A 72,089-nucleotide genomic window follows, 5' to 3' on the forward strand; every position below is an offset into this window, starting at 1 on the left:
ATAACAGAAATCAAAATTATTATTATTTTTTTAAATTTACTTATCAATATCTATTAATAAAACTGTTGTCTAGAATGAACTAATTTCAATTAGTCTATTCCAGACAACAATTAATATTCCTTTATTATTCTATTATCTAACAATTATTCTAGTTAGTCATTTCCAGAAATAACTTTCGTTTTGGTCAGATTGGTTTTTAACAATAACCACGCTGAATAAAAGAAGTCAAAATACAAAACTTAGAATAAAATTGCAAAATGCAGAGCCATTTTCAAAGCAAGAACAATAAACCAGACAGTCTTTTAAAAAAACTTTTAAATAACATCAAGAGTAATTTTAAAAAAAAATCAAAGTAAAAAAAGTAAAATTAAAAGCAAATAACTTAAAAAAAGTTTATAACTTTTTATAACCACAACAACCGCTTATTTTAATTTATTTAATATAGCGAATTTAGAAGGATGGTTTAAAAAGCACACTTTCAAGTTTAAAATTATATGGTCGGCTGTGAAGAAAAGTGTCTTGATGTTATTTTATCATATAGATGAAATAACTTCAAGTTCTTTTTGTTTCAGTAAATTTTTTTTTTTTTCAAAAATTTTAAGTAAAAAAGTTAGCTAAAGTGCCAATCACAATATTTAAACAACCAGATTTCAATCAGATATTTGAAATCAGGCCCGTAGCAAGCTTTTTTTTTTGTTTAAGAATTTAACTTTTTGTAACGACATAGAGCAAACTCCAAATATTTATACATTCATGTTTTTATCAAGCTTTTTCAAAGTATTGCGATAATCGGAGTCTGTTAACAATAAAACCCTAAAATGTAAACTTCCCATTTCATTGCTATTTTCATTGCTCTCACACTAATAGCATTTCATGCCATTAGTGTGAGAGCAATGAGTTTATAACATATATATAAAGGTAGGGGAGAGCGGGGTTGGTTGTCACACTTTTTACAATTTAGACTGCTCAGCTTTTATTTTTCATTAAATCAATGCCAAACATTGCACGAAAGTAATTTAACTAATTCTGGTAACTATTACAATATTTTTATGACAATAAATGAAATATTTTTTTGCTGTAAAATGTATTAAAGACCTCTTCCGTGTGACAACCAACCCCACCCACGGAGTTAGTTGTCACATACTATGGAGCTAGTTGTCACATTTCTTGGTTTATTTCTTTTGATTATATTTAAAACTGGTACCAATAAATTTTGTTTATATAATACAAAGAATAAATCTGAATAATCTGGTAAAAAAAAAAGGCTATATACGGAAAAAAAAGAAAATACTATACCGAAAAATGATGTTTTTTTTTAATATAACACTATAAACACATTTAGTTTAGGACTATATATGTGATTTTAAAAATTATGTTTATATAAATAGTTGGATGAAGAACGCAACTCACATATTAATTGGTGTAAGCCTGGTGTGCATTCTTCATGAGTCTATTTTTTTTAAATTGTGACAACCATCCCCATACATTTTGTGACAAGCAACCCCTTCTATGTAAGACACCTGTAAATTTACCTAAAAGCGTGTGAATTTTATGAGAATTTTTTGTAGATTAAGTTACTCGTTGAATAAAGTTAATGGATTAAGTTACTTGTGGATTAAGTTAATGAATAAAAAACTTTAAAAATGTACATTCAAAGCGCAATAAAATAATTTTAGTTTGGTAAAAGAAAATTTCAAAGTGAGCGAAATTTAACATTTTCATATTAAAAACCTATAAAAACGAATAACTTTTTTCCTACACGCTAAAAAAAGCTGAAAATTACAGTGAAATCTTTTTTTTTTTTATATGAAATTTCGATTGTATGATTTTAAAGTTCTAAACCTTATCTACATTTCCTATAATAACCTTTGTGACAACCGACCCCGCGTGACAACCAACCCCGCTCTTCCCTACTTTTTTTTATCATTTTAAACTAAACTTAAGTTCATTAAGTAGTCCCTAATGTCGTGCAATAATCTCTTAGTGTTCAAAAACTATGACCATATAAATTTTGAGCAACCTCCCCAATCATTTAGGGGATTTAAAATATTATCTATATTTAAGTTACAAGTTCGTCTGACAATCAAGTTCTGTTTCTCATTCAAAAGTTCGGAGCAAAAGTTAATTTTTTCGTGAATAATCAAATGACAAAAAATTAAGTTTTTATAAGTGACTTTTGTCAATAAGATCATTTGTATTTTTTAAACAATATTATAATATTGTTCAAATTATTCTTATTTTTATTATTATTAATTTGATAATAATCAAATTAATTTTTTTTTCAAAACTAATTACAAAAAGACAATCTTTAATGCAGTGGTTGATTTTTAATTTTCATAATTTTTTATTTTTCTAAATTTGCTGTTACAAATTGTTACTTTTCTTTAGTAAAATATATGAATGGCGGGGGCAAGAAGAAGACAATAGGGGCTTGGCAATAGTCTTATTGCCAAGCCCCTACATATCTGTACATAACAAAGTCAATAAAAACTTGTCATTAAAAATTGATGATCATGTGTTTTTCTGAAGTTTGAGTTTAATAAGTTTATTTTTGTTGACAATTATAGTTTTGTATTCTTGGGAGTATATTTAAAAAATTAATATATGTGTAGCTGAAATACCAAATTCTCCTTTTTTAGTTTGTTATTTTATAAAAAAAGAAAGCATTTTCTAAAATAACACACTAAAACAGAAAAAATAATGCATAAATAACAGAAATTTTGAATAATTTCATTTTTGTAACATATAAATAAAATGTTTTGAAAAATATTATCCATGAAAATATAAATTAAACAAAATACAAGATTTAACTTTAAATTGATTTAAATACAAGTATTGCGTAAAAATATACCACGTCAAAAGCTATGTAAAAGATAATAGTAATAATAATTAGTATATTATTAAAAGTATTATTAATAGTTACGAACAAATGAAGTCTTTTAATGGGTTGTTTAAAAACATACTAAACTAGTTTAAAGACATTATGGTAACCAATAATATAATGATGTCTACTTGTGTAAAGTTTCAGATGTAATATTATTATAATTATGAAAAACCAATGATTTGTAGGGATGGTAAATGTTTTAGGGTATTTTTTTTCCAGGCTCCAATCACTGTATGCTTAGATTAAGATTATTTCTTAATCTACGCATAAATCACTGCTTAGCTACAGCTCGGGTTATACGTATATTACACAGTGGTGTAGCAAAGTATTTTTAGTCAGTAGACATTCGTGGCGAAGGTGCCCAAATTATGTTTCACTGGAATAATAAATTTTCCAAAAAATAAAAAAACTCTTTAAATATATCTTAGGGCTCTTAAACCTCGCGGCTCAATTGTTTGTGGGACCGTAAGTTTTGCTTTTAATGGCCTTACGGCATCTAAGACACTGACTGCAAGCAGATAAAGATATTTACGTGAAAAGTTCTACCCATATAAAAGTACCGTAGTTGTTTAAACCAAGACAAGGACTTAAACCAAGTTAGCGTAACGAGGTTAGTTAGCGTAATGAGGTTAGTTAGCGTAATGAGGTTAGTTAGCGTAATGAGGTTAGTTAGCGTAATGAGGTTAGTTAGCGTAATGAGGTTAGTTAGCGTAATGAGGTTAGTTAGCGTAATGACGTTAGTTAGCGTAATGAGGTTAGTTAGCGTAATGAGGTTAGTTAGCGTAATGAGGTTAGTTAGCGTAATGAGGTTAGTTAGCGTAATGAGGTTAGTTAGCGTAATGAGGTTAGTTAGCGTAATGAGGTTAGTTAGCGTAATGAGGTTAGTTAGCGTAATGACGTTAGTTAGCGTAATGAGGTTAGTTAGCGTAATGAGGTTAGTTAGCGTAATGAGGTTAGTTAGCGTAATGAGGTTAGTTAGCGTAATGAGGTTAGTTAGCGTAATGAGGTTAGTTAGCGTAATGAGGTTAGTTAGCGTAATGAGGTTAGTTAGCGTAATGAGGTTAGTTAGCGTAATGACGTTAGTTAGCGTAATGAGGTTAGTTAGCGTAATGAGGTTAGTTAGCGTAATGAGGTTAGTTAGCGTAATGAGGTTAGATAGCGTAATGAGGTTAGTTAGCGTAATAAGGTTAGTTAGCGTAATGAGGTTAGTTAGCGTAATCAGGTTAGTTAGCGTAATGAGGTTAGTTAGCGTAATGAGGTTAGTTAGCGTAATCAGGTTAGTTAGCGTAATGAGGTTAGTTAGCGTAATCAGGTTAGTTAGCGTAATGAGGTTAGTTAGCGTAATGAGGTTAGTTAGCGTAATCAGGTTAGTTAGCGTAATGAGGTTAGTTAGCGTAATGAGGTTAGTTAGCGTAATGAGGTTAGTTAGCGTAATGAGGTTAGTTAGCGTAATGAGGTTAGATAGCGTAATGAGGTTAGTTAGCGTAATAAGGTTAGTTAGCGTAATGAGGTTAGTTAGCGTAATCAGGTTAGTTAGCGTAATGAGGTTAGTTAGCGTAATGAGGTTAGTTAGCGTAATCAGGTTAGTTAGCGTAATGAGGTTAGTTAGCGTAATCAGGTTAGTTAGCGTAATGAGGTTAGTTAGCGTAATGAGATTAGATAGCGTAATGAGGTTAGTTAGCGTAATGAGGTTAGTTAGCGTAATGAGGTTAGTTAGCGTAATGAGGTTAGTTAGCGTAATGAGGTTAGTTAGCGTAATCAGGTTAGTTAGCGTAATCAGGTTAGTTAGCGTAATGAGGTTAGATAGCGTAATGAGGTTAGTTAGCGTAATGAGGTTAGTTAGCGTAATCAGGTTAGTTAGCGTAATCAGGTTAGTTAGCGTAATCAGGTTAGTTAGCGTAATGAGGTTAGTTAGCGTAATGAGGTTAGTTAGCGTAATGAGGTTAGTTAGCGTAATGAGGTTAGTTAGCGTAATCAGGTTAGTTAGCGTAATGAGGTTAGTTAGCGTAATGAGGTTAGTTAGCGTAATGAGGTTAGTTAGCGTAATGAGGTTAGATAGCGTAACGAGGTTAGTTAGCGTAATGAGGTTAGTTAGCGTAATCAGGTTAGTTAGCGTAATGAGGTTAGTTAGCGTAATCAGGTTTGTTAGCGTAATCAGGTTAGTTAGCGTAATGAGGTTAGTTAGCGTAATCAGGTTAGTTAGCGTAATCAGGTTAGTTAGCGTAATGAGGTTAGTTAGCGTAATCAGGTTAGTTAGCGTAATGAGGTTAGTTAGCGTAACGAGGTTAGTTAGCGTAACGAGGTTAGTTAGCGTAATGAGGTTAGTTAGCGTAATGAGGTTAGTTAGCGTAATGAGGTTAGTTAGCGTAATGAGGTTAGTTAGCGTAATCAGGTTAGTTACCGTAATGAGGTTAGTTAGCGTAATGAGGTTAGTTAGCGTAATGAGGTTAGTTAGCGTAATGAGGTTAGATAGCGTAATCAGGTTAGTTAGTGTAATCAGGTTAGTTAGCGTAATGAGGTTAGTTAGCGTAATGAGGTTAGTTAGCGTAATGAGGTTAGTTAGCGTAATGAGGTTAGTTAGCGTAATCAGGTTAGTTAGCGTAATGAGGTTAGTTAGCGTAATGAGGTTAGTTAGCGTAATGAGGTTAGTTAGCGTAATGAGGTTAGATAGCGTAACGAGGTTAGTTAGCGTAATGAGGTTAGTTAGCGTAATGAGGTTAGTTAGCGTAATGAGGTTAGTTAGCGTAATGAGGTTAGTTAGCGTAATGAGGTTAGTTAGCGTAATGACGTTAGTTAGCGTAATGAGGTTAGTTAGCGTAATGAGGTTAGTTAGCGTAATGAGGTTAGTTAGCGTAATGAGGTTAGATAGCGTAATGAGGTTAGTTAGCGTAATGAGGTTAGTTAGCGTAATGAGGTTAGTTAGCGTAATGAGGTTAGTTAGCGTAATGAGGTTAGTTAGCGTAATGAGGTTAGTTAGCGTAATGAGGTTAGTTAGCGTAATGAGGTTAGTTAGCGTAATGAGGTTAGTTAGCGTAATGAGGTTAGTTAGCGTAATGAGGTTAGTTAGCGTAATGAGGTTAGTTAGCGTAATGAGGTTAGTTAGCGTAATGAGGTTAGTTAGCGTAATGAGGTTAGTTAGCGTAATCAGGTTAGTTAGCGTAATGAGGTTAGTTAGCGTAATGAGGTTAGTTAGCGTAATGAGGTTAGTTAGCGTAATGAGGTTAGTTACCGTAATGAGGTTAGTTAGCGTAATGAGGTTAGTTAGCGTAATCAGGTTAGTTAGCGTAATCAGGTTAGTTAGAGTAATGAGGGGCAAAATGAGACACTTAAGCACTAATTTATCTAATACTTTTGAAAAATAACTTAATATTTTTCAAGTCTTCTACCATATTACTTGAAGCTTACAAAATATAAGTTGCGAAACTGCAGTGGTTTGGTCACCAGAGATCATTTATTGACATCACCTATCCTGTCTTATTTTGCCCCGCAAAATGGGGCAAAATGAGACAGATTTTTTCTTTAAGTAAATTAAATAAATAAAGATAAGCAAAACAGATCTTTAAGAGGATTAGCAAGAAATACATTTTATAATATATTACAGCTATACTCAAACTTTCACTAGTCACATTAATTACATATTGCTTGACCAGTATTTTGAAACGAACAACAGTCCGAATGACCCCAGGTTGTGCATTTTGAACACATCTCTCCTTTTGTTGCCTTACTCCATAAACTATTACAAACATAACAATTCCAGTGTTCAACACTTAAACTTTTAACTTTTTCTTTACCCTATCCTTATGCACTTTTATTTTCTATTTTGCGTTCTTTTAACTTTTTTGATTTTTCAGAGGATTCAAATAGTGATTTTCTGTAATGTGATGTTGTTATTATCTGTGATTCTTCTCCCTTTTTTGGTGGTAAAATGATCTTTGGAATTGGTACAATATTAGAAAACCATGGTGTTATATTAAAATCAATACTTTCTGAAGATCTTATTACCATTGAGGGCAATGGTAATAAGGTGCTCGAATTAACTTGTGATTCGATTTTATCAGGTTTATGTAAGATAACATTAGATCTTTTGTCATCATTAAACTTAGTGTCTGGAAATATATCCGGACAAAAAGGACAAGTTCCAGATGTACGAAAACGAGAACAGGCAATTTCTACAGAGGCAGCCTTACTATAGGCTTTGGAGAATATACCTCCAAGTTGATCAGTTGTTATTTTTCTTCCAGGACCCGTTGGGCACAATGACGTTGAAATAACGTTGAAACAACGTCGCAAACCGACGAAATGCAATGTTGAAACAACGTTGAAATTTGGTGGAATTGGAAACAAAATCCGACGTTGAAAACCACGATGTTGAAACAACGTCGATGAAAACGTTGTTTCAACGTTGTTATAACGTCTTTTCGACTACATATCATCCATATTTCAACTTCGATAAAATGAAAATTAAAAGTTCAACGTTGAAATTACGTTGTTTTAGCGTCTTATTGACAATATATCAACCATATATGGTTGATATATTGTCAATAAGACGTTAAAACAACGTTCAAACAACCTAATTTCAACGTTAAATTTTGGTCATTTGATAAAAATTATACAGCCTATTGGATATAACTTATATCCAATAGGCTGCAGCCATGTTAAATTGTCATCGTTAACATGTTAAATTGTCTCGACTTGGATTGCGATAAAATAAGACAATAAAAAGGCAATATTTTGCGCTAAAAGTAGTGTATTACATGTTCAAAAAATTATTTTAAGGGAGTTTATATAAGAAATAGGTAGAACGTTAACATTTTATATATACATTTTATATTAACATATTCGAATCGTCATTTACGCACCGACCGCCACCGTTGGATCTGTCGGGTGCATATTTCAACAAACTCATGATATCTGTTCTGACTTCAGCAACGTAGCAGTCGCTTTACTAAGCATGACGCTCTCTATAAAAAAAGGTATTGCCTAAGTAATTTGCAACAAGTACAGCAAGAACTTGAAATTAAAGTAGCACCAAATCATCAAATTATGTTTTTCAATAACAGATAACATTACTCATGACTTACCAACAACAACCTTACAAATATTTGTGCCTTCAAATTTCTCTTTAACCTTGCCGCCAGCCATGTTGAACTTTGATTGTAAACCATTGGTCATCGACCTACAACAAAAATTTATTATTTTTATAAATACATTAAACTTTGATACAATATCAGGTTAGGTAGCCCAATGGCACCGCGTATACCGCGGAATTCCGAATGGTTTTAAAATATCAAAAATTCGATGACTTTTTTTCTTGTAGAAATAGGTCAATTTCAATAAAAATTATACATATATATATAATAGATCATCCAGGTCAAATTTGAAAAATCCGAAAAATTGTTTGCGGAAAAAGTCCGGAATATTCCCCCCTCCCCTTATTTTCCCTCTTAATTTGCTTTCATCTGAGTTGCTTTTATTTTTAGTTTTAAATTTCATCCTGTAAGATAGAGTCTGAATTATATTCAGAATCTACTATTGCAGTAGCACAATTGCTGCTGCTCACAATTGCTGCTGCTAGAGACATCTTCATTTAATGAAGCTGAGCAATCAATATCAATGTCACTACTAAGAAGCTCATTAACCAAAACATTATTCCGTCTCCATCGTTTTAACCGGGTAGCCATTTCCCTAAACAACAGAAGGCACTTTTATAGTATTTATATATATATATATATATATATATATATATATATATATATATATATATATATATATATATATATATATATATATATATATATATATATATATATATATATATATACAAAGTTTGTTTGCGCCGATAGCTATTTTATGTAATAAAATCTTCTTTCTATAATAAAGAAAGTTTTCTCTTTAATGCACAAACTTATTACTAAACACATAAACAACCTATTGTGACATAAGCGCAACAAATTTTCAACTGTGTAATCATGTTTTTAGTAATTTTTAAAGCTTTTAAAAGTTTTGAGAAATTTTAAAAAAGCTTATTAAAAAATTCTCTTCTTTTCGTTTATTATAATATATAATATCTTCACATATGTAATGCATATAATATCTAAAGGCCTTTAAAAATGTTTTACTTAGTATTTTAGAAAATTGGAACAGATTTAAATAAAAATTAAGTGTATAAACGAAAGGATTTGAACCCACGCGAAGCACTTCAACCACTTAAGCATGCTAAAATATCATCTTTTAACACTATTTAAATAAAAAAAAAGACTTTTTATTTAAGTTTATAAAACGGCATATAAATGCTATACACCAAACTTAAGGAGATATTGCTGCAATAAAATTTTCAAGTAAAAGTAAATCTGTAAAATTTGATATAACTTTTAATTTTTTACATAACTTAAAGTTTACATGCTTTCCCTAATTTAATTTACAGTTACTAAAACTCAACTTCAGAAAAACCAGAATTGGATTCTTTTAGAAATGACATCCTTAATAGCAAAAATACAACCCACATTTGAAGTGTAAAGATAAGTTTTTAAAACTATATGCTAAATAAATTTTTATGACGTTTATAAAATTTTATAAACGTCAATCTGATTAATCTAAAAAAAGTAACCGTACTAAAACTAGGAATAAATATATCCCATGTATTATTTTCTTTATACATAATAACAAAACAAAATATATAAAGAAAAAGCATTTTCAATTAACAATTGGTAGATTAATCAACTACATAAATACTAATTATAGATACAGCATTTTTTTTCCCACCCTCTCTCTCTCTCTCTCTCTCTCTCTCTCTCTCTCTCTCTCTCTCTCTCTCTCTCTCTCTCTCTCTCTCCTCATACTTTACTTTTTACAGATCCACACTATGTATTGAAAAAATATATAAAGGAGGTGGAGGGGGCGGGGAAGCTGATGTTTTTTTCAGAACATTGTTAATAAAAATCAAAATCTATAAGAAAACACTTTTATTACAAAGACAATTAGCTATAACACAAAGACAATTAGCCACTACACAAAGAAAATTAGCTATAACACAAAATAACAAAAAAACATAGTAGCTATTGGTGCAAACAAATTTTGTAATTCGACCAGAAAGTAAAATATAATTCGACCAGAGAATAAAAATAATTCGACCAGAAAATAAAAGAAAAGAAAAATAATTCGACTGGAAAATAAAAGAAAAGAAAAATAGTTCGACCAGAAAATAAAAGAAAAGAAAAATAATTCGACCAGAAAATAAAAGAAAAGAAAAATAATTCGACCAGAAAATAAAATTCTTACCTTGATTGCAACATTTTCTTTTTAAATTATTAGCTAATAATCAACACAGTAAATTTAAAATAATTAAAGTTTACTAAGTTAAAATCATATATTACAGTAGACAAATTTAAACATACGATAGTTGGTAGAGCACCAAAGTAGAACTAAAGAAATAGAATAAAAACTAAATTTAAATTGTTTGTAATATAATATTTGCAGTTAAACATGAAAAATCATCATAAGATAATAAAGGCAAAGTTAAAAAAACAAATAAAAAATAAAATAAGAAATAAAAATAATAATTTAGTAAAATGTTAACTTTTTAAAAATATGATCCTTTTAATTAAAAACAATTTTTTCTAGAACAGATAAGGACTCATCCATAAAAAACAGGCACTGTGAAAAATCGATTTTTAAATTCTTTCATGTTGTAAGTACTTATTAGATACCTACGAATACTTAATTTAGTGATAACTGTTGATTACTATGAAAATTATTAACTGCGATCTGAAGCACTCACAAAATTTTAAATAACAATTTATTATTTTGACACAGAGAATCATAAACACGGTTGTCTGTAATAGAAATTCACGGCACCAGTAGAAATAATGAAAACGAGGATGAGTTTTGAAGTAATAGAAATTAGCAGGGTACTAAGCGCGTCCGAATAATACATGTACGTTCACAGTATATATATTTCACCGTTTATATTAGCATTAAAATGGTAAACTGGATCCCATCCACCGCCCGTAGTATTATCGTAGTACTAAAATTATTACCATTTTAATAACTTAACATTGTTTATTTCTAACAATTTGTTTATTTTTGTTGTTATATCTATCAATTAGTCGTTTAAAGCTCTATCAGCTATAAAAATCTAACAATTTTAAAACCTGCACTATAAATTCAATATAAAATATTACCAATAGTAAGAATCACGTATGCAGTTTTTAAAGCTAACTACTTTAAAGAGTTTGTAAGATGATAAAGATATCCTTTATTTTTTTGTTAAACACTTTTATCAGTCTCTCCTTTGTTGGGTCCACCACTAGTTTCTTCTTTGTTGGGTCCACCACTAGTTTCTTCTTTGATAACTGCTAAGCTGGATGACCTTCCACTAAAAGTTTTAACAAGCGCGTAAATAATTGCACCTATAGAAATTATTACAGCAGATATTGTCCAATCTTCTAAGTAAAAATTTATTTTCATTTTTTGTCTTAAAGTTCTTTTTTGCTTCTTATCGTAATAAACTAATAAGTTATAGTATTATTAAGTTTACTTGCAAAAACTTAACATTTATATATGTTTTATTAAGGTTCTCTAAACATTCGTAACGGTTTCTTTTTTCCGACTCTAATCACCTTGTCCTCTATCTTTTTTTCTTTTTTTTTCACCAATTCTTTCCAACTTATCTTTAAGTCTTCGTATCTCACCATCATCTATTTTTTCACCTTAGCTAATTATTTCTTTTTTTATACTACTCACATTTTCATAAACCGTTTTGTTACTTGGGAAAATAGTTGTAACAACGCTATTAAATGTAGTAAGTTCATTCAATCCTTTTGAAATGGCAGCAGTTCGGTTAATTTTTGCGTTAAGTATTTAAATATTGTTTTTATTAGTGAGATCAATAAACATGTTAAGATGTTTATCCAAATTTTTGATTCACCAATGGTATTTCCTCTGTTATAACCGCTTCTGCTATCTAGTAGACAACAATATAGTAGATACTGAACTCACCTCTAAATATAACAAAAATGAGTTTATCTTTTCAATCGAGTTGTGGTATTTTATTAGAACCTTGGCGTAACCTTACCACAGCGTATGGTTTCCGAGGTGAAAGACAAATCATCACTGTCAGTTTGAATCCAAAAACTAAAATCCATCAGGTCCATCAGGTCAAATTTTTCTAATTGGCTTTCTAAATTTGTCACCGTCTATGAGAGTAGTATCTGGGTCAGTTCGTTTGCTTTACAATATTGTTCTCGAAATAGGCACAGAACTTACAGCAAGGCTTGATAAATACTAGGTTGAAGCGTTATTAATAAACTTACAATAAGAATGCAAGGTCAAGAAATTCAATGTATTGTTGACTATGGTGATTATTAGAGTGTTCAAGATTTGTTCTTACCCTCATCAGTTCGATCTCTTCCAGACCGAATAATGGAGATAATGATGACCAAGCTGACCCAGGTAATTTAACTTTTTTAAGATTTAGATCTAGAATTGGTTCAACAACTGGAGCTAATGCAGCAATATCCCTTGCATTTTTTTAAATTTTTTTCTAAACATTATTGCCTTCAATAAGGCTGCAAGCAACCACTGATTAGAGTTGGAAGTTACTGGAAGAGAAAAGATGAAGATTGTAGAGAAAGATAACGATTGACAGACAGCTTGCAAATTATCTGAATCAGGAAAGCAAGATAAAGGAAGTGAATTCCAAATAACTAATGTTCGAGGAAAAAAACTAGACGAATAAGAGTTTTTAGAGCACTTAACTTTAGTCTCACAAATTAGTCTCACAAAGAGCAAATATGTCTGGTGAACTTTTCAAGAGATAAGACTCAACAGAAGAAAAGTTTCTTTGAAGACCACGAATATTTGTGAATGAGGTTTGGAGAACTTGGTGATGACGATGGTTTTTTTGTGTTTTATAGTTTTTGGTACTTGATTCATTTTTTAATTTGTTAAAGAACTAGACTCTAAGCATAGACAGTACGCAGTACACTTTTTATTAGCCTAAGTAATTGCCTCATTACTATTAATAAACTCTAAGCCGTAACAATGGGGTCCAAATGTGGCCTTGGCAATGCACATTAAAAGCACAAACAGGGATAACATCTATGTGCAAAATGGCACTGTTGTTACTGTGATATTTTTTAGCTGCTGATAAAATCAGCCCCTCTGAGAGCTATCACAGAGTTTGGAAAACCTGACTACCAGCCGGCCTCAGAAACATACTCTGAGTTTTAGAGCTGTACCCTCATTAGGAGATAATAGAATGAGTTGCCTAGTCATTAAAACAGAAACACAAGCATAACCCATGATCGAGTCAAGAAGATCCAGCATTCAACATCCTAAACTGGAAACAATGTATTAAAAATACATCTGCGCCAGCCTAATAGATAAAGAAAGAGTGCGAGGCTGGTCAACAGATAGAATTGTTTACCCTTTAAGTCTTTGCCTAGGAGGCCTTCTTCAAGACAGTTACCAAATGAATTTAACATCTGCCCAAGATGAGTATTTTTATTGAGACACCATCTCTAGCCTTTACCCAATCAAGAGCCCCAAGGCAGGGGGTGTTTTAAGTCGGTGTTGGCATTGAATGTTTTATGTTAAATTATTTAATTTATCTTAATAGGTCCTTCGTAATAATATATTAGTTGAATATATTATGAAGGACTTGTTAAGATAGATTATATTGTTATAGGAAACTCGTAGAAGACTGAATAAGTCTTATCATTGAGAACCTCGGGGTATTACGCAAGATACACATAAACATTGTGATTTTTATCCACAAATGTTTTAAATACCATGGTGATAAAATTTTGTTTTGGTTTTTTTTGTTGTATTATGATTTGTGTGTGTGTATTTTTTACTTTTTATCTATTTACTTTTCTTTTAATGTTTTTTAGATATATATATAAATCCGACTTTTCTCTCGTTGTTGATTGTTTTAGTTCAAATTTTGATTTATCATGTGAACTAGAACAATTCTATGTAATTATCTATATTAAGATTTCACTACAAGATTTGTGTTATTATCTATATTAAGAACATGATTTTTAAATTTTGACTTTATAGAAAATATATTGTCAGGAAGAGTAATTATAGTGTATTTTGGAATTAATTTGTGATTTAAATAGGTAATTAATTTGTTATATATATATAACAAATTAATTCCGCAATATTTCGGAAGTAATTTGTTATACATATATAGGAAATTAATTCCGCGATAAGAGAGAATTGAGAGCTTTTTGTTTTTTTCGGTGTACGATAAAGTTACCAGTTTATCGTTTTGAAATTTGGAAGAGCTCCAGACCCTACTGGTTCAAAATATTGCATGCCTCTTGATTTTAAACAGTTTAATTGTCGAAGACCATTTCATCCTTCGTCGTTTTCAGATTAACTCGAATATGAAATAGTTTTCCGTGACAAAGTCAAGTTATTATTTCCACCGATGCTTCAGCTACTCCAAACTATAATTTAGCTCTGCAATAATTTAGCTCTGCAATTCGAAGTTATTAAAAATGAGAAGCTCGCAAAAGAAATTGCTTACGATAGCGTTTCACGTTTTAATTTTTTTTTTGAGCAAATTGTTTCTCGTCGATGTGAGCAAGAGATTCAACACAAACTTCATGACTTTTTGACGTAAGTATTGCGTGCAACTCGTTAAAATAAGTTTTAATTTGTGCTCCCCAATCTACCTCTTTTGCAAGACCACCAGAAAAGTCAAACTCAATGAATATTACCAGAATTTATGTTTTAATTATTGGGCAGCCTAAAAGACTTTAGGGCAATTCCACGACCGTCACAGCGTGACACCCTTTTTTTGTCTTTAGCCTTTAATACTTAATTATTAAAATAGATATAAGAAGAATATTTTTTGCTTTTTAGTTAGCTCATAATAGGTACTACAAAAAACAAGAAGAAAAATTTGGGTGGATATATTGGCCTCTCATTCATGCAAGAAAATATAAAACGTCACAGCGTGACCAATATTTTCTCATTGTTTTTTAGTTTTTAGATCAACACCGTGATTCAGCTAATATAGATGAACTGAATTATTAACTTGGCATTAAACAAAAAGATTAGACATTATTATTACAAGTTTTATAGCTAAATTACATTTTTTTTAATTAAATTTTAAACAGGCGCACCTTTAATTAACTAGTGGTAAACGTCACAGCGTGACCAGACACGTTTGGGTAGTTATAAACCAGGTAAATGGGCTGTTTTTAATAAATTTTAAACTTAGTAGAGAGGTATTAGACAAATATATAATTACATCTTCATAAAAATAGTTCTTACATAGCAATCTTCAGAACACGCCCATACTATATCAGTGTCTAATCGCGTCCATATTATATTGCTGTCATATAAACAACGTTTTAAAGTTTTTTAGTGATTTTATCTGTAGACATAAGTTGTTTGACTAAATAATTGGCACTTGAATAGGATGGCATTTGTATTTTCCCATTATTGTTGTTAATTAGGTTCCCTGCAAACATTCCTGGTTTTGCTGGTGCTTATGTAAATAACTCATCAATTTTAAATTTTTAAATTGTATTTATAATATCTTCCATAGAAACAAAATAGACATTGAAATTAGTCTCATTTTTAACAGCTTCATGAAAAGTTATGGCATCAGTTATTATATGTTTTCTCTGGATTATTTTTTGCGTTGCTATTCTTTTAACGGTCCCACCAATAGCATGTACCAATCCTTTCCCATGTGAAGCAGCAAAAAAATTCCAGAATAATTTTAAATCATGCTGCTCTTCCAACCAGGGTATTGCTGATGCAATAAAACGATATTTAAATTGATTACTTGGCTCGTCTGTCTAAATCTGTAGTATTTTAACACTTGATTCAATATGGTTAGATAATAAATATGAACAAATACAAGAATAAATTTTTTTGAATGGCTTAAATCATTTGAAGCTATGACAGATGACGAGAATGAATTTTGGTACTAAAATACAGCAGTAAACACAGTAACTTGCTTCATGTACCAATGTGCTGACTGCATTTCATCTTGCCACAATGTTGAAAAATTTTCAGCAAAATTTACTTGAAGGACGGCTGTGTCTGGTTTACTTTGAAGTTGGATCTTATGATCACGATGTCTTTGATTGTGTCTGTTTAATAAAATAATGCCTAAGAAATGAAGGTAAAGATTTTGAAAAGGTACTGTAAAGATCATTTCCATTACCATCTGCAACTTTTTCCCATTGGTACCATGTAATGCATTTATTCTTGTCAGTTTCATTCAAAACATAAAGATTATGAAACTTTGCAGCATCTTTGCATGTAGTACACATATTATTATAACAAATGTCTTTTTCACTATCATATACAATGCTAAGAGGAAATTCATGTGAATACAATAGAAAATTTGAATCAAACTTGTGCAGGGCTTCAAAGATAAGAACTATATTTTGATGTCGTTGACAACAACAAACATTTTTTGACATTGAACTAGACAAAAGCACATGTGGTGGGCGTAAACTAGCAAACTTTGATTTTCCAACTGATTCTTCAGGATAATCACTTTTAAAAACAGCATAAGCTTCAATAGCATTCACATACAAATGATGTTTTTGCAGCTTTTTCTTGTTCTTTAATCTCACCACAATGGTGTCTCTTTTACCGGGTGCTTGACGGGATGTATCATCACGCTGGTAAAAATCAAAAACCATTTTCAAGTATTTTTTCTGGACTAGGGGTTTCGTTCATTTTTGTTAAAAGTTTTTGTACAACTTTTGCCGTCTTTCTGGGTGATTTTTGTAGTGCTGATTCGGCTCTCTTAACAGCTTTTCCAAGAGTGCTTGCAGATTTATAAGAGGGTGATGTAACAGCTACAGATTTTGATTCTACTATTTTTTGTCTGTTCTTTCTCTTTCAATGCTTTTCTTTTTCTCGTTGAGTTTCCAATTTAGCAAGTTGTCTTTCTTTTCTCTTTTTTGAATCTTTTTCTTTAAATACTTTTTAGCCAAATTTTTCTAACTGCCTTTCACGATATTTCCTTTGACGTTCAGCATGAGTAAAAGACATATTAAACCCTTAAAAGATTAAAAAAAAGCAACACAAAAGTTATGGAGATGGACGTATTACATCCAAGGCTCAGTGGAGTTACAACTATCCTTTACAGAGAGCCTCAAGGATAACTGAGCAAATGTTGTCTATCCAAAACATACCTATTTTTCGTAGTTTTTTCTAAAAAACGCAAAGAAAGTTAACTGCAAAATAATCTGCCCGATTAAAGTTGATAAAATTTAAATTGTGGTTTCAGTTATGCAGTTTTGAATATTGTTTTAAATTTTGTTAAAAAATTGTCACACAGTGACGTCACGGCGTGACATGAAAAGATTCTAAAAATAACTTGAGCTAATTATTTTTTTAAACATGTTAGTATTTATTTAGATGTACTAGAAAGAGTTCTCATTGCGCTGGAATTTTGAAATCCTAAATTTTATTGGTTGTCTTAGAAATAAAGCTATTGGTACCCTAATTGTCACAGAGTGACATGTCACAGCGTGATAATAGTATTAGTAACATTTGATTAAATGTTATTATCACTATTTATTATTATTACTGCCCCTTTTACTACTACTTAACTTTCAAACACTAAAATACTCTAGAAAAAATTTTCAATCTAAAAGTCAATATTAGATTTAAAATTCAACAATTTAGCTTAAAATAGTAATCATATAAAACTCAGTATAATATTGCTTTCACATTTGGGGTTGGGAACACTGGTTTTAGCGTTTATTGTTCTCAGGCTCCATCCAAAGCATTTTTTAACAAAACATTCCCATTTGATATTAGCGTAAACATAGCAAAGTTTAAAATTTTCTTCATTTCTGAAATTTATCTTCTATATATATATATATATATATATATATATATATATATATATATATATATATATATATATATATATATATATATATATATATATATATATATATATATATATATATATATATATATATATATATATATATATATATGTATTTATATATAAGGGTGGGTCGAATTTTTTTTTTGAAGCAATAAAGTTGCATTTTGTTGTCTCTATTAATGATATGTAAAAGAAATGCAATAAAAACTTCGTTTAGTTTTACCAGCTTTAACTTGAAATTTACAATGTCAGGTCAAAATGATGCTATTTCACAACAGTCGTAAATTGCAGGATAAAAGCATTATAATTTAGATTTTTTGATGATGCATGTTAATAATGTTATATTAATACGCAGCAAAAAACATAACGCTAAAATAACGGTTACATAACGGTAAACGAAAATTTTGGCGTTATGTTAACCGTTATGTTAACTTGAAATTATGTTGAAAGTGTCATAACGCCTAAATCATTAGTATGGTAACATATATTTGTAAATTTATTTTTAACCGTTATGTTTAACCGTTATGTTAAACAGATTATTTTATCAGTAAAAAATAGCGCGAATCTAAAGGATCTTTGCAATTTTTGTTTGTAAGGTCTTTACTATTTTAGTTTTCTTATTTTATTTTTTCAAGCATTTAAACGGCATTTGGGTTGTTAATGATTAGTATTTATGTTTATTTATATTATTATTATTTAGGAATTAGTAATAATAATTATAGTAATAATAATAATAAAAACAATAATAATAATGTATATATATATATATATATATATATATATATATATATATATATATATATATATATATATGTATATATATATTATATATATATATATATATATATATATATATATATATATATATATATATATATATATATATATATATATATATATATATATATATATATATATATATATATATATATATATATATATATATATATATATATATATATATATATATATATATATATATATATATATATATATATATATATATATATATATATATATATATATATATATATATATATATATATATATACAGTATTGTGAAAAAGTTAAGAACCACTAAATAAAATAAAAAAATTTTTTCAAATAAATTTAAATAATTTTTATTCTATAGATAAAAAAAATAGTCTTTTTTTTTCAAACACATTAAATATAGCATGAGAAAAAAGAAAAAAATTTTTTTTTTGAAAGTTAGTTAATAGAACCTATAAAAAATAAGGATTAAATATTATGTGTTAAATTTTTTTTATATTTTTTTTGTGAAAAAGTTAAGAACCACAAAGAATTTTTTGTGCTAAATGCGGCGGAAACGTCTTTTTAAATTTATTTTTCCCTTTTTTTTTAAATATTCTTTTAATGACCTGAGTTATTACCAAAGAACCAATAAAAACATTTGAAAAAAATTAATTTTTTTAAATACTTTTAAAAAAAGTATTTAATTTCAAACAAAAAAAAATTCTTTCCTTTTGAAAAAATGAGCAGAAAAGCTATTACCTATGAAGATCGTGTAAAAGTGGTGCATTTTCACCAGGAAGGTAAATCCGCTCGCGAAATTGGAAGAATAGTAAAGCGATCACATAGTTCGGTGCTAACAATCATCAAAAGATTCAAAGAGACGAAATCTTAAGTTGATCGCCATCGTTCTGGAAGACCGCGTTTGACGACACCCAATGATGATCGCCTTTTAATCAGGTTGGCAAAGAAAAATCGAACCATGCCGTCGCATGAATAAAGAAGGGAATGGAAGCTTTCAAATGGACGTCAAGCCTCAGCATCACTTGTGCGAAGGAAACTATTAGCTAACAATATGTTATGGAAAAAAGCTGTTCTAAAACCGGGACTTACCAAACGACATATAAAAAAGCGAAAAGAATTTTGCCAAAGCGTCAAAGAATGGTCTAAACAAAAATGGAGGACAGTAGTGTTCAGTGATGAGATGAATATCGAGGTTGATAACCAAAAAAACCGAATTATGATTCGCAGGCAGCCTTCAGAAAAATATAATCACGATTGTATCGTTCAAAGAACAAAACAAGGTAGCGGGTCGGTTGGAATATGGTGCTGCATGACATATTATGGTCTCGGTATGTTTAAATTATTTGATGGTCGACTCAACTCTACTTATTATGTCGATATTTTAAATAACAACTTGTCAAATGATGCACTTGAGCAAAGCGTTCCGTTCATTTTTCAGCAAGACAATGCACCATGTCACAGGGCTAAAATTGTCTCTGAATGGTTCGAAAGTAAAAATCTTGAGCGTCTAACTTGGCCACCAAATAGCTCAGATCTAAATTGCATTGAAAATCTTTGGAGTTGGCTTGATAAAGAGATTGCCAAGAAAGCACCAAGGAGCCTTGAGGAGTTGCGCAATATTTTACCAGCAATACTTGGAAATGTTCCCAAACATATTTTAGAGAATTTAATAGACTCAATGCCAAATATAAATGAGTGCTTAAAAATTCATGGTAGAATTACGCGGTATTAGGTGGTAAAAATTATCGTTTTTTATTCTGTGGTTCTTAACTTTTTCACAATTTTTTTAAAATAAAAATTACCTATAAAACTTTAAATACATTTTTTATATTTGTTTAAAAGTTTTTATCACTATTATTATTTTTTATTTTGTTTGTCTATTTTCTAAAATTTATTATTATTATTCTTTTTACCAGAAAAATATATTCGGTTAAAAAAAAATTTAAAAATAAAAATAAATTATGATTTGTTTTTTTTGTGGGTCTTAACTTTTTCACAATACTGTATATATATATATATATATATATATATATATATATATATATATATATATATATATATATATATATATATATATATATATATATATATATATCAGTGGCGGATCAAGGGGGGGGGGCTATAGCCCTTTTTTATTAACTCTGAAAATTAAATCTTTTATTAACTTAAAAGAGCCAAAGTTAAATTTACTAAATTGTCTGAAAACAAAAGCACAAAAATAAAATAACTGTCAACAAAAACGCTGCATTATATAAATTTTCCTTTGACAACGATGTCTTTGACAACGATGGAGCGCAACTACTTCTACAAAAAAAAATTACTAGATTGGTAGCAGCGCCTTATAGCAATAATTGAATGTAACATTTGTACAAATTGCTACAAAAACAATTCCCTTCGGAAAATTATTAATGACTTGAATAATTATATTGTTATTGAAAATGCATTAACGATTGCAATTCTACAATTCTTTTATACTTCCGCACAAAAGAGTTCTTGTGTGAATGCATTTAATAGCTGAAGCGCTAAATTTGTGAAAAAGAAAAAAAGAACAGTTTAACACTTTTCAGGTTATACAGTTATAATTAAAATGCTAAGAAAATATGTAAGTGGAGCTTGTAAAAGAAGATTGAAGAAAGAGAGAGAGGAAATGGTAGCTAAACTTCCGAAATTCAAGAAGTTGAAAGTGTTGAATCTACAATGCATAACAATGAGCTTGACTCAGGTACTCCAATCTTTACTATCTTTAATGACACCTCTAACATCTGCTAAACAAACAATTTACTTTTTAGGCAGTTAATATTTTTATTCTATAAACTGTCACTTATTTTTTTTTTGTTAGGCTTATTTATCATGATTTTTTTTCCTAGATACCATTCTACGCGAAGACCCTGCTTTATGGCCATTACAATTAAAGGAAAATGAACGTATGAAGTATTTAAACAAGGGGTATGCTTTTTTTCAAAATAAAGACTCTAATTTCGAATCTTCGAAGCGGATGTTCAAAAACCAGTACAGATATTATTCGGTTAAATATTTTCAAAAAGTAATGAATAATGGCGAAAAGTGTGACCGAAAATGGTTAATGTTTTCTGAATCCACTGGATGTGTATTTTATTATGTTTGCAAGTTGTTTTCAACCGATTACAACAACGTATTTGTCAAAAGTGGCTTTTACAATTGGAAAAAAGCTAAACAAACTATTTTCGGCCACGAAAACAGCAAGGAACATATTCAATGTATGATTAAGTGGATAGAATTCATAAAACAAAATACTCATGTCGATGAATATATGGTAAGCCAGATTAAAAGGGAATTTAATTATTGGTTTGCAATCTTAAATAGAATAGTTGCGGTTATTCGTTTTTTAGCTGGAAGAGGTTTAGCATATCGAGGCCATAATGAAGTTATAGGATCGTCAAATAACGGAAATTTTCTTAGGCATGTTAGAACTGTTGACTCAATTTGATCCAGTTTTAAAGCAACACATTGACACTTTTGCAAATAAAGGCAAAGGTAATGTAAATTATTTGTCTAAAACTATTTTTGAAGAGCTAATTGATATTATGTCTCAAAAGGTTTTAACGCACATTATTACCGAAATAAAAAAAGCAAAATACTGGGGAATTATCGTAGATTCGACTCCTGATATTTTTCACGTGGATCAACTTTCTGTGATATTTCGTTATGATCTAAACGGCCACGTGTATGAACTATTTTTTTGTTTTCTACAAATTAAAAGCCACGAAGGTAAATCTTTGATTACTGACATTTTAGATCTACTGGAAAGATATGATATTGATATAACCAATTGTCGGGGACAGGCATACGATAATGCAAGCAATATGTCTGGTAAATATTCTGGATTACAGGCACGTTTAAAAGAGCGGAGTGAATTAGCTTTTTATATCCCCTGCGCTGGACATTCTTTAAATTTAGTAGGGCAGTGCAGTGTCAGTGAGTGCATCAATTTTATTAACTATTTTGGCGTTCTTTAGAGTTTGTATTCATTTTTTGTAGCTTCAACACATAGATGGGATTTATTGAAAGGAAATCATGCTACACTCAAGCGCCTATCAGATACACGATGGTCATGTAGGTCAGATGCTTCAAAAAGTTTGGTAGAAAATTTTGATGGGATTCATGCAGCGCTATGTCATATAGCTGAGGATACAGAAGAAAAATCTGATACTCGTCATGAAGCTTTGTGTTTATTAAATAAGATCACTAAGCTAGAGTTTGCATTCATGGCTATACTTTGGCATCACATACTTAAGAGGTTTAATGCAGTTATCAAATTTCTTCAAAAAATTGAATTAGATTTGCATACAGCAAGCAGTATGTTACTTTCACTAATTGACTTTGTAAAAAACTTACGAAACAACTTTACGAGATTTGAGAATGAATCAAAAAAACTTAGCTCGTTTATTGAAAAAGACTATTCTAATAAGAACAAAAGAAAGGTAATTAAAAAATTAAGCAACGGAGAAAACCAAGTTGATTCTTTAAGCGTATCCGACAAGTTTCGAGTGAATACATTTTTTGTCATTATTGACAAACTTGTGACACAACTAACTATAAGAAGTGATGGTTACAACCACGTAAATAAGTTATTTGGATTTCTATCGAAGCTGTTAACTATTAGTACCATGGAATTGCAAGTTAGCGCAAAAAAAATTGTAGAAGTGTACTCAAATGATTTAGAAGATAGTTTCATATTTGAAATAGAACAATTTGTAACATTATTAAAGTTGCAGCCTCCGGGGTTTTTTTCGCATAAAAAAGATAAATCTGAGACTGAAAACACATTGATTCCTCTGCATGTTTTAAATTGGATTGTTGAAAGCGATATTATTGATGTATTTCCAAATGTTTATATAGCATATCGCTTGTTTCTAACTATTCCATAACAAATTGCGAGGCTGAGAGATCATTCTCTACTCTTAAAAGAGTTAAGAACATGCACCGATCAACAATGGTCCATAGTCGTTTAAGTAATATAGCAAGATTAACTATCGAGTCAAAATTATTAGAAACTTTTGATTTCAGCGATGTGATTGCAGAGTTAGCGGGGAAGAAAAGCAGAAAAAAATCACTCAACTTAATTCAATAAAATAAATATAAAATTTGTATATAAATAAATATCAGTGATAGCGTTTTCAAGAAAATCTTTGTTTTACTCATTTTTGTCGTTGTTAGTGGAACGGGGCCTCCTACTTTTAAGTAGACCCGGGCCCCGAAAAGTCTTACTCCGCCACTGATATATATATATATATATTTATATATATATATATATATATATATATATATATATATATATATATATATATATATATATATATATATATATATATATATATATATATATATATATATATATATATATATATATATGTATATATATATATATATATGTATTTATATATATGTATATGTATATATATAAATATATATATATATATATATATATATATATATATATATATATATACTTATTATATAAAAGCATATATACATGATAAACAATATCTATATATATATATATATATATATATATATATATACAATATATATATATATATAATATATATATATATATATAATAAACAATATATATATATATATATATATATATATATACTTATTATATAAAAGCATATATACATGATAAACAATATGGCATAACAGAGGGTGAATGGAAAAAACATGTTTAAATATATATACTTATTATGTGTGTATATATATATATATATATATATATATATATATATATATATATATATATATATATATATATATATATATATATATATATATATATATTATATTTCAATTATTAAATATATATAATAGTATTGCTAATTCAACTATTTTCTTGGTCCTTTGGAGGCTTCAAGATATTGGGAGTTCACTGTATTTGTATGTTGCTTAATAATGTTCTTTACTACTATTTATTTAATACTTACTATTTGTTACATATTACTATTCTTAAAATTAATTTTATTTTATATTGTAATAGTAATATTGCAGATTTTTTAACTAATGGTAAGCTTATTTTTAAATGCACATTCTTTGTTTATTTAATCTTCATTTTTTTATATGAATCTTCAAGTTCTTCACAGTTCATAATATTCAAAATATTACATATGCCAAAAAAAATAGTTGAGCTATTTAATTTAAAATTATACTTTTTTAGCTTCTAAGAAGTTTGGTGTCAGTGATATAAGTAGCATCATGTGGAATGGATGTGAAGTCGATTCTGAAACATTTGTTTCCATTTTAAATGAACAAAATCTGGAAGTGGAGGTTGTAGCAAAAAATAATGAGCTCAGCACTTTTGTTCAAAGTTTAAAGGGATTTTCTCTTGTTAAAGCTGTTTTTCTGCTGTAGATAGTTACTCTGATCCATTATTCCTCAACTTCCAACTAAATCTACATTTTATCAAGACTCCAATTATGAAGATGTACTTGAGGATTTAGATGTGTCTTCAAAATCACAAAATTCAAGTTTATTATCAACTGCTGCACAAGTTGCTGAACCACCAAAATCAAGTGCTGAACCACCTGCATCTCAAAAAGTAATTTTATCTTGTTCTAACTGTAGTTTTCAAACAAGTAAACAATATGTAATGATATCACATCTTAAATTACATGGTCAGGAAGGTTCAGTTGTATGTGAAAACTGTTTTTCAAAATTTAAAAGTGTTAAAGGTTTTAAACTTCACAATAAAAACTGTTTTGCTCCTTTTGATACTGAAATCGAAGTAATTAATAATGATATTGATTTTAATATCGAAAAACCAGACGATTTTCAATTTTTGAATGAAAATAGAAAAGTTCAACTTGCTGCATTAGCTCTTCATTTGCGAGGAAAATATCGATGCTCTGAAAATGTGGTCAACATTATTTTTTCAAACTTGCAAAATATTTTTAATAATAAATCACAAAACGAAGAGATTTCTACAATTTGTAAACAACTACCAACAGAATATTTTAGAACAAGATATTTTCAAACTGCTTTTAAAATGCCACAAATTCAGTTAGTATCCAAAAATAGTTTACATGGATGTTGTATTCCATATAAAGAAATACTTCAGTTTATTTCTACATCAAATGAATATGATAAGTTTCTAGAGTATTCTTCAGAAATATCTCATTGTATTCAGATGATTTAGGTGTAACTAATCCAATAGGCAAATCTAGAGGAAAACACAAGTTGTGGATTTTATATTTTCAGTTGTTAAACATTCCACAATGCTGTTTAAGTAAATATTCCCTTTAGCAATAACTGGTTCTAAATCTGTTAAGGTAAAAAGCGTTATGAAATCTCTTCTTCTTGACTTGGTACAATCTCTAAATGAACTATCATTGATTGATTCCTCAACTTTAACTAATGCTAAAGGTAAAAAATTCATTGTAAAGTTAAAACACTTTATTGGCGATTCATTAACTTGCAATGCAATTGCTGGTTTTAAAGAGGGTTTTAGCAAGAAAGTAGTGAGGTGCTGTAGAGTGTGTAATTCGACCAGGTCAGAAATGTTAGTTTATAATAAACATTCTCAGTGTAAAGTAAGGATTTTAGAGGAACACAAGATAAAAGTCAAAGAACTAGATAATTCTAGTCTTCCCAGAGTTGAACGTTTAAAATGGTCAAAACTATATGGCGTTCAATCTAACAGTATTTTATCTGAAATTAAGGAATTTGATGTGACAAAGCAAGTTCTTTTTGATCCAATGCATGATTTGTTAGAAGGTGTAATACCTTTGCAGATAGAACTTTACTTGAATCATGGGGTTTTGAAAGGTTTTTTTACAATAGATAGCTTGAACGATTTTGTGAAATTGTTTCAATACCCAAAAGACAGTGAAAAACTACCTGTAATAGTTGATTTGGTTATTAAGGGAAAATTTGGCAGTGCTCAAGTTCTTTCTATTTGTCGTATTTTACCAATTTTTTTAAGAAGTATCACTATTGATTGTCATTTCTTATGTCTTATTAAGCTGCTGCATATTCTTCAAATGTGTCTCTCTCCAGTTACCACTGAGGCTTACTTCATCTCTTTAGAAGAAGCAATTGCAGCCCATCATACTCTTTTTATGAATTTATATCCAGATAAGTTTATACCAAAGCTTCATTTTCTTATTCATTATCCTCAGCAATTCAGACAATTTGGTCCACTACGATACCACATGTGTATGGCTTTTGAGAGGAAACACCAAGTAATAAAAAATATTAGGCATTTTAACTTCAAAAATATGCCTTATAGTGCTATGAAGAGTATGGTTTTAAACACTGTTGCATCTTTTTATAATTCTTTTGGAGAAATTAGTAATGGAGTTCTTTGTGAATTAAATCAAGTTACTTCAAAAAAAAATATTGTTACCTGCATCCGGATTAATGGTATTAAATATTGTCCTGAATCGTCTTTATGGTTTCATGATGGTTTTCAATCTTCTGCTTATATTATTAAAGAAATACAAGTAAAAGGAGAAAAAACAGCATTTATTACCTCACTGCTTCGGTGCCTTACTTACAATGTGTTACGAGGTTTTTTTACTGCTGTTGAGGAAAACACAGTTCCTTTTAAAACTATTGCAGCTAAAGGCTTAGCTTTTCCTTGACCAGCATTTTATTTTAAAGAAGGGGATATTTTCTATGTTGTACCCCCAGCATTGCCAGTCCTTATCATATAGTTGCATTGAAAAAAAACTAATTTTATACAAAGTTTATAGTATTTGCAATATATATGGTTGCTTTAGTCTAATTTGTTTTATTTATTTTGTCAACTTTCAGTGGTGTACACTGGAATTTTAGATGTTTGAGTTTTGACACTTACAGGCATTGTGCAAACTCCAAACTTTTGAATGTTAATGCTTATATCAAAAAAGAATTTTTTTGCTAAGAATTAAGGTGATTTGAGCTTTGGAACAAAAAACCCCTAATCTTTGGGTCCACCCAGCCCTTAATGTGGGAGCAACGAGCTTATAAAATATTTTCTTTACTATTTTTATCTAAAATCATATTCATAACAGAATCCCTTTTGATGGTGAAATTAAACAAACTCTCATTGATTTTTTTTCACCTCACATAAAACTATTTCTGAGCAGCAAGTTTTCTATTGAAGATAAATTGATATCTAGAGAGCTAATGTCTTGTTTATTAGTTTTTTGTTGTTCGCATGTCCCTAATCAGAGTAATATAAAAAAAAGAATATTGTTACGAAAAATATTTTTTGCAAAGTTAAAGTCTACTTGCATTTCTTTATATCCTTCTTACAGCCATAAATGTGTAAGAATCACGTCTTTGATACTATAATATTTTTTTAATTAAAATTTGTAATATTTATTATTTTAATATACTTTTTTGATCTCTTTCCTTTTCCATTGTTTTTATATTTTACTTCAGATTTTCAAATTTGCTGCTGCACGCATAAATTGTTTAATTCAATTTATTTAATTTTCTAATTTTCTATTAGGATTTCTTGTTCAAAAAGTTGCCTAATAATTATCGACAAAGACAATTTAGTAAATGTCATAGTTTAAAGGTAAAGCGATTTCCTCATTTTTCTGTTGTAAATAGTTTCATCAATAATAGCAGCCAAGCAGTAAATCCAATTTTGTCCGAATCAGTTGTAGATAAAGAACAGCTATTACAAGATGTTGTAGTAAGATTTTTTCTGTGTTTATTAATTTTTTATAAAAATAATTTCTAATTCTAATATCAGAAAATATAGTCTAATTAGGTAAACTTAGATGCAAAAAATTTAGAAATATTATAATTAATATTAAGTGTCAGCTCGTTACTTTATTTTATTAAATAGCTGTAAAATAAAGAGTGTATATAACTCTTTCTTTCACCTAGAATGAATTTAATAAGAAAAAGCCATCGCTTTCAACACTGTCTATTCTAAACAGACAGCTTTTTCATAACGAGACTTATAGTGTATTTACAAAAAGAGTTACATATGCTCCTGGATTAATGCTGGAAGAAGCGATTCGTTTGTATTTTTAAAGACTCATCTCTTAAGATTCAAAAGATGTTGGTTTGGATTTCTCCTGATTCACAAACCCATACTGAAAGTTTAATGCTGCTCCAGAAATCACTTATTTCTAAGAAGACAACTGATAAGTTGTTTATGAAAGTTGATGTAAGTTTTATTTGTTTTTATTTACTTGGTATTAAGCCAGTTCTATAAAATATAAACTTAACATTGATTCAAATCCATTAAATGTATTAATAATAGTTTTTTTTTATGGTTGCATTACTTATTTTGTATTTATAATATTTTAGTGTGATTCAATACATGAATACTTAAGAGTGCCAAGCTTGTATGGTCCACAAGTTATCTATAATAAAACCTTATATGGAATAAGGAGTCGTAGAGGTGTCGAGATGGATGTTCGGCCCTTGATCAGTTCATGTGAAATGGTGGTTGTTTTGATGGCCGTTTACTATTTGCTAGATTTGACATATCCTTCTTGTTTTGGGCAGCTTCTGGGTTGTTTGCAAGATATTTGCGGCTTTGGACAATCGGTTTTACTATTTAAAAAATGTATTTTTCTTTTGCAATCTTTTCACAGCAATATGAAGTATTTTTAAATTAATAAATGTTAAGTTAATTTCTTCAATTATTTTGTAAAAAATTTTCACGATAATGAAACATAATTTAAAATAAATATATTAGGAAATTAAACTGCATAAATTTGTTTTATTTTTTAATTTAACTTTTATAAACATAAAAAATGCTCAAGGTTAGTTTGTTTGTTTATTTAGCAGTTTTTGCTTTTAATCATGCGTTTCAAAAAACCTACTTTAAAATAAATAATTATAATTTGACATAACGGGTAACATAACGGATAAATACCCGTTATATCAGGTTTCAAACATAACGGTAAAATACGCGTTATATAACGGGAGTTTTCCTCTCACTTAACGGCTAATTGGCGTTTATGTAACCGTTATGTTCAAGGCAATTTTGCTATGAAAAAACATGCATATTAAGTATTAAACATAACGGCAATTAACCGTTATGTGCGAGGAAAACTCCCGTTATGTTTTTTAAAAATATAACGGTTTTTTTATTTACTGTGTAGTATACAGAACTTTGCAAAAGTTTAGAGCACTCTTTGAAATATAAGTCAAAAAGCTGTTAGTTTTGTTTGTTGACTTCCGATTAACATGATCCTGCACTTCAGTATAAGATATGCTTGGACAACCTAGACCATTCCAAACAAATCAACTGCTAACTTGATGTTTACTGTTGATGTTTTCAAAGCATATGACTTTTTATTAAAAAATAACAATTGCGCAGGTGTTACTGAAAGAGCAACAGTCAAAGCTAATGAAATTAAAGCACTATACAACAAAGCAAGTATTTCTACTTTTGTATTCAGCAGCTTAGTTATTCGCATAAAAGACTAATTAACACATGACATGAGCTTGGTAAATACTCTGATGGCAATAAGTCCTCTGCAACATTTAAATCAAGTTTACAGATGTTAGACCATCTGTTCGATATTTTTTTTTCGTAAGTGTTTTGATAATGGTGTTTGAGAAAGGTCAGGTTGTCAAAAAAAATTCCAACACTCAAATGGAGTTCTGGATAGATTAAAAAACGGTACGGAAGATGGTAATAGGAAAATTAGATAAAGAAAAAACAATTAAGCTGCAGGAGAGAGAAAAAAGAGGAAGTAAAACATGCAATTTACCGATTACAGATAAGAAATTGAAGTTTAATAAAGAAATTGGTCCAAATGAAACATATTGCAACGATAATGAACAGTCAAAGTCAGATGAAGAATTTCTGTCAATTGCGATGTCAATGATAAAGTAATCTCAAGTCAAAAGTGATGTCTAGTGGTAATGAGATGTCAAGTGATGAAGAGATCAAGGTTTACTACACTAAACAATATCCTGAGTTGTGTAAGGTCATGGATAGGTGTAAAATTAGTAACAGGGATGTTTGCCTAATAGCAAATGCCATACTAAAGGATTTAGATCTTACCAGAGAATGATATTGATCCAGCAAAACTTCGTTGTCAGCGAAATATGAGGAGGAAAAAGGAAGTTAAAAGCATGCTGCTGAAGTCTAAAAAGTACTTTGCATTGAGTTTGATGGGAAGCAGGATATCACTTCTGTTAAAAAAAGTGGCGTCCGACGATATTTCAACGAAGAACATTATGTGGTAGAGTCATCTCCGCAAAACAAATATGTCAATCATATCACGCCACAAAGTAGTAAAGCTGTTGATATTGTACAAGGGATATTATTGAGCATCAACAACATCAAATCATCAGACACTTTAGCAGCAGTTGTTTGCGATGGTCCTGTGAATGACACAGGTCAACACAATGGAGCACTCAGAAAATTAGAAGAAGGTCTTGGGAGATCAAATTTTTCTCCATTCTGGATGGTGGACGTTCAAAAGGTGCAGCTACTTTAACAGGTAAAATACATATTGCATTAGATTTTGATCCAAAAGATTTAGTCATTGTGAACTTTAAACATATACCTGGTAAAGTTTAGGATGAAAGTGTAGATGTTAAGAAAGATTTAAGCTCTGATAATATATACCTTCTAAAAGCTTGCTTTGTTGTTCAGCAGAGATACACTTCTTGTGATCAAATATTGTTCCTCCAGACTGTTATGCCAGGAAATCTAATACATGCAAGGTGGCTAACAAAGGCCAATCCTATTTTACGTTTGTATATTTCTAAGAAAAATCCTTCAAAACTATTGCATAGAATTACAAGATTCATCGTAAATGTTTATGCGCCATCGTGGCTCAACATAAAGCGTCATTCTTCCTGCATTGATGGAGCAAGAAATTTCTTCTATCTTATGGAAGCAGTGCTATGAGCAAGGGAAAGAAGAACGGAAAATTCTTGAACCAGTGTTGCAAAATAACTGTTATTTTGCTCATCCTGAGAACATTCTTCTTGGAAGAGTTACAGATGAAAAGGTATAAATTTATCAGTTTTTGCATGACAAAATAATTGACGCACGAGCTACATCACAAAGTTGCAAAATACTTGTTTTTGATAAATCAAGCATCAAGCTTGATCCGTAAGCTTCGTCATTCATAAATATGATCGACTAATCTGCTGCTATTGCAACGCCACCACCGCTTTTATCAACTATTTCTAATGATGATCTTGAACATTTCGAGTTCCACGTTGATGTCTTGAGTGGTATTCCATGTTATTCTCAGGTAGTTGAACGTACTACTAAAGACATCTCAACAACAACTATGAAAGTTTTCGAACTCAAATCACGACATGGAATGATTTTGCAGTGTCACAAATCTCGAGCAAAATTACCGAAAATTAACTCTAAATCTGACTTCTTGAGCCATAACAAATAGCAAATAACTAAAACAATTTGCTGTTATGTGTTGCCTACTACACTCTGACTATTTCTCGTTCAACAACTCCTTGCATTTTTAAATCTAATGTAACAAGATGTCAAGTAATGGACCATAGAATTAAACCACTTGTATTTACGTTATAGGATTATACAGTAATTTTAAAAGTTGTGGATCCAACACACGCTTCCATTTTATTTCAAAAGGAGTTTTTTTCATAAGTAGACTGTAATGTAACATTTTTGTAATGTTTTATAGCGCCAACTTTGTATTTACATTATAATGACCTACCCTAATATATATATATATATATATACATATATATATATATATATATATATATATATATATATATATATATATATATATATATATATATATATATATATATATATATATATATATATATATATATATATATATATATATATATATATATACATCTATATATATATATATATATATATATATATATATATATATATATATATATATATATATATATATATATATATATATATATATATATATATATATATATATATATATATACTTAAAAAGAGAAAACGTATTCAAAGAATTATTTTCTATGAGTAAAAGGCGATAAACCTTATTAAAAAACAAAACAATGAAGTATGTGGAGATTATTTTATAGTCTTTACCTGTAACATTAATGAATTCACTTCTTTGCTTTTTTACTTTATTTGCTATCAGATTGCAAAACAGTTTATAAATAATGTTATTTTCATAACTAAATATAATTAGAAGCGTGTTAAGATTTTCAATTAAACTTTCTATTATTACACCCATTCAATCAATACAATTGTAATGCAATTGCATTCAATATTGTTATCTTAACAATTACATTATTATTACATTAGTTGCATCATAGTTGCAATAGTTACATCACTGTTGCTATAGTTACATTATTATTACATTAGTTATATCATTATCACTTTAACCAATAACTTTAACCTTTCACCAATTACATAATTATATTAGTTTTATTCATTTGTCTATATTTTTTAAAGACCTCATTTACAACAAGCAATAAATAAGGCTTTCCTCTCTATATTTCTCGCTCTTTTTATCACACTCTTTAGAAATAATTTCGCTCAATAATAATGTATTAATAATGTTAAATAAATTAATCAGCAAAAAGGAAAATGTCAGCAAAATGTATCAGAGCATAATATTTTCATACTTTTACGAAAAATTCAAGTTGGTTTAGTCAATAAAATAAAAAGAATACAGTTATTCAAACAATAATTTATTACACAATGTAGCTATTTTTTTTCTTATTAAGCACAGCGTGTACTAACCTTAAAAACAAAAACTGTTGCAAAACTTTATAAAAGTCCAAAACTTGCAATAACTTTTAACTGTGAGGTTTTATAATTTTTTATTTCTTTCTATATTAAAATAGTTATTTTATATATAAATATTGAGCAAAGTCAAGAAATGAGAGTTTAAATTTGTTTCATTGGTTTACCTTACAACCTTGGTTTACCTTACAACTTTGGTTTACCTTACAACCTTAAATAACTTCAGTCATATAGTCCTAACTAGCTCATTCATTATATATATATAAAAAAGAAATTTAACAAATATGCATTTATCTGTAAATTCCAATTATTTACAAAAATGTTTCCTTTATTGAATCATATGAAAAATGAAAAAGTGCTTCATTTTCTGTATTAGATGACTTTTCAATTTTTACAAAGTTAAACGTTAATTCTTTTTTCTTATTGCTGTAAAGTGATCGCATCTGGACTCTTTTTTTACTTTTTCTAAAATTAAATAAAATTTTGTTTGATGAAATTGCTTTAAATTGTTGCGTTTTCGTATAAATTGTTTTTTTATTAATTTTAACGTCGGTTGTAATTTTAGATTTTAAGTTAAAGAAGTTTGAAAAACAAAGCGAAATTTCATACAACTCTTTTCTGTACTCAATCCTCATGTATAATAGTACCAGGGGGTTTGTCACGACTTGTAAATAAAATAGTGGAAAAGACACTTCCCAAATATTGTTGAAGATATTCTCAGAAATATTCATAATTCCAGCAAAAAAATATAAAGCTTGAATAGGCAATGTCGATATTCCGAAAAATATATACATTATTAAAAGGATACGATTCAAGCGTCTTGAGATACGTTTTCTAGATATAAGTAAGTCTTTTGTCACGTGGCCTCTAATGAATTTAGCGTTTTTGGAAACCACCTTATAAATTTGATAGTGCGAAAACCCAGTACACACCATTGGTAAAACATATGTAAGCGAAAATATCATAACTGTATAAATCATCTTACGACTTGGGTTATTAAAATCTATAACGCACCTACTTGACTTTAGTTTATTACTAGTATTGGTGTACGTAATAATAAATTGACCAAGTCCGCCCATCATAGTGGCAGATAAAACAACAAATGATGTTAGCCATATAAGTAATATAAAAAACACAATGTGTTTAAGCTGAATTATCTGAACAATTTTTCTTTGAGAAACAACCATATATCTTACAATGCTAATGGCTGTGTGAGTGAGTACACATACAACAGCAAAGTGCTCTAATATTGGCATAACAAAAAAGCAATCCCATTTTGCCGGAATCCAAGTTTGGTTATTGAAAGCTATAGTTAATGGAATGACAATAACGGATATTGCCAAATCAGCCAATGATAAATTAAAAATAAAATAGTTTGTTAAATCATTTGTTTTTTTTTTCTTTACAATCATTGTAAGAATAAAAAAATTTCCAAAGATTCCTACAATAATAAGAAATACGTTGATGCTTGTTGAAATGATTGAAGAAGTCCAACTCATTTTAAGTTTTACTAAAAGTATTTGAAAGATATATTAAAAAAAAATTGTTGTACTACGTTCAATTGAATAGTCTAATTAAAAATAAAATTCTTACACTATATATTTTCCTTTACCATATTCTTTATTTTCTTTAGGTTTTATAGCAAACTTTTTATTTTCTTTACGTTTATCAAATTTTCTCAAATTTGATAAAGTTGTACTTGTAAAATTTATTCCAATAGCGCCTAAGTAGATATGAAAGCAGTTTTGTTATCTGGTTATATTTGATATTAAAATACATAGTGCAAGAAACATAAGTAAATACGATGATTTTAAGTCACTTGAATTAAAACACAAATATCAACAAATACTTCATCAATCGTCAATATAAGTGACGAGTAAGGCACCAGCGTGACGAGTATGTATGGATGGGCGGTAAAGTTCTACAAAAATAAAATTAGGATGACATTTTTTTTGCTTTATCTGAAAAAAAAAGACTAGCGCTTTTTGATTTAAAAAGGGTTATATATATATGTGTGTATATATATATATATATATATATATATATATATATATATATATATATATATATATATATATATATATATATATATATATATATATATATATATATATATATATATATATATATATGTATATATATATATCTTATATTTATATATAAACGAAAAGTGAAGCCGCTTTTTTTGTTTACAAATTTAATCCGCCATTTGCGAAAAGGGCAAAGTTTTATAAATAATGTTCTAGAAACCATTTCTAATTAGGGTAAAATCGATTTCACTCTTCGGATCGAAATCAGACATCTAGTATTTTCATTAGTTCATAAATGGATGACTAATGTCATTGCACTCAAACGTGTCTTCCAAGTTTGAATACAATAATGACATTAGTCAACCGTTGTTTTTTGCAACGGTTGACTAATGTCAATATTGCACTATATACTCTCAAATATTTTTCGTGATTCAGCATTTGAAAACGTTAAAAAAAGTTTTTTTTAACGTTTGAAAAATAAAATAAACTGTGAAACAATATATATATATATATATATAAATATATATATATATATATATATATATATATATATATATATATATATATATATATATATATATATATATATATATATATATATATATTATTTATTTGATAGACGACCATTTAACTTGTAAACTTGTACTAGTTTTTTGATTAAAAAAAAAACTTAACATAACTATGGAATACTTTCAAGATCTATGAATTGTTTCCGCAATTTTTGTCTTTTTTGTTTGTTTTATTATCCGCTGTAAAGTTTTATAAACTAAAATAAACATTTTATGTTTACATTGGGTTATTAAACTCGATTTTGATCAATTTATGACGCATTGAATGACAATGGATTTTAGTCACAAAAACTAAGTGACCGCAAAGGATTGTTCGCCGAAAATTAAACTTATTAACAATTCAATTGAAAATTATCAAAAATTGTTTCCAAGAATTGAACTGAAACTTTGATAAAAATACGTGCAAAACAACCCTAACAATTTAATTCAACTCAATCTACAATAGTTTTTACTTTTAAACAGTGGTGCATCATCAAATGTTTTTTAAAAATCTACAGAAAAAATTAAATATTTGATGAGTAGCCAGGTATAAGTTATATATAAAGGGTCGTAAATACGGGAGAGGGAGTGATTTGAAAAAATATCGCTCTCCAAAAATGAGCTGGTTTTAAAATTTTACTAACTTTATAGTTTACTTATTTTTTCATTTAAAGAAGTTTTTTAATTTGTTGTGAAGTAGTTTTTTAGTTTGTTTTTTAATTTGCTGCATTAAATTAATTTTGTTAAAAATGTGCCTAACTCCGTCAACCGTAAAAAACAATACCTTGCAATTTTGTCTGTTAATTATTTTTTATTGCCTAGCAACATTGAATTAAAACTTTTAAGTAGCTTTGTTTAATACCGTTTTTTTAAGCAATTTACTGGTTTAAATGTAGCGCAGCAAAAAAAAGTATTTTAGTAAACTCTAACGTTTATTTGTTTGTTGGTTTTTGTATCAAAAACTGTTTTAAAGTACTTTTCTCAACCGTTTTTTTGTGTTTTAGTATTTTTTCTAAAGCTTTTTTATTTACTTAGTGAGTTTTTTTTATTCCTACAAATTATTGAGTTTAGCATAAATTAAAAAATAAGTTATTGAGTTTAGCATAAATCAATTAAAGGAAAAGAGGGGCTGAGGAAAACGTTTTAAAAACGAAAAAAATTGAGATCTTCTGCAAAAAAATGTGCAAAATTGACATCATATTTTTATAAAAAAAAATCAAAAACATTTAAACTCAAAATAAAAATATAAGCAGGTCTTCTAAAGAACTCCTATATGAAAAATCACGAGAAGTTTTTCTTGACAATACTCGGTGCATAGAAACATGCTCTAATATATTAGCAAAAAAACTTTCCTTAAACTCCCCCCCCTCCCTCCCCCCCCCCCCCCCCAACCTACAAAAAACTGCTCGTTATTTTTTTTTTTAATCTTTGTGCAGATTTTACAACCAAAAGATGTCTAACAATGCAAAATTAAAAAATGTTAAAAAATACACAAAAGTTGTTAAACCCCTTTTTTGACAAAGAACCAAAATATAACAATTGTGGAACTTGTAAATAGTTTATATATATTTCATAGAATTGTACACAAAATTTTAATTGATAGGAGTGTGAACTTCAGCTTGTCAACCGATATCTGTAACCGATATATGTAAATAATTTTTACCACACAAAGCAATTAGGATTAGAAAAGAAATTTTATGAAAAAATTGAAAACATCAGATTTTTTTAAATTTTAATTAAAGATTGTTTCTGATGAATTTTTAACATTACATTAAAACAACACGAAATTGGTTGAGTTTACTTTTTTGCACAATATGCAATAGCCAAACAGGTCAAAAGCAAACTCAGGATTCTAAAATTATGTATTTTGACATTATGCCTCCATTAAACCTCTTTACACAAAGCCTTTGCACAAGGATTTTCTGGTTTTTATTACACTAAGCTCGTATTGTATAAAGTTTTTTTTTATAATATATGTTTTTTTAAGTTGCTCTTTACCTAAAGAACTTCACTCTAAAATGGTTTAAAACTAATTATAGTTTTACACAAACATAAAAATTAAAAATACATACAATGCAAAAACAAAAAATGTCTGGAAAAATCTAATACAATGTGCTCCAAATATAATGCTCATGAATCTGCCAAAATTCACGGTCAGAAAATATATAATAACGTTCCACGAAATAAAAGCTGATTCTGTGTTATTGTCATTTTATATGGTAGAGTCAAAAGATCACGCTTTATGAGTAAGTTGCAAGAACGATTCTTTTTAACAAATTCATCATTTTAGTTAGTCAAACATCCAGAATTTTATTTTATGTTGATGTTAAGAGGGTTCCAGGTTATAGTGGTTCAACAAGAAAGGAAGTAGCGTACACACTCTTTCTAATCGTCGATAAACAGGAGAGAAAAACCAAAGACGCTATAAAAAGAGATGTTGTAAGTTTAGCGCTGGATAGTTAACCAAACGTACACAGGGTACTTATCATTAGTGCTACAGTTACAACTTTTTTTTTTTAATAAAACATATTATTCGCTGTTTATACAATCAAAAAATACAAAACAAAAAAAAAATAAAGAAACGTTATCATAAAATAAAAAAAACGATTTCTATAAACAGACAGGGATTCAAATAGGATATGGATAACCGAGGTCATCACAATCTTTTCTTAGAACCACTACTTGGGCTTTTAACAAGTTTAAAGTAAAATGAAATTGTTATTAAAATTATATATAACTTAAAATATGAAAAAATAATCTACGTTATATATGTGAAGTAAAAGACAATAAACAGAATAAACTCCTATAAATATAAATTAAGTCAAATAAAAAATAAAACATGATATAAGAATTTAATTTTAACAAAAAGGTTTTTCAAAAAGGTTTGTATATCAAATTTTAAAGCTTTCATTGGATTTATTAAAACGGGTATTTTTAAAGCTGTTTCATATCTTAGAGCCTCAATATGTTATGCTGTACTCATTATATTTAGTTAAGTTACAAAACAGTGTATATATTTACAAGGCAGTGTATATATTGACAAGGCAGTGTATATATTTACAAGGCAGTGTATATATTTACAAGACAGTGTATATATGAGCCTCTTATTAGATCTTAGAGATCTAATAAGAGTAACTATGTAAGATTTAAGTAAGATTTTTTAAATAAGGTAAGATTTTTTAAATGATTATAAATGAAGATCATGTGTTGAAATCTCGTATACATTCAACATTTTTATTTTCCTCATTAACGGGTTTTCATCCTAAAATATTTTTTTTCGGAATATAATTATGCTAGTATGTTTTTCCACACTAAACATCATTTTAAGTTTAGCAGGTTGTGTGCTAGCTCACGCAATTTTACCATAATTAATGTAGCAATGAATTAGACTATATTATATTAATTTGAAACTAGTAATGTATATTTAACTGAAATAATTGACCCATCTGGAAGTCTCTTACACTTCTGAATATCTTGAATGACCAGCAGTTTTATCAATTAAAGAAAAGTGCTTAAATTTGAATGTCATGTAAGAAGCATTGTTACTGACAATGCAGGTAATGCATCAAAAAAAAGCATATTATTGAATTTTGATCAAAATTTGATCTAGTTTTTTTTATTTTTATTATTTTATTTTTTCAACACCTTCGCTTCCAACAAGGCCGCAAGCAACCACGTTAGATTTGGAAGTAACTGGAAAAGAAAAGATGAAGTTTAAAGAGCAAGATAACAATTGACAGACGAGATAAAAGATTGCAAATTATATAAATCAGGAAAGCAAAATGAAGGAAGGTAATTCTAAAGAACTGATGTTCGAGGAGAAAAACTAGAGGAATATGAATTATGAAGATGAAATTTGATGAATTTGTAGGAGCATGTAGGAGCAGCAACAGTAATAATTTTTTTTAAATGACACAAGAGACGCTAGTTCTTTAGAGGAGAACCCATTATTGTATTTATAGAAAAGAGAAAGAGAAGCAACTTTACGAAAATGTGATAATGGTTGTAGGTTGTCTGCAAGAGCAGATTTGATCATGTTTACAAAGCGTTTTTGGACCTTGTCTTAAAGAGAAAGAGCATCATTCAAAGATCAGCCCTAGATATGGAAACAGTATTCCATACAAGGACGGATTTGAGATTTATAGAGATAAAGAATAAAATCCTTGGTAAGAAAGTGATTTGGTATATGGTAAAAATATGGTATTTGGTATATCCAAGAAAGATCAAAGTAAGAGTTAATCCTAGATGATGAAGGGTAGATGACTCATCAAGTACATTCCCGTTCATAAATATAGGAAGATCTAGATTATTGCGATAACAATTAGCTGAAAAAAATTGAGTTTTTATCTGAAATAAAGTTTACCAGTCACTGAGAGCCCCATGTTGTTTACATATAGACGTTTGTATCATATAGTTGCTTGGCACATTTAATGAATTTTTTATCACTTGACATTATCAAATTGACGATGTTAAACATCATATAGTAAATATAAAAATATCATAGTAAATATTGTCAAATATTTCAAAAACAACCACTTTGCTTTGGCAGATTATAGAGAAGCTTGTGGACTAAATCTAGTGTTTTCTCAAAATACTTGGTCAAATAAAATGCGTGACTGTCTAAAAATTATCACGATTAGTTCGTGATAACATTGAAAATAAAATATTAAATACAATTGTGAAAATGATGAATGAGATAGCTTAGATGAGTGTGAGATTTCCTCTTCTACATTCAAAACTAAAAACAAAAAACGCTACTCAGCTTGTGTTTTTCTTCAAATAATTCAGAGTATTTTTTAGAATTAACATTTATTTACAGAATATTATTTACAGAATATTATTTTATTTAATGTTGATATTTAATTTTAATGATGTATACATGTTATGCACTTTAGGTTTGTCTGTAGTAATTTTTTCTACTATCATATTTTGAGTAATTAATTCTATTAACACATAGATGTGATACATATATTTAGTTTTGTTTTTAATGTCTGTATGTATGTATGTATGTATGTATGTATGTATGTATGTATGTATGTATGTATGTTTTTCCGGCAATTGTTTTGCGCCTTTTTTTGTCCTCCATGTTTTTTTTCGAAAATTTACTCCCAATTTCAGTTAAAAGTTAAGGAAAATGAAAATAAAAAAGAATTTTATTTTATTACATTGGTAATATAAATTAACATTAAAAATGAACATTCACACAATTACATTTCTAAAAACCATGAAGACTGAAATTTAAAAATAAAATTGCAAATAGTTAACTTATCACTGAATCATTGAATGCATGACCACTTTATAAATTGCATGGGGTATAGGCAATACGTTGCAACAGATCCCCTTCCAAGATTAGTGAAATGAAGCAATCCTAGACCACGGTTTCATGAGCCAAGACGAAAAAACAGTCCTAAATGAATATATTGAAATTTTTGTCAATTATCAAGATAAATAAGATGTCTTTTATTATAAGAGCTAAATTCCTATATAAACTATTTCCATGCTAGGATTTATTATAATAGACTTTGTAATGGATCAGTGATGATGTAATGGATCAGTGATACAGTGTTAAAGAGATAGTAAAGACATTCTACCAATTGCTCCAATTCCAATTCTACCAATTCAAAGACCTTATTTTTTTTTGTATTGCAGAATTTTTATATATAGTTAATCAGGATAGTTAACATTGGCGTTCAAATATTAGCGTGTCCCAATATAAAATTTAATTTTTGTTTTTAAGTTCGAAGAAAAAAATTTTCTTCTTTAAAAGTAAATAGAAAAGATAAGTATTTAAACCAATGACAAACTCCAGACTTTGCAGCATTTTGTAACAGCTATAATATTTTATTTTAATTTTCTGTGCCTAAAGAAATAGAATTCACTGCACAGTGAAAATTATATATATATATATATATATATATATATATATATATATATATATATATATATATATATATATATATATATATATATATATATATATATATATATGTATTCATATAGTTTACTTCACCTTGTTTTCAGTAATAAGTTTAAAAAGTTAATTGATCAAACAAAGCCTAAAAAGGTGCCAAGATTTTAAATCAAAATTTAGCCTAAAAAATATTTTAAAAGAATAGTTTAACCCTAGTTTTAGTATATAGAAACTCTATCGAATATCTTGTAAACAGATTTGCACAAGACTGTTTCTAGTTAACTAAACGTTTTACTTTACTAAAAACTCCATAATAACATTTTGTTGAAGCTTAAATTAAAAAAAGTTAACAGTTAACCATGTAAATATTAAAATGGGACAACTTTGTTTGGAAATGAACAAGAAGGAGATTTACCAACAATTACAAATTGTCAATAATTTACGGAACAATTTTTTGAAAAAATAAATCGCCGAACAGTTTTTAAACAAATAGGTAATTTGAAAGATTTCATCCACTTACTATTTAAAATTAATATTTGAACATGATAAGGTGCCGCAGCCTTACTTGTTTGTAAATTTTTAAAATTCTTTAATTTATGGTAACTCTAAAGTAGATGCCATTTAATTTTGATTATTAAAAATAACCAATATTTTACTTTAAAATTTATTATTATCATTCTACAAAAAAAAAGTATCATTCTAAAAGAAAAAGAAAAATGACAAAATTTTGTTTACTTATTTCTGGCAGTTACGTATGTATTGGAATTTTTTCTCCAATATTGTTTTTTTAGAGCCATTTTGATTTTTCGATAGTAATAAGTTCAGAGTTATTAGACAACGTAATCGAAGACCCTTTGCCGCTTTTATAAAAGACGGTTGTTAACGTTTTTCGAAATTGATATAAGACTTTTTTATGTTATAAAAATAAAAATTTAACTGTTAATTTTTCTTTAAACAAAAAATTAGTTTTCTAAATTAACTTCAAGTAATAGAGATTTGCAAGAATGGAATTTTTCAAAATTTTAAAACTATTATTTTACTAATATAATTTTTTTACTTTATCTTTATCATAGAGTGTCACGCCGTTACATTTTAATGATCATTTCACAATGGAGCAAAATAAAATTACTGATATTAAAAAAATTATAAACATTTTAGTTGGTCAGTTTTTGTCTTTACTTCAAGTTGAGATATGACTTGAAAATTTTACGAGTAAAGAAAAAAAATTGCAAAAATAGCTTCAACAAACTTTATTATTTTTTAACAAGTTTTAAAACTTTTTTAATACTTTGCTTTTTAGTTCAAAGAACATTGAGCTTATATGCTAATTTGTGTATACTTGTTTCTTTGTTTATTTTACATAACATTGAGTTTATCTTATCGAAGATATTAAAAACACACGCTGAGCTCCAAAGGAGTATAAAAAATCAAATTCGTAAAAACAGAAGTTAGAAACATAGGGAAGTGGAAGAAAGCCCAGTAGGCACAGCGACGTGACAAAAACGTGAATTTCATGTTATTTTGGCACGTGACATTTAGGTGACTTTTTGGTCCCCATGAAATGACCAATTCACGTGATTTATGGACGTGTTTTTCACGTTACTTTTGGCACGTGATATTTAGGTAACTTTTAGGTCCCCATGAACTGTCTAAAGACGTGCTTTTTACGTTAATTTTGGCACGTAATATTTAAGTAATAATTATGCTTTATAAAAACGAAGTGTTTGGATTCGTGTAAAGAAAAAAAACTCATCGTCGAGGAAAAATTTAATACAAGTTGATGACAATAATATATAGTTTAACTTGTATGTATGGAAAACTTTTCGGATATTTGGAAGAAGATAAATTTCAGAAAAATATCCAGTATTCCGGAAAAATCCCAAAAGTAAAAATCCCTGAAACTAAATTATAAAAAAATAGTAAATAAAATAAAGAATATCTTTCCAAATTTCTAATCATAGGTTTTTATTAAGAATAAAAAAAGTTCCAAAATAAATGATATTTTGGCAACGTAACTTTCATGCTTCAATCAAGAAAAATTGTAACCTGGACGAGGTCACCTAAAATATACATGATTGAAACGTGAAGAAGGAAACTGGGTAAGAGCACGCATCAAACTTTATCTAATGAATAAGTCGATATTTTCTCTAATAATAGCTAGCGACACCAAATTTAGCTAAAAAGAAACAAATAAAAACTTAAATAATAATATGATTATTAAATAATTATCTTAAATCATATACTTTTAACACAAGTCTTACAAGGTGAGTCGCCAACTGTTTTGGCAACAAGATTTTCTGGTGTTGCTACTTCTTTGATCTAAGTCATGAAACAACTGTAAAGAAGCAATGCTACACTTGAGAGAAACCTGCTTTACTTTTATTGGAAGGTTGTCAATATTGAAAGATAAGTATATTGCATTTTCAAATACAATAGCATCATAATCATCTTTTTGTGGGGAAAACATTGAACAAATCCACATTAATAACCTGTTTTATATTGTACATAATAACAATAGTAATAAAAGTCATATAATATATACAAAAATAATTTCATAAATACAATTCAAATATATATATTAATCATATAATATATAAATTATATAAAAAAATGAAATAAATAAGTATTAACCTTTTTTAACAAGTAAAGCACAAGATCAAGATGTCATATATTACAAAAAGATAAAGTATATAATAATAATATATACACATATCAATAATAAACAACATAACACATTTGTTTATTGATATTATCTTGGATAAATTCTTTAACCTTGTTGATAAAAACCAAATAATACAAGAAAATCTATTTTTGGTTTTTATCTAATCGACTCTTGAGCAATAATGTATGCAGAAGTTCTGCAGACATTATTATTGCTCAAGAATCAAGAATAAGTTCTGCTAGAACTTATAATTTGTTCATGCAGCTTACTTAATTTGATATTAAATTTGTTATAACATAACTTATTTTGTACTAAATTAAGTAAGCAAAATGAACAAATTCGCAAGTCTAAAATAATATATCATAAAGTAGAAAAAAAGCATACCTTGTATTTGAGTTTAATCTTATTTGTGTGGCAAATAGGGACGCTTGGTACTAATTTATTTAACTTAATTTGATGTAATTTGGATATTAGATATTACAACTTAAAATATATTGGACTATTTAGTTCTGTTTTAAATGCATTGCGTTATAGGATATTATATAGACCAATTTTTTTTTTTAATTATGATTAAACTACAATAAAAATTAATTATATCATCATAACATTAAAATAATTATAACTAATACAATGAATACAAAAACTATACTATAAAAAAATTAATAATATAATAAAAAATATTATTTCATATTTCTTATCACAGGTTTTTATTAAGACTAAAAAAAGTTCCGTTAGACGCGATATTTTGGCACGTAACTTTAACGTTACTTTTACGTAAAATAGTAAACTGGACGAAGTCACTTAAAATACACGTGATTGAAACGTGAATAAAACGTTGCTTGCATACTGGGAGAGAAGCGGATTTCTTTATTTTATTAATTTGTGTAAGAGTTAAACCATGAAATATTTAAAAAAATAGAAGTTTAAAAAATGTTCTTTATGAAAAGAATTGAGAAATAATCTTTATGATAAGAAATCAACTGAAGCACAGATTTTTAAGATTCTATTTAAGAAATCAGTAGGTTATACAAAACTGCAAAAATTAAAATCCTGCAGGTGGCACCTTTTCAGAAAAGTATTTGAAGGAGGTGGAACTTTGAAATTTTCATATTTAAGTGAGGTAACTAACAGTCATGTTGTAAACATAAAATTTTTACATTCTCATCTGATATTAGTATTCTTACGATCTTATATTCTTATATAATTTTCCTATATTACACTGTTTTACACTCTTATAAAGTTCTTACATTCTTATACTTATAATGTAAAATAACTATGTTAGATATTGGAAACATAAAAAAAAATGTATTAAGAGCACCGACTGCAAAATAAGAACTAATTAAAAAAAATCAAAATTTTTTTTTATAGTTTTAAAATAAACGAAACTTTGTTGATAGAATTTGATTTTTTTAATAACCTATTATAGTTTACAAGTTTATCTTTTCCGCAATTAACTAATCTTTAAATTTTTTAAGAAAGAAAATATTATGGTTTTATAAATATTTTTTAGAAAATATTGTGGTTTGATAAATATTTTTTAGAAATATTGTGGTTTTTATAAATATTTTTTTAGAAAATATTGTGGTTTGATATATATTTTTTAGAAAATATTGCGGTTTGATAAATATTTTTTAGAAAATATTGTGGTTTGATAAATATTTTTTAGAAAATATTGTGGTTATTATAAATACTTTTTAGAAAATGTTGTTTTCTTATAAATACGAATCTTCCAGTAGCAGTAATAAAGTCAATAGACATTTTGCTTTCCCATATTGAAACTATTTAAAAGACAACTGCTGTTTTATTTAATATTTTGAAAAATATTTACAAAGTAATGAAATATCTAAAATATGCCTTACGTGTAAAAGAAATGATTAAATCTTGTAAACTTCTTTTAACATCAACATAAAAGAATCTTTAACCAATTTTTATTGCAGCAGGACCTGTAAAAAATGCAAATTTTGCAATTTGGTAAGTAGTAAAATCTTAGGTTCTTAATATTATTAAATAATATTTTCAAGTAAGAGAGACATCATAAGTACTTCCGTCGAAAAGAATCAAAGAATCTTGCAACTCATCTTTTTAAGAAAGATGTTAAGAAAAGATATTTAAAAAAAGTTATTCAACCTAAATGCTTTTATTATTATCTGATTTGTAAAACAAATGAGATTTTATTAAGAACGATAGTTCTTAATAAAATCTCATTTGTATTGCTTAAATTCAGGCTCAAGTAGTGACCAATATTATAAAAGATATATATTCAATCGATGATAAAGGAAATGGTAAAGAAATGCTGTTTTCTACTTGTATAATGATATATAAATATCATTTTCAGAGTTCAACAAGTTAGTTGATTGTTTGCAACTGATTCAATTTAAACCTAATGTTCTCCAAAGGACTTTTAAGCAAAGTGAAGTGAAGTTTAAGCAAAGTGAAATTAAGTTTTAAGTAAAGTGAAGTTAAGAAATCAATATGGAAAAGAAATTGGATATTAAAACAAAAATTTCTATAGTTTAGAAAATGTTTACGAGGAAGATAAAAAGAAATTCTTACTCATTTAAAAAGAGATTTAGTTTATGTTTAAGATATAACAGAATATCTAGAGTTTGCTATTGCGAAAAGAAACCAAAATCTTTTCAATACATTTCTCATAATTTGCAATTGATTTTAATATAATATTTTATCAGCATTTCATTTTAATATAATAGATAAAAAATGATAGCAACTAATTTTAAGAATGATAAATACATATGAGGTGGAAATTCAATAAAATTTATTGCAAATCTGCGCAACCCAAATCAATAGAGAGTCACTGATGGAAGTGATAAGGTTACTTACTTTGTATTAAGAAACAAATAGCAGTATTAATTAAGAAATTTTAAGTTTATAAATATAAATATTCTCTAGCATCAGTCTATAAACTTCTAAACATTTTTTGGGGAACTTTGGTATTCCGTAACTTTGGTATTCTGTAACTTTGGTATTCCGTAACTTTGGTATTCCGTAACTTTGGTATTCCGTAACTTCTGTGTTTTAATTACTTTAATTACTACACAACATTAAATGAACAATTTCATAATAAAAATATTTATAGACTCACGGTGGAAAACGCAGGTAAGACAAGGATGCTGTTCTGAGATTTGGTATTCCTTGAAGATTGGAGACTTAGATAAGTGTTTCCGCAATATTCAGAAAAATTTGATATTTCATCATGTTTTTATCAGGAAAGCCTGCCAGTATGTTGGGCAGACTTTCCTGAGAAACGTGAAATGAAATTTTAGGTTATTAGTTTTTGTATATGTGTTGTATAGTCTAATGAAGACTTTTTTGTATATATGTTGTATAGTCTAATGAAGAGCTTGTTAACGCTTACTATTACTTGTTTCATTTATGTTCATTCTATTGTAATGCAATTGCAACAAAATGATTGTTGTAAAGCCTTTTGTTATAAAGTAAGACAAAATTGAGAAGATAGTAAAAAACATAGTTATTTACTATCTAACATAGTTTATTACTTTCATATTTATCAGAACTTTCTCATCTCATGAAGAGAAAAAATCTTTTTTGGCAAAACTTAAAACGAAACAAATCTCCAGGAATTGATGAAGTAAATAATAGCATCGTAATTGACTGCTATAATGATTGAAAATGCTTTATTTAAAATTTGTAATTGTTCATTGAAAGAGGGAATTTTTCCTTAACGACTTAAAGACTTAAAGCAGCAAAAGTTAAACCTATATTTATCAGGTGATAAAACATATATTAGTAATTACATACTAATATCAATACTTTCCATTTTATCTAAGATTTTTGAACAATTTCAATAATTATCTTTCTTAAAGATAATGATTTATATTATTCAGAGCAGTTTGGGTTTCAGAACAACATTTCAAGAGAACATGCAATACTATACAATACTATTCAATTGGTAAAAATCATAAGATACCGTAGATTTCCCTAATTCCGAACAAAATCGTACTTAAAGTTAAATAACTCCACTTGTTTTTAAATTTCATATAAATTTTTTAAATAAATAAACTATATCCTAAACAGAATTGAATCATATTAAGCAACAAGTATATTTATTATAAAAATATTGTGAATTTTTATATCTAAAAATTTAAGTTTTCATTTGGAATTAGGAACACGTGTTCCTAATTCAGAACGTACATATCGAATCCCAAAAAATTGGATTCAATTTAAAAAAGTAAATAGTTTATACTTGCGTACACCTCTTGCTTAGACTTAGGTAAAAAGATTTTTAAAATTTAAAATTACTTTTAATGTAAGGGTGTAACATTGTGTTGGTGCAGAGTGTGCATTATCTATTTATTAGATCCTGTTTTCCATTATGTTTTTGTAATCAGTCAAAAAAAAAACCATCACAGTCACTGCCTGTTTCTGTCAGTTAATCGTTTTTAACCAGAAGAGATCTCAGTCATTAGTATCAAGTTGATTGCAGTCTTAGCGAATGCTCCCTTATTAATCAAATAGGAAGCCTGTAGTGCTTTTTTATCATATAACAATGCAGTTTTATCTTCTACGCAGTTGTATTTTGAAATGGCAGTAGTTCAAAGACTGAAACATTGTTCAGTAGTCCCTTAATTTTGCTCACTGAAAAATATTATTTTATAACCTTCCATCATTATAACCACGCCATTATTCTTCGCCGTTAAATAGTATCGTTAAATAGTATTTGTTTATTATCTGTAAATTATCAAATCTGTACAGAACAGCTACGATTACTATATCCAAATGAATACTAATTCATTTGGAGGTGGCACCCCCAGCTGTACTGTACAGATTTGATAATTTTTAAAAATCTATAATGAAAAAGTTGTTTTATTCAAAAAATATTGTTTTAAAACGTCAAGCTACAAAAATTAAAACTAATAAAAGTTATTCACACTACTTGCACACGAATTCAATTGTTACGTGATAATTGATAATACAAAGAACACACGACCAGTTAGAACACTTTTCACATGTAACCTATTCGCTGCTTGTAGTTTCGTCCCAAAGACTTCCGTAGGAAATACAAAGACGATTGTTATGGTTGGGATTACAGCTGGCGACAGGAAGACACTCAATATTTTGACTAATAGGCATCTTTATTATTTTGTTATATTTCTGAAATCGTTTTCGGGGTTTTTTAAGTTACAAAAGTTTTTTTTTCTTCTTTTTTTTTTAAACTTTTGTTCTTTGAGAACTGCTGAGTCCAATTTTTTTTTCTCTAATAACTTTTCTGGCTTCTTTTTCATCTAGTTTTCTTTTTTTAGCAGCTTGTGTTACTTCGTCCTGAGCCATTGCAGATAGTTCAGTCATGTTATAACATGTTGTTCATTTAGTTATTATTCCCTTTCTTTACTACTGGAAAGACTCTTTAATCTATCGCTAAGCACACTGAGCACTGAGTTATTAATATCAAAAGATGTTTGTTTAACGGCATTTTTGATGCTATTTAATTCTTTGAACAATACTTCTTTTGTTAAAAGTCTATTCATAGAGTTTTTTATTTTGTTAGTTTTATCGAGTGAATTTTGTGAATCAGTAGACTTTCCAGAAAAACAATTCTCAATTTTGTCATTTGTTACATCTTGAAAAATAGCGCCATTTGCAGTTTTATTTGAAGTTACTTTTGAGCGATTGAGTGGAAACATGCCTGTATTTTCAAACGTGCATTTTCCGCTTTAAAGTCTTTATTTGCAATAAGGTCTTTTAGCTTGGAAACTTTAATGGACGGTTACTTAAACTTAAACAAGAAATTCGAACTAAATAAACTTCTACAATTCGCTTCCATTCCGTCTTTACTGTTTTAAAAACTCCAACATCTAATGGTTGCAAAAATTGACTTGTGTGAGCTGGCAATCGGAATAAAATTATGTTGTTTGATTCAGATAATTTTTTTAATTCAAAATTAATGTGAGAAGCATGGCCGTCTAAAATTAGAATTTTAGATTCTTGAAGTTTATTCGCGAGAACTAAAAGAATTGAACAAAAACATTCTTGGAAATTTTCGCTTTCCATCGAACCTGGTAGAATAATAAACATCAGAAGCACCACTTTGAACCCAAGCGTTCATCAAATTTCGACCTTTGTAAACAACTTGATGAGGTAGGAAATTTCCAAAAGCATTGCAACAGGTTAAAATTGTAGTCATATGTTTTTCATTTGTTGGGGCAAGTTGTTTTGGATTTTTTTAATTCCTTTTCGACAATGTTGACTTAACCTGAATCGAATTTCAATCCGCTTTCATCACAGTTGAACACATGAAACGGCTTTTCATTTATGTTATAACATAAAGCAGCTTCGGAATATGACATCTTATTATTATTCTATACAAAGATTAATTTTTCTTTCGCGATCTTCATTTTTTTTAAACTTTAACATTTTTTTTAATTAACAAACATTAAGATAAACAAGACGTTTAGAAATTCAATAAAAAAGTTAAAAGCGTTTATAAGTTTCTAAGTTAATATCGTTAAAATACTATTGTTAAATATTGTTGTTAATTATTGTTGTTAATTACTTGCACGTAAAAACGCTACCCTTTGCAAAAAAAAAAGCATTCTAATATCTGTTCGGAATTTGGAAAACGCTTTAATTATGCAGAAAAGTACTGTTTTTAAAATATCTTACGAAGTATAGCTAGTTTTTGACTTTTTTTTTCAGATAAATAATCACCATCAAATTCTACATCAAACAGTATGCAATTTAAATTGTCATTTTTTTAAAGTCGGTTTTATATTGTTGGTTTTTCAGGGTTTTAAAATGTGTTTTGCTTGCAATTAAAATTTAACGGTATCAATATATACTTTGAAAACATTTTTTCATATTCTCATTACCCTAGTCTTCCAATTTATTAATGAGTTTTCCTTTTAAAAATCCCACAAATATATAAAAGATGTAACTAACGGAATTAGGGACTATACGGAATTAGGGAAATCTACAGTTTATGGTTTAATAGACATATCAAATAGGCGGATAGCAGATTATCTAAGTAAACATACGCAATCCATATGATTTGGAAAAAATAAACAAACAAGTTTATCTTTTATTTCTTGTGGAGTACCTCAAAAATCTATTCTTGGGCCTCTTTATTTCCGTAAATGATCTCTGCAGAGCGTCAATTATTCCAACAACTATGTTTGCTGACGACAGTAACTTTTTTATTTCAGAAAAAGATATACAACTCAACTCTTCATTTAAATGAATGATGAATTAGAAAATATTTGAATTTGCAAACAAATAGCAAATAAATATATAAAAGCAAACAAACTTTCTTTTAATTCAAAAAAAAACAAAGTTTTCGTTATTCCATCTTTTAAATAAAACAAAAAAAATTCCTTTTTCTTTTATAAAACTAATTATTGAAAACACAGAAACTAGTCGCAAAAGGCTAACAAAATTTTATTGAGCTCTCATTGACAAAAATTTTACCTGAAATAAATATATTGCCTATATTGGCAACAAAAAATCAAAAAGTATTGAAATTTTATAATAACCAATGAATTTACTAAATAAACATCATCTAAAACAATTTTATTTCAGTTTTATACAAAGTAACTTAAATTACGCAAATATCGCTTGAAGTAGTACTTCTACAGGCGAACTAAAAACACTCTATAAAAAGCAGAAACATTTTTTAAGAAAAGTGAATTTAAAAAATAAAAACGAACATTCAAAACCACTTTTTAAAAATATGAGTATTTACACAATATATGAGCTAAACATATTTAAAATTTTATTTCTCATGTACAAGTATAAATTTCAACAATGCCCTTCAACTTTCCACGATATCTATAAAGTAAAACATGTCAATTTGAATTTTTTTTTACTTAGTTAAATCTTTAAATCAGCGGTTCTCAACCTTTACATTGCCGCGACCCTTTTAATACAACCCCTATGATATAGCGACCCCAACTGTAAAATTATTTACGCTCATAGGCCAAAGTAACTGTTCTTTTGCTATTATTATAATATAAAGTTATATATCGCAATATAAATTTCCGCATATACAGGAATTATTTTCATTGTGAAAAACTGAACATAGCTAAAGTTTTATGTTTAATCACAAAACAATATGTAATTACATTTTGTTCAAAATAGATTTGTAATTATAATTAAATTACAAGTAAATGAATTTTATCTTTATCACTTGCATTTATATTTACTTTTCTATATCACGTATTCACCATATTCATGTTGCATACTTATGTGAAAATTTGAAAAGCATGACCCAGTGGACACACGACGTTATTTCAACGTTGATTTACGGTTGATTTTTAGTCGCGACGTCATATAGCCAAAAATCAACATTTTATCAACGTTGAAAATTCGTTGTAAACGATCAACTTAACGCGACGTTGAATCAACGTTAATTCAACGTCTATATTATGAGTTCCACCGTTCGTTTTGCATCTTGAGAACTCAAATACGCATGCGTGACTTTACGAGTCATTGATTTGGCCATCTATTGCCATTTCATAAGGTTTTGAGTTTGTCAATTTAACGATACCACATTTCTTAATTTGCGATGCGTTAGTGATAAATATTAAATAGATCTTTTATTTTATTTTATCAGTGTGTGTATTGCATGAAGAATTTGCTTGAATTTGTTTTAGAGTTTGTTTAAGTAAGTAGTTTTTTAGAGTTTGATTAAATTGTTTTACTATGTATGTTAGTATATTTGACTATACTAATTTTATATTATATATATATAAAATATATTTTATCAATGTTATATATATATATATATATAACATATATGATATATACATAAAATGTATGATATGTTAATAATATATCATATAGACTGTAATAATCATAATACTATACTATTTTTATATTTACAAATGTATATATATATATATATATATATATATATATATATATATATATATATATATATATATATATATATATATATATACTTATATATATATATATAAGTGGAAGTTTTTAGAATAAAATAGCTAAATTAAAATAACATAAAACACACTATTTAATTATATAGTGCGTGATTCTTCACCATTTAGTAAACTTGGCGTCGATGTTCATTTTTACCCCGTTGTTCATAGTCACCCCTTTTCACGGTATATATTATATATGTATATTTATTTATATATTTATATACACATATAATATATGATATATATATATATATATATATATATATATATATATATATATATATATATATATATATGATATTATTATGTATAACATATGATATATACATAAAATATATGATATGTTAATAATATATCATATAGACTATAATAATCATAATACTATATTATAGTATTTTTATTATTGTTATTATTATTTTTATATTTTTTTTAAATTTGGGAAAAGCGGAAGAAAAAAAGTGATTCTTACGCCAACACATACGTCACTTTTAATTTCTTTTGACTTTCGTCCAACATTTGCGATTTATCAGAAAGTTAAAACCATTAATTTAATTACAAATTAATCGTTTTTTAAAAAAGCCGCAAAAACGCAAATTTAATTGACCAGAATGTTTTTTAAAACATTCTGAATGTTTTTAACACTATAAACCATGTTTTTATTTTTATTTTTTTTATTAAAATGTTTTTATTTTTATTTTTTTTACTGTAAATCATGCACGGAGTGCTGCTACATCGACTATCTTATAGCCTGACTCGCTAGGGAGTGCTGCTACATCGACTGACAAATAGCCTGACTCGCAAGGGAGTGCTGCTATATCGTCTGATAAATAGCCTACCTTGCAACGGAGTGCTGCTACATCTACTATCTTTTAGCCTGACTCGCAAGGGAGTGCTGCTACATCGACTGAGGGTTTGGTTGGGGCAGGCAGTCTATCAATTAATAAAAAAAAAAGTCTGGTCTTGCATTTTAACTTTTACTTTTTGTCAACAAAATATGGGAGAAAACTTTCAGACAACATATAAGTGTATATATACATACTATAAAAGTGCCTTCTGTTGTTTAGGGAAATGGCTACCCGGTTAAAGCGATGGAGACGTAATAATGTTTTGGTTAATGAGCTTCTTAGTAGTGACATTGATATTGATTGCTCAGCTTCATTAAATGAAGATGTCTGTAGCAGCAGCAATTGTGAGGCTACTGCAATAGTAGATTCTGAATATAATTCAGACCCTATCTTACAGGATGAAATTTAAAACTAAAAAATAAAAAGCAACTCAGATGAAAGCAAATTAAGAGGGAAAATAAGGGGGGAGGGGGGATAATCCGGACTTTTTCCGAAAACAATTTTTCGGATTTTTTTTTAAATTTGACCTGGATGATCTATTATATATATGTATAATTTTTATTGAAATTGACCTATTCCTACAAAAAAAAAAAGTCATTGAATTTTTGAAATTTTAAAACCATTCGGAATTCCGCGGTATACGCGGTGCCATTGGGCTACCTAACCTGATATTGTATCAAAGTTTAATGTATTTATAAAAATAATAACTTTTTGTTGTAGGTTGATGACCAATGGTTTACAATCAAAGTTCAACATGGCTGGCGGCAAGGGTAAAGAGAAATTTAAAGACACAAAAATTTATAAGGTTGTTGTTGGTAACTCATGAGTAATGTTATCTGTTATTGAAAAACACAACTTGATGCTTTGGTGCTACTTTAATTTCAAGTTCTTGCTGTACTTGTTGCAAATTACTCAGGCAATACCTTTTTTTTATAGAGAGCGTCATGCTTAGTAAATCGACTGCTATGGTTGCTGAAGTCAGAACAGATATCATGAGTTTGTTGAAATATGCACCCGACAGATCCAATGGTGGCGGTCGGTGCGTAAATGACGATTCGAATATGTTAATATAAAATGCATATATAAAATGGTAACATTCTATCTATTTCTTATATAAACTCCCTTAAAATAATTTTTTGAACATGAAATACACTACTTTTAGCGCAAAATATTGCTTTTTTATTGTCTTATTTTATCGCAATCCAAGTCGAGACAATTTAACATGTTAACGATGACAATTTAACATGGCTGCAGCCTATTGGATATAAGTTATATCCAATAGGCTGTATAATTTTTATCAAATGACCAAAATTTAACGTTGAAATTAGGTTGTTTGAACGTTGTTCTAACATCTTATCGACAATACATCAACCATATATGGTTGATATATTGTCGATAAGACGTTAAAACAACGTAATTTCAACGTTGAAGTTTTAATTTTCATTTTATCGAAGTTGAAATATGGATGATATGTAGTCGATAAGACGTTAGAACAACGTTGAAACAACGTTTTCATCGACGTTGTTTCAACGTCGTGGTTTTCAACGTCGGATTTTGTTTCCAATTCCATCAAATTTCAACGTTGTTTCAACATTGCATTTCGTCGGTTTGCGACGTTGTTTCAACGTTATTTCAACGTCATTGTGCCCACTGGGGACGTACCTCATGCTCACGAGGGTGCCCACCAAGAAGTTGATATATATATATCATGAATTTCTAACACTTTTATTGAAACTTCTCATATCATTCTCCATCCCCTCAAGAATTCTGTCATATTTATTTTTTGAATAATCGGGTCTAGTTATGTATAGATCTCTTAATTATTTTCTTTCAAGTATGATTGCATTAATTAGCCTCCTCATGATTATATTATTCAGTATTAGCCTATTCAATCAGTCCCATTAAGTTTGTCGAGTGATTATTTTCGACAACTACCACTGAAAAAAATTTGTACAATAACATCATGTTTTAGATATTAGAATAGAGACAAAAATCCCCATATTTCGATAGACTTAGGCAACCCCTGGCGAATCACCATTCGACCCCGGGGTCGCGACCCACAGGTTGAGAACCACTGCTTCAAATCAATACATTAAAGAGTTTTAAATGAAAACGTTAAAGAGTTTATTAGGTATTTTCTAGTTTATTGAGTATAAATACAAAGGTTATCTAGACTCCGTTATTATTTTATTTAAAAATCATTTCCTAATAACGAGTTAAACACATGAAAGAAGTTATTTATAAAATTTAGCATAATTAAAATGATAATTTTTCCATTTAAATAGGGTAAAGAAACGTGATACTAACTATATTCTCGGTGTTATATTATTATCTGATTAGTTCATTAGTTCAATAGTTCAAGTGTATTAAAATAAAAGCTGCAATGTAAATAATTAACGGAAACAAAATAAAAGTAAAATTACTTCCGTTTTAGAAGTTTTCCATTTTTGCATTTATAATGCGGCGGTTAAAAATCTTCCTTATGTGTATTATGTTAACTCAAGTAAACGAGTTTGTATTTTGTAAGTTAGCTTTTATATGGATATATATATATATATATATATATATATATATATATATATATATATATATATATATATATATATATAATTAGTAAAAAACACTTATCTAACCTTTATCTTCGACTTGAAGTTTCACCATTGCTGGATCATCAGGAAGAGTTACTAAATCTCAAAAAAAATTCAATTTATAGAAAAAAATATTTTACAGGATGTTATAAATTATTATAAAAAATTTTTAATTACTATATTTTTTTGTTAACGGGAAGTTACAGAAAGTAATTATGAAATAATTTTCTTTGGAATGGGGATAGTTTAATTTGGTCATTTGTTTTTATAATTTTTTAAGAGGTATTTATTTTCGTGCCTACATTTAGAAATTAATTCAGAATTTTTAACTAATATAATTTCCTGATTTAAATTAGTAGTTGCTTCAAATTTTTCTTGCAAACATAGCATTAGTTTTTTGAAAATGTTATTTTAGGAATGGGCAGATTTTAGAATAGACCATTGTAATTTAAAATTTTGATTTTTTACTTTTAAATCCCAAATATATTTTGACAGCATAGTCTCTTCTGAATATTTTTTGTGTTTAAAAGATTGTTTGTGGTTGGCATAACGTTTTTTCCATTCCCCTCGGTTAAGCCAATATATTGTTTATCAGGGTTGTTTTGTTTTTTACTAATTAATTATTGCTCTGTTCTTTAAGAACATTGAGCACTCTATTTGTAAAATACACTAACATAATTTACATTAGGTTTTATCACTTTACATAATATAAAAAGTCTTATATATATATATATTATATACATATATATATATATATATATATATATATATATATATATATATATATATATATATATATATATATATATATATATATATATATATATATATATATATATATATATATATATATATATATATATATATATATATATATATATATATATATATATATATATATATATATATATATATATATATATATATATATATATATATAAGACTTTTTATATTATGTAAAGTGATAAAACCTAAACCTGTAAAAAAATAAATTTTTTGTTATTCTAAGATTAAAGTCATGCAAATGCCACTATAACAGTTAGATTGTTTTTAGTTTTTAACTGTTAGAGTAATCTGTAGAGAAATCTGTTGTTCCATTGTATAACAGTGACCTTAAAATAAATGTAAAATCTGCTGAACAATTTTACTAACAACTTACTTAGAAGCAGTTTTTTGTCAGAGTACTGCATTCTTACAGCCATATATTGGAACGCAAAAAAAAACTACGTTTTGCGTTTGCGTTCCAAAATTAAAATTCACACGATAACTCGAACGCATTTGACGCAATTTATTGCGTTTACTTACGTAAACGTAAACGCAATTTAAACAAATAACCGCGTTTACGCACGCATTTAATACGCAACTTACGCTTATAAAATGCGTTTATAAACGTAACTCAAACGCAATATACGCGTATAAATGAGTTAGCGAACTTAACGCAAACGCGACTTACTTATTTCAAAAAACGTATCTTTTCAAGAAAACGCGAATTATTAAGTAGTTACTTTTTATTTTTTAATTCAAAGATATAATATAAGTTTTTATTTAAATCGTTGTGTTATTATTAAAGTTATTGCTATTATTGAAACTATTGCATTATATATTCATTTTATTTTTGTGCTTTTCAAGTTAAAAAAAACAAATTATCTTTATATTATAAGTTTACATTTCATCATCTGAGTCATCGCCGTCTGGAAAATCATTTAAACTTTCAAGAAGTTTTTAGTTTACTTTTAACAATGAGCGACTGATAATCAGATCAGCATTCATGTTGCCTCGTCTCTTTTCACATACAAAACCAGAAGTACTAAAATATCTCTCTATAAAAGCTGCTGACGATAGAATATTTAGTAATATGACAAATTGCTTTCGTAACATTGGCATTTTAGAATTTTCGAACCAAAAATCATAAGATACACAGATATTGCAAGTCCTTTCTCTTCAATTTGCTTAAAAAAGTAAATTTTTTCTTTTTCGATTTCAAGTAAATAAAGTTGTAAATTAGGCTGCCGAGCTTCTGGGTAATAGTTATCATCTAGCATAAATCCGCTGAGCGAATCAGTTTGCTGATCATTTAAACTCAATCGTTCTTTTGTTTGTGTAAGCTCATATCCTGATTGCGATTCTGAAGCACTTTGATAAATATTATGTGGCGTAAAGAGTTTCAGGACTTTGTGTAGCTTTTCTACTGCTCCTAAACAATTTTTGGTTGTAATACAAACTTTTAGATAATAAATTGAAGAACTTTTTTTTAAACTAAATTTTAAAACTTTTTATTGTCTTAATTAAATAATACAACTTAATGACTAATTAAAATAATGATTAATTAACTTAATGACTAAATACCTTTAACAATAAATTGACAATCAGGTCTAAAGAACCTCAACTTAAACTTTGAAATACTCAACAGTGATGCTACTTGATAAACTCCTGAGTTAAGTTCGTACTGAACTTTAATTTAAAAGAAGTGATTAACAAGTTAGCAAATTCTTTTCCATTTCCTTGTAATTCCATTCTACTCCATTTTGAAATCATAATAGTCAATGCAAGCAAAACGTCAGCAATCGATGAAAGATTCTTTTGTACAATTAATTTGAACTGATATGCGGGAAGAAGGATTGGTAGGTATAGTTCAATCTTATTTGATTCGATTGGACATTGATTCTCTGTAGATAATTCTTTAAGGTCTTTCATGTATCTGATTTATGCGCTTCTTTAGTTTCTTACTGTGAAACATCTATATAAGTGGGCAGTATGAAAAGTTTGATGTTATAAATGTAGAAAATATAAGTTTAAGTTGATTGAAAGACATACATGACACGATTCTTGTAAGTGCGTTTACTTTTCTGCTGGCATATTTCCAAAGACTCCACATGCTCTTCAAAGGAAAGTTTGTTGTTGAGTTTTATTCCGAGTAGTTTAACATTTTCGGAAGTTTAATTGTTAAATTAGAAATAGTAACTTCTAGGTTATTTTGTTTGCTAATGATTAAGTGATATTTTTAGAGTTAGATTTAGAGTTAGGTGATATTTTCAAACCAAATTAACAATTTATTTGCGGTTTTTTAGAGGTTGGTAGTTAACGAAGTAAAGTCTTTTCTTGTACAGCATGGAGTGTTGTCATCTGCGTATTCAACTATTTTAACGACAGGAAGGAAAAAAAAAATCACATATTAAAATGTTAAATAACAGAGGTCCGAGAATCGAACTTTGCGGAACTCCATATCAGTGTAACAATTTATAATGACCATTTATAAGAAAAATTGAAATTAGGTAAATACTATTTTATTTATAGGGAAAAGATTTTCAACCACAAAACTGGTCATTTTTAGTTTGGCAAAATGACTCTTGGAAGGCACTTCAGTCATGTGACTTTTTCCGTGTGACAAGTTCAGGATATAAATATTGGCGAATTTTTCGGCAACTTTTTCGAGAATTACTTTAATGCTATCTAATTTCAAACCCAATCGCCAGTTAAATTTCACTGGCAAAAAATTAAAAAAAAATGTTGATCTGTGGAGGTTATTCTTCAAAGTTTCTTAAAAAAGAAACTAGAAGATTTTTCGAGTCGTTTTCTCTATAGTTTTTTTTATTTACACTTTTTGACAAGTACCTATATAGTTTTAAATTGCTTTTTTTGGATTCTATAAAATTAAAAAAGATTATTAAAAAAGATTATTTAGCTTGTTAAATTACAACACTTGATACTTGTTTTTATACTAATTTCGTTTTTTAAATCTGGACTTAACAACAGGCACTTCACACGATTTTATATCTGGACTTAACAACACGCACTTCACACGATTTTATATCTGGACTTAACAACACGCACTTCACACGATTTTATATCTGGACTTAACAACACGCACTTCACACGATTTTATATCTGGACTTAACAACACGCACTTCACACGATTTTATATCTGGACTTAACAACAGGCACTTCACACGATTTTACTATTATCTTTATCCCTGGCTATAATTAATACCAATGTACGCGGATAATAAAGACGTTTTCAGAACGAGTTTGTTTTTTAAATTTGGATGACTGGTTCCCAAGTTATCATAATTTATGTTGGGCACAAAAACCCCTATTTTGCGTCAAGATTTGTTGAGTTTTCCTTAAGTATTTATGGCACCAAATTTTGATAAATGCCATCAATGAGAAAGAGTTTGATTGAAGTATGTATGTATTTCGCCATAAAGAATTATTTTACAAAATTAGACTTTTACAAAATGTATAAACACGGCTGGGGCAAGAAGAAGACTGGGGCACGGCTGGGGCAAGAAGAATTCAGTCTTATCGCCAAGCCCCTTCAAAACAAGAACATAAATAACAAAAAAGTGTTACCGTTATCACAATGTAATATATGCATAAAATGCAAATATAAAAAATACTTTTTACACACATATTTTTATTTTTTTTCAAACTTTTATTTATTAAGATTTTGAATTTAAAAATAAATAAAAATGAGATAAAACATGAACATCAAAGAAAGGTAAAGATTCAGATTAAAATCAAAAATAAATACGATCAAAAATAAAGTAAATAACAAGTAAATAAAACGATTGATTACTCCTATTTAAAAGTTTCAGAAGAAGTCTTGTTCATTGTCAATTATCAAAAGTTTATTTTTTATTTTATTTTTAAATTGATCAAGGGAAAGAATTTTTTTAAACTCATTATCCAATAATGTGTTCCATAATTTAGGTCCTCTGATTGCAATCGAGAACTACTTATGCTAAATTTTTTTTGTTTTCTTTTTTACTAAAGAATCAAGGCATTCAGTTTTACAAATTATTATTCTCATATTAGGGGCTCCCAGGTAAGAATCCCACTGCTCGTTTGCCCCATTTGGGACAATTGGATAAAAAGCTATAAAAGCTTTGTAAAAACTGTAAAAATTAACTTTAGATAAAGAAAGAGCTTATTCAAACTGTTAGAGTGAACAAATTCATTTACATTTATAAATATTAAGAAAATACGTAAAAATCTTAGGGAGGATTTCCCCCATTCAGGATAATCAGGCCAAGAACAATCAAAGCTCTGTAAAAACAATAAAAATTAATTTTAGTTAAAATAAATAGAGCTTTTTCAAACTGTCAGAATGAACAAATTCATTTTTATTTATAAATGTTAGGAAAATATGTAAAAATACACCGAGCCCACTTTCTCAGAATAAACAAATTAATTTTTATTTATAAATGTTAGGTAAATATGTAAAAATACACAGGACCCGTTTTCCCATTTTGGGGAAAATTGGGCCAAAAGTACAAAAAGCTCTGTTAAAAACGTAAAAATTAACTCAAGTTAAAGAGAAAGAGCTTTTTCAAACTGTCAGGGTGAAGAAATTCATTTACATTTATAAATATCAAGAAAATATGTAAAAATCTTAGGGCTTGTTTTCCCCATGCAGGGCAATTTGGCCAAGAAAATCCAAAGCTCTGTAAAAACAATAAAAATTAACTCAAGTTAAAAAAAAAGAGCTTTTTCAAACTGTCAGAATGAACAAATTCATTTTTATTTATAAATGTTAGGAAAATATGTAAAAATACACCGAGCCACTTTCTCATTTTAGGGCAAATCAGACCAAGAGTAAACTTTCTTTAAAAAGCTTTGTTAAAACTGTAAAAATTAACTTTAGTTAACGAAAAAAAGATTTTTCAAACTGTCACTGTGAACAAAATCATTTACATTTATAAATATCAAAATAATATATGTAAAAATTTTAGATCTAATTCCCTGAATCAAGGCGATTGGGGCGGGAACAATTAAGGCTCTGTAAAAATAATAAAAATTAACTTTAGTTAAAGAACAAGTGCTTTTTCATATTGTCAGAAAAAAAAAGTTCATACACATTTATAAAAACCCAAAATATACATAAGAATTCCAGTGCTTGTTTGCCACATTTGGGGCAATTGGGTCAAAAGCAATGAAATTTCTGTAAAAACCAGAAAAATAAAGAAATGTGTTTGTAAACCATAGAAATGCTTTGTCCAATCACTGTCTGAAACACTCCATGTACATTCTTCTGGGGCATTTTCAAATTAAAAATCCAAGAGAGAGTTTTTCCTTTAAATATGAGATGTGATGGAAAAGAGTTACCCATTGCATTGACACAAGCTATTACTCTGATTGTTTTGCGGTTACTTGATAGATAACATTGTAGATAACTCTTTTTTTAGCAACTAGTTTTCCAGGACGATAATCAAACTGCGTACCACTTTCATCCATATTCCAAATGCTTTGCGGTTTTTGAAGTAGATTGTATTCTGTTAACACATTTTTTTAAGAATGGAAAAATATTTCAACATTTCACAAAAATTCATACACTGATGTCTTATAGCTGCTGTATCTTCTGTTTGATGTCAAGTTAAATTTTTGTGCCTTTTGCAGATCCCACGCCACCATTTTTCTGTTGGAGTTCCATTCTTGAATGCTTTTTATGTTTTATAGCAAAATTTTCAACATATTTTAGAAATTGCAATCAACCAAATCCGTATCCTAAAGCTGCATGATTATATGCAAAATCAACTAATTTCTTTTCTTCTTCATCTAAAATAGTTGGATGTCCAGGTTTGGCTCCCATTTCTGTTACGCCAGAAATTCAAACTTGTAGCGAACATCTTAGAATGTCAAAAGCTTTACATACTGTTCCCTGTGAAATTCCATTTTTAATAGCTTAAATTGCTGATATCATCGATTCATCATCTGTTTTTCAATTTTTGTTGAAATTTCTAGTTTTTTAGTTTCATTGTTTTTTTCCGTTCTAAAGTAAAGCGCAAAAAACACCATGAAAATTTAATTACAAAATGGTTATGACTGTCTAAAAATAAATGCCTATGTTTCTATGATTATATCATATACATGTATCAAGTAATTTAAGTTGGTTTTTCTCTTCCTCTCTCTGCATATATTAGAAGTTGGAAATTGCTATATTTAATTATGCAATAACTGTAGTATTTTGTATATCAACTACATTAGATAATTAAAAATCATGAAAAGAATTCTTTAGAATTTGAATAATTTTAGACTGGTTATTTGCTTTTATAAACATAGTATACATTTTTTGGAAATGTTATAATAGGCAGGCGCAGTTTTTAGGATAGTGGAGTCTGATAATGCATGAAACATAGCTTCAGCAGCATTTCAATGGTTTTTCTCGGTGCAATTATGTGACTTAAGCTTGACCAATTATCAAACCCCTCACGTAAAGAATTTGTGTCCTCTCTTGATCCAAAGCAAAAATAAACAATGCAAAAAATTTTGTCTAGTGATAGAGAGAGCCATGAACTTTTCTGCACAACTTCAATGTTAATAACTTTAACTGATTCAGTGTAACACTTAGATAACCTTGAATATTTTTGGCTGATTTGGCCCGAATACAATAAATTGCTTTTTATCAATCATCTTTGCGTTTTTCAGCTCTAGAAATTTAGCTGGATCATTTTCATTGACATTTACAACGTCGTCTGGTTGCTTCTGATAATCTTTTCTGATAAAGCTAGGTCCGCCGCTGCAGTTACAGGCACTTCACAATTACCCATTTCTACAGTCACTCTCTCAGTTTCAGCAATGTTTTGGTTTCTGAATGTTTCTGAATATTGTAGTTCTCCTCTTTTATATGCTGGAATTGTGACATCTTGATTATTGTCTGTTTCTTGCACAGATGATTGGTCACTAATCTCTGTTATTGGCTTCGTTTCAATAATAGGCTCAATTGTGATATTCACAATGGATGTTGATGTTAATTCTCTAACTGAATCTTTATACCCATTCCAATATAAAAACGATTTTTTTTACAGTAAATTGTGAGCTAGAAAACCTTAATGACTGGTTTAAATCAAACAAACTCTCTTTGAATATCAGTAAAACTAAGTACATTTTATTTCATCACCAATCTAAATCCGATGACTTGCCTCTGCAACTTCCTCAGCTAATAATAAATAACAATATAGTAAACAGAGTTTCATTACTTAAAATCTTAGGAATAATATTTGATGAACACCTTAATTGGAAAAATCATATTACGCTAGTTGAAAACAAAATTTCTAAAACTATAGGTATTATGCAAAAAACAAAACACCTACTAAGTAAAAAAATGTTTAATAGATTTATATTACTCTTTTATCCATAGCTACATAAGCTATTGTAATATTGCTTGCGCTAGTACCTGCCCTTCAGCATTAAAAATTGTATATGTTAAGCAAAAACAAGCCATTAGAATTAAATGTAATGTGCATAAATACGCCCACTCCAAGCCGTTACTCCGGGAAATTAAAGCTCTTAATGTCTATGAGTTAAACGTGTTCCAAAACTTGTTATTCATGTTTAAATATCAAAATGACATGCTTTCAAAATCCTTTAATAACCGATTTCTAAAAATTAATTATGAATACTCAACAAGGTGCTCTATCCATAATTTTAATTTACCTAAGTCAATTCTTAAAACATCTGATTACTCAAATTTATATAGAGGGCCTCTTCTGTGGAACATATTTCTTAATGAAAATATAAAAGTATAACTTCAATAAATTGTTTTAAAAATATAGTTAAACAATATTTACTTAAATTAACAGACACAAACATATTTTTGTATTATATTTTTGTAAGTGGAAAAAAAAATCTTGTAAAATTTCTTACTGTTTATATTTATTTAGTTTTTGCAACTTGTCGTAATTTTGTTGTAATTATGCAATAACTTGTTTTATATAACGAGTATTTGTAAGTTTATATAATGAGAAATTTGTGAAAAATATTTTACGCTTACTATAGGGGCTTGGTGACAAGACTTCTGTCTTCTACTTGCTCCTGTCATTAATAATTTTTTTATTTAAATTATATTGAAAAAAAATGTAAAACAAGAACGTTGTTAAATGTTTATAAATGACGAATAAACGTTTCTATAAAAAAAAAAAATTCTCTATTTTCTGTTGCTGTAAAGGATATCCCAGCTCTGTATTTGTGGCGCTTGCATTGACATGAAACCTGTCTTTAATTTTAATTGTTTTGGATCATTACCAGCTGTTTTCAATTTATGTTGTCGTTTTTGAGCTTTTTTTTCAGCACCAGATTTGTATTTCCATGCCTATGTCTTTTTTTTTCTTTCATTTCACCTGAAACATAAATAAATGAAACATAAAATTAAAAATATATCCTATGATAGAAACCAGGGTATTGATTTCTTTCGTTTGAGTTATAACTACTATCGGTCCATAGAATTTATAAATAGTAGTACTATTTATAAACTCCGATAGGGAGTGGACTGGAGCATATTGAGTAATAGTGAATGAAAGTAATAACAAAAATTCATTAAACACACAATTTTTATTTATCAAACATATATTAACCATATTTATCAATGCAAAGTAAATGAATTCATGCATTTTATATATTTATTGTTTTGAACTTTCTAATAACAATTTTCTCTTTTTTCTGTTGATGGGATGGTTAATTTCATCAGAAAAAGAGGAGAACATTGCTTAATCGTTCGTCATTACAATGCTTGTTTTCGGTATTCTTTTCGTTTAGCAATACGTCTGCCTCTACCTTCTCCTGCTTCAGCCACCCTTTCCTCAACATATCGTTCTCTTCGTTTTTTTAGCCGAGATGCTCGTTGTTCAGCTGATTCTTTTGCTCTAGCTCGAAATTTCCGTTCTCTTTCTCGAGCGAGACAAGCTAATCGATTAAATTCAATTTCCAGCTTTCTTTTTTATATTTAGCTTTCTTCTTTATATTTCTACGTTAATAATTTTTTTATTTTTATTTATTAACTTTAAAAACTTCAATTATTATTTTTAATAATTTTTTTTGTTTACGCCCAACTATAGTTTAGCGTATTTCTTTTATTATTACTGCTGACCAAGTGTTTGTTTTGCGTGGACACCAAACAAACAAACAAACCGACATGAAAGCAAGTTTAAAAAAATGCCCTAATAGAAACTTATAGAACTAAAATAATTTTTTTTCTTTGAGGATTGGGGGCCCAGTTTCTTTTTGGGGGCCTACTTTCCTGAGCCAGAGTCAGGGCCCAGTTCAAGTCCTCGTACCCTCGTTCTGGGCCGCCACGTCCCTGTTATATACATACATATATATATAAATATATAAATATATATATATATATATATATATATATAAACATATATATATATATATATATATATATATATATATATATATATATATATATATATATATATATATATATATATATATATATATATATATATATATATATATATCTGTGTTTAAGTGAATAATTTTAAAATCTATACATTTCATACATGGCCAGAATTAAGACTTATCATGGCCAGATACAGGATAATGGCGTGAAAGTATTTTATAAGATGGTATACAGAAATATAGACACACACACACAAAAAAAAGCACTATTGAACTATTGAAAAGAAGTTTTTTTTTTAATTGTTAAGTCCAGATATAAAATCGTGTGAAGTGCCTGTTGTTAAGTCCAGATATAAAATCGTGTGAAGTGCGTGTTGTTAAGTCCAGATATAAAATCGTGTGAAGTGCGTGTTGTTAAGTCCAGATATAAAATCGTGTGAAGTGCGTGTTGTTAAGTCCAGATATAAAATCGTGTGAAGTGCGTGTTGTTAAGTCCAGATATAAAATCGTGTGAAGTGCGTGTTGTTAAGTCCAGATATAAAATCGTGTGAAGTGCGTGTTGTTAAGTCCAGATATAAAATCGTGTGAAGTGCGTGTTGTTAAGTCCAGATATAAAATCGTGTGAAGTGCGTGTTGTTAAGTCCAGATATAAAATCGTGTGAAGTGCGTGTTGTTAAGTCCAGATATAAAATCGTGTGAAGTGCGTGTTGTTAAGTCCAGATATAAAATCGTGTGAAGTGCGTGTTGTTAAGTCCAGATATAAAATCGTGTGAAGTGCGTGTTGTTAAGTCCAGATATAAAATCGTGTGAAGTGCGTGTTGTTAAGTCCAGATATAAAAAACAAATTAGTATAAAAACAAGTATCAAATAATTTAACAAGCTAAATTTTTTTGATGTGTTAAAATCCAAAAAAAGCAATTTAAAACAGTCACTTTTTGACAAGTACATATACTTATGTACTTGTCAAAAAGTGTAAATAAAAAAAAAACTATAGAGAAAACGACTTGAAAAATCTTCTAGCTTCTTTTTTAAAAAAATTTGAAGAATAACCTCCTCAGATCAACATTTTTTTTTTAACTTTTGCCATTGAAATATAACTGGCAATTGGGTTTGAAATTAGATAGCATTAAAGTAATTCTCGAAAAAGTTGCCGAAAAATTCGCCAATATTTATTTTCTGAACTTGTCACACGGAAAAAGTCTGACTGAAGTGCCTAGTTTTAACTATTATTGTTATTTATTAATAATTATAACTACCTTTATTTTCGAATCAGCTTCTTTTTTTTTTTTAAAGTTTCATAAACAAGTCCATCAATACGTTCATAAATAGGGATTGGCGCAGAGGAACGTACAGACATCGACTAAGTGTTTAGGCTTGGCCAGGTCTTTTTTTAACTAAAAAAAATCATTTTATAAATTATTATAGTTTATATAAAAGTTTCTAAGCTAAATTACACTACGATTTTTAGATGAAGTAGTCAAAATAGTTAACAATAATTTATGCTTAAATAAGAAAATAACAAATAAGAAAAAATTGCTTGTAAAAAATTGATGTAAGAAATTGATTGTAAGAAATTGATTCCATCAAAATATTTATAACTATTTGATCTCCTTACACCTCCATTTTGCCAACGCTTTTGTTTACAATGGAAACCTGAAAATATAAACATTATTATGAAGTGTTTTAATTACAACTATTTCTTAAAATGTCTAAACATTTTCTTAAGTGTACTTGTAACGCCTCGTTTTGTTTATTTGGCGCTTATCCTAGAAAAATGTCTTCGGGTTCTTTGGCAGATATTGGTGAAGCACATTGCATGGGTTCTTGACCAGTTTTCATCAGTAATAGGGGTGGTACAACATAATTTGCAAAACTTCTCCACCGAGTTTGTGCATATTTTTCACCCATTATTGGTGATTGGGCCTTTCCTGCACTAGTATGTGAGTTTAACTGCACAAAATAGATTTGTGCAGTTAAACTCACATACTAGTGCTCTAATTCACTAGTATGTGAGTTTAACTGCACAAAATAGATTTGTGCAGTTAAACTCACATACTAGTGAATTAAACTCGTTACTGTTATGATTTTTAACTTTGTATTTGTAATTTAATTTGTGATTTAAAAAAAGTTTTTTTTACCCATTTAATACTAAACTCCGTATCTGACGATGCGTTTGGTTGCGAATACACATCAACGTCTTTTTGGTAAGATTCCTTCTCATCGGAGCTAATTTGTTTTTCTTTTCCACAAAAAACTATCGCCAACCGAACTTTTAGACGAAATACAAATTAAAAGAGTACATTGTCTTTTGCATAGAATAAAATACCAAATCTACTTGCATAAAAAAGCAATTTTCCTTTTAAATTAATAGTACATAATAGGAATTAAAAAAAATAATATCAATAAAAAAAATGCATATGCAAAGTTTAATGTTAGTCAAAAAATTTGAATAAAATCTATTCACATAAAAGCAAACATCGTTTAATGTGCAATCTTCGTGTACCTAAACAGTACATACACAACAAGCTATCCACTCAATTTGGATACCATTTCACCATTTCCCTTGACAAACCATTCCTCTTCATTGTTTACATCTTTTTCAATCAATCATTTTTTTAATTTTCTTTTCTTTTTGTTCTTTTTAATATTTTTTTTTGTTTAATTTATTGTCATTGTTCTTTTCCAGTAAATTTTTTTTATTGTTTTTTTTTTTTTCCTATTGTTTTTTCTCTTTGTTCTTTTCAAATAAAATTTTTTTCCTATATGGAGAACAAGTTATAGTCTGAGATTTTTCAGCTAATTTTCTTTTTAGAGGATAAAATTTTGGAATTTGAAGTATGATGAAGTAACAGTGGTCTCTGAACTTGATGAAGTAACAGTGGTCTCTGAAAAGCTTTCAATTGGCTTTAATTTATCATGACTCATTAGTTCTAATGTAGTCAACCCTGGCTGCTGTAAAATTTCACTTTTTTTTTATTATCGTTTTTAAAGTGAATTTCATGAGGTATGTTTAACTAGATTTTATTACTATTATCACTCAAAGATGTCCTCGGATATTCATTTTCTAATAAATGCCGATTAAACGGGACAATTTTAGTTTCTCTTAAGCTTGAAGTAGCATTTTCCTTATTTGCAGTTCTTAAATATGCTTCATTAAAAATTTCTCCAAGATTTTCTGTTTGTATTTTTTGCATCCATCTCATGCACGCTTGATTAAAAAAGGTTTTCAAAGGTTTAAAAAATCCACGGTCCAATGGTTGAAGTTTATGAGTTGTGTGGAGCGAAAAAAATCCATTGTCATAGTCTAATAAGTTTTAGACTTTTGGAATGAGAACGATGATCGTCAAATATAAGTAAAACTTTGTTGATCAAGGTGCAATGTATATGTTTAACAAAATGTTTTATATATTCAAGAAATAAATCAGTATTAACTCAGCCATTTTCTGAGCATCCTTGAATAGTTCCAATTGGATCATTATCTGTGAGTAACAATTTCTTTTTTTCTGCGCTTAAATATCATTGTTAGTGGTACATTATGATCAACAGAACTGTATGTACGTAAAATTGTTGTTGTGACTCCTTTTTCCCCACTTGTCACTGATGAAACCGTTTTCCTGTAGATGAGATAACTTTTAATGGCTTGTGAACGCATAATAACCCAGACTCATCACAATTAAAAATTTGATGTGGCTCAAAGTGATATTTATCAAACAAATTCTCTAAATTACTTAAATAGATTTTAACATTATCTTCGCTCAAACCAAATACTCTGTTTATAAAAATTGCTTCTGTTTTTCTTAGTGATAAATTAGGATGGCGTTTTAAAAAGCCAAGCACAATGTCTTTTCCTGCTAATTTACTCTCTTTGTTAAAAGGATTTGGAATTTAATTTTTTTTTTGCAGAACTCAAATACTATCAATCTAATATCCATCATTGAGAGACCATAAAATGAATAGTCCATATCTTTAATATACTTATTTAGATCTTGTTCTTGGTTATCAGAAAGCACTATTCTAAATCTTCCAAGTAAATTAGTATGTAAACTACTTTCAACTTGAAATTCAAGTGAAGCTTTTTTAATTCGCCAATTTAGTGAATCTTTTGGCACACTAAAGTTTTTACAAAACATCCGCCGGCAACTTTACTGCTGTAATATCATTTTTTATGTCATATTCGTTCCAGTTAGCTTGATTAGTTTTTCTCTTGTAGTTTCTCATTTAAAAAATTTTGGTCACTAAATGGCAACAAATTTATGTTATATTCTTTTAAAGTTTCTAATAAAGTTATGTTTTACTTTTACATAAAATTTTCATAAAATGATGAGTGCAAGTTTATAAACTTGCTATCGTAAACGTTTATTTTGACTTGCTTTGCTCCAGGTTACCCAAAATTGCGCTTTAAGATGTATTTCATACATCTAGATGTATTTCATGCATCCAAAACGCTGGTAAAATTCCTAAAAGTTTTTTTCGTCATCAATTTTTTAGATTAAGATCTTTTCGTTTACAAAATTCACTTTAGTCTCCATGTTATTCACATAATCGAGTCGGGAACATTACACTATTATGGTACATAATATTTTAAATCAACTGAGTATCAAGAATAAGAAACATTACAGAATTGGAGGACTAACCTTAGACATGGGGCTGTTTATTAATTAGGTCAACAACAAAAAAAGGAGGGGAGGGAAAGGAACTTTTTAACAGATGTTGACGAGAGGGTGGGGTAGGTTAAGGCAAGTTGACATCAAAAATGTTACTTTTTAAAAATTCAATTACTTAAAAAAATTGGAAAAATATGCAGTGGTTGCATTCCTGTGTTGCATATTCGCTAAACCTTCAACCTACTTTAATAAAGCTATTTATATTCCTACTTTTTAAAAACTATGTTGTGCTTTAAATAACCCCTAAACATACAGAACTAAATAAGTACACGCGAGATGTTTACTCGTAACACTATTATTTTTTCAAAGTTGCTCTTGGTTGGTCTCGTGAAACCAAAAAAGATTAATACAAGTAAATAGTTTACATTATACTGTTTAAGTGTTTATACAAGGGGTTAAAAACCTACGGCTCACAAACCTCTGTGGTTCTTTCGATGTTAAGATGCGACTTTTTAGCTCTATGCACAAATATTTACAATATTAAAATAAAGAAATTGGAAGTTTTTTGAAAACTAAAAATTTTTGTAAATTGTAACTTTTGGCTCCTCCGTTTCAAAAGGTCGAAGGCCCTTGGTTTTT

At 28.3% G+C, this 72,089-nt stretch overlaps 2 protein-coding genes across 2 annotated transcripts; one reads left to right on the top strand and one right to left on the bottom strand.

Moving 5' to 3' along the window:
• The first annotated feature begins 25,858 nt into the window (after nucleotides 1-25,858).
• Nucleotides 25,859-27,160, top strand: LOC136082985 (uncharacterized). Its single transcript, XM_065802399.1, has one exon. The coding sequence runs from the start codon at nucleotides 25,859-25,861 to the stop codon at nucleotides 27,158-27,160; it is 1,302 nt and encodes a 433-aa protein (XP_065658471.1).
• Nucleotides 27,161-33,502: 6,342 nt separating this feature from the next.
• Nucleotides 33,503-34,960, bottom strand: LOC105846702 (galanin receptor type 1). The gene is made up of 2 exons (XM_065803012.1): nucleotides 34,822-34,960; nucleotides 33,503-34,738 (listed from the first exon to the last, which is right to left on the bottom strand). The coding sequence occupies exon 2, from the start codon at nucleotides 34,725-34,727 to the stop codon at nucleotides 33,540-33,542; it is 1,188 nt and encodes a 395-aa protein (XP_065659084.1). The 5' UTR covers nucleotides 34,728-34,738; nucleotides 34,822-34,960; the 3' UTR covers nucleotides 33,503-33,539.
• Nucleotides 34,961-72,089: the final 37,129 nt, after the last annotated feature.

The sequence above is a fragment of the Hydra vulgaris genome, chromosome 08 (genome assembly GCF_038396675.1).
Source record: "Hydra vulgaris chromosome 08, alternate assembly HydraT2T_AEP".
Classification (NCBI taxonomy): Eukaryota; Metazoa; Cnidaria; class Hydrozoa; order Anthoathecata; family Hydridae; genus Hydra; species Hydra vulgaris.

What these genes read in the sequence shown, in the direction of transcription:
- LOC136082985 (XM_065802399.1), top strand. Translation starts at nt 25,859, where the DNA reads ATGAAATCTCTTCTTCTTGACTTGGTACAATCTCTAAATGAACTATCA.
- LOC105846702 (XM_065803012.1), bottom strand. Translation starts at nt 34,727, where the DNA reads ATGAGTTGGACTTCTTCAATCATTTCAACAAGCATCAACGTATTTCTT.